This window comes from Bos mutus, chromosome 12 (assembly GCF_027580195.1).
Source record: "Bos mutus isolate GX-2022 chromosome 12, NWIPB_WYAK_1.1, whole genome shotgun sequence".
NCBI lineage: Eukaryota > Metazoa > Chordata > Mammalia > Artiodactyla > Bovidae > Bos > Bos mutus.
This window is the reverse complement of record NC_091628.1, coordinates 10,991,432-11,052,379: the sequence shown is the minus strand read 5'-3', so window position 1 is coordinate 11,052,379 and position 60,948 is coordinate 10,991,432. Positions and strand designations below refer to the sequence as shown.

The window sequence follows — 60,948 nt, the reverse complement described above, 5'->3', positions numbered from 1 at the left end:
GGTTATTTCAAAATAGCTTGGTAAGGAAGGCTTAAAAGCAGACCTTCCTGGCAAAGAAAAGCAAAACAATAGCAAGTAATAAAAGGATTATTATGATATTTTAGACTTAAAACTACCCTCTCAGTACTTCTGCAATTCTGAATAAAGTTCTTACATAAAGCATTGAAAAGTATTCTGTTCAGTGTCTCGAATAACATTGCTCAGATGGAACAGAAAATCCGTCATGGTCCCTTTAGCTTCAGGATGCCCCAGGCTTTGGTTGTCTCTGGAGTTTGACTTCTTCACAGCGCCTGCTCCCTGAACGCTTTCACACCATGCCCAGGATGCGGGCCACCCACCAGCTACAAGGCATGATGACTCTGCAGGCGGAACGGCAGCCCTGGTAGTTATAGGGCCATGGGTGGTAGCCCCCCAGAGGCTCACAGATCTTCTGGCAGTGGGTGTAGCTCCTCCTGCATTCTATACAGCAGATTCCTTCATGATCCAGTCTGGGGTCGAATGTCATGCTTTCTCCTTCCTGCTGCTGTGAAATAAAAGAGAATTACTTGTGTTTCCTTCGTGAGGCGACATTTATAGCACGCACGTTATTTTAAAATAAGGTCTTAAATGTCTCAGTGGTACCAGCAATCACTGTTTTCCATAAGGCGCTTTCAATCTTTAAAACCTTATCATTCAGAAACCCTTCTAAACATGAAGGAACTTCCACCCTGCCTGATCGGTCACTTACAGGAAGATTCTTTTTTTTTTAATGGTAAAGTTTCTCCATTCCCAGGTGGTACTAGTGGTAAAGAACGCACCTGCTAATGCAGGAGACAAAAGAGACAGGGGTTCCATCCCTGAGTCAGGAAGACCTGGAGGAGGGCACGGCAACCCACTCCAGTCTTCTTGCCTGGAGAATCCCATGGACAGAGGAGCCTGGCGGACTGCAGTCTATGGGGGCACAAAGAGTCAGACGTGCCTGAAGCGACTTAGCACGCATGAAGTTTCCTTATGCCTTCAGTGAGCCATGGTTACCACTCAGTAGTGGCTCAACTTGTCTTAAGTAGGAAAATAGGAAGGAAGCCTGATTCAAAAGTAGCATTTCTGCCACTGCTGAGGCCCCCTGGCATCTTGTAATAATGGTTTCCAGGGCTCTGGGGAGCGTATGTGGGATTCACTGGTCCAGGCTAACAACAGATTGCTTTTTCACTCGCACTGGCTGAGAACGCTTACCAAGTTGTCTGGCTTCTGCCTTCGTGTCAATATAAGGGTCTGTAGCCCTCAGGAAAGGGCACCATTTACTGTGTAAAGATTGAAGACCGCAAACTTTACGTGCTAGTTTGTATGAGCCACGATGATAGTTAACTACCAACTTGTACTGAAGTTAAAGTCACCTTGTTACTCACTTGCTCAGTGGTGTCCAACTTCTGTGACCCCATGGACTGTATGTACCCCGCCTGGTTTCTCTGTCCATGGAATTCTCCAGGCAGGAATACTGGAGTGGGTTCCCATTTCCTTCTCCAGGGAATCGTCTCAATCCAGGGATTGAACTTACGTCTCCTGCATTAGCAGGCAGATTCTTTTACAACTGAGCCACTTGGGAAGTCCCAAGGTCAAAGACTCTGATGCTGGGAGGGGTTGGGGGCAGGAGGAGAGGGGGACGACAGAGGATGAGATGGCTGGATGGCATCACTGACTCGATGGACGTGAGTCTGAGTGAACTCCGGGAGTTGGCGATGGACAGGGAGGCCTGGCGTGCTGCAATTCATGGGGTCGCAAAGAGTCAGACACAACTGAGCAACTGAACTGAACTGAAGGTCACCTACAGAACTCTATTTTCACTGCTGGAAAGATCACAGAACTGGAAGAAATTTGGCACCTGCCAAATTGTGTGTCTGGGTTTCCTTTTCATGAATTTCTAGGGGTATAGATTCTATATTTTCTTTATTATGGCATTGCATTACAGTGGGGGGAAAAAGTCTTTATCAGTAGTGTAAATACTTTATTCAATTTAAAGCTCTTTCCTGGAGGAACAACTTGGCGGAGACGCAGCACCAACATAGGTTAGACTTCAATGAGCCAAGTGAACTTAAGCAACCCTATCACCTTTTCTGGTATACTTTTTTTATTCAACTATTTTAGGGGTGGGGGGCATTCAACTGTAAGAAATTTCAGACCTAACTGAAAAAAATGGAGAAAATTGTGTACTTGAACATCATTTAGATTTGACAGTTGCTAACCTTTTGTCATGGAGAAGGCAATGGCAACCCACTCCAGTACTCTTGCCTGGAGAATCCCATGGATGGAGGAGCCTGGTGGGCTGCAGTCTATGGGGTCGCTAAGAGTCGGACATGACTGAGCGACTTCACTTTCACTTTTCACTTTGATGCATTGGAGAAGGAAATGGCAACCCACTCCAGTGTTCTTGCCTGGAGAATCCCAGGGACGGGGGAGCCTGGTGGGCTGCTGTCTCGGGTCACACAGAGTCGGATACGACTGAAGCGACTTAGCAGCAGCAGCAACCTTTTGTCAAATTTGATTTTTTTTAAGTATTTAAAATTCTAAAGTCAATTTAAAGAGACTTGAGAGCATTGTGACATTTCACCCAAAAATACGTTAGAATGTTTCTCCAAAATAAGATATTTTCCTGCACCACACTGCCACTAGGACACCTCACAAAACTAACAATTCCTCAACACCATCCAATAAACTTATGTTCACATTTTGTCATCCAAGTATTTGTCTTACTCTCTAACACCAGGTTTTTTTTTTTTTTTTTTTTAATTCTTCAGACTTTCCATTTCCTCCTCCCGCTTTATATCTTGAAAAAGTTTCATCTGGGACAGCAAAATAAAAAACTCCGATTTGAGGGGCTTCTCGGGTGGCTCAGTGGTAAAGAATCCACCTACCAATGCAGGAGACACAGGAGATGCAGGTTCAATCCCTGGGTTGGGAAGATCTCCTGAAGAAGGACACAGCAACCCACTCCGGTATTCTTGCCTAAAAAATCCCATGGACAGAGGAGCCTGGTGGGCTCCAGTCCATGGGGTTGCAGAGTCGGACGCGACTGAGCACGCGCGCACGCACAGGGCAGGAGGAGCCAACAAGCCTGTGGCTGAGGCATCTCCTCACCTGAGGGGCCAACAAAAGTTTGTTACGATTAAAAAGTTGGCAGAAATCTCTAGTTATTGAGATATTTCTGAGATACTTCCTTAAAGGGATAAGGGAAGGATGGAAGTCGTAGGGAAGATGTTCCTGCTTACAAGCTCAACACTTAAGAAAGGAAGAAACTGCTGTGTGGAAGTTTTTCAGGAACACAGGTCCCTGAAGTCCGGAAGCAGGGCGCAGTCACATCCTACCCACCTCCTGTAAAGGGGCTGAAGTCCCCCCTAGACCCTGGTGCAGGGAGGCCAGCTGCCTGGAGAATAACTTCTGTCTCCACATTTTATTCCTTTATTGTTCTTTGAGCTTTAGCGAATGAAGTACCATGGCGTCCTGAATTTTCTAGTAAGCCTTGGGTTACTTCAAAATACTTTTTCTCTACGTCTTTTTAAAATATAAATATTAGTCTAAAATGACAAACTAGAAGATATCTTGCAACACATGAAACAATAAAGGACTGAGGAGGCTATACAGGAAAGAAAATGCGCAAATGACTTCTCCGTGTATGAAAAGATGCTCAGCCTTACAGAGAATTAAAGACTGGCCAAGACAGGAGATGCAGTTTTACACCCAAGACTGTTTACAAAGTTTGATAATAAATGAGGCCTTGCATTACCATTTGAAGACTTGTAGCTGCTATAATTCCCTGGAAGGCAATTTAGTGTCCTCCATTAAAATGTAAAATTCTCGTCTACTGTGACCCAGTAAACCCACATGCGTCAGTACTTACGCTAAAAAGTGAGAAAGTGTTAGTCACTCAGTCGTGCCTGACTCTGTGACTCCATGCACCGTAGCCTGCCCGGCCTCTCTGTCCGTGGGCTTCCCCAGGCAAGAATTCTGGAGTGGGTAGCCTTTCCCTCCTCCGGGGGATCTTCCCAATCCAGGGATCGAACCCTGGTCTCCTGCATTGCAGGCAGATTCTTTACTGCCTGAATGTGAGATACCCAGGAAAAATGAGTAACTCCCGGGCAGCTTAAAATTCAGGATTAAATATCTGAATAGGAAAGGGGGGGATGTAGATCTCTTCTGGCGGGGTCAGTGACTTTAGGAGAGACGAGTGGACCCTTAGAAGAACACATTGGAGGTATGATAGTTTGTGATGAAATTAGTCTTGAGTGTGGTGCTGACTTCACTCTCCTCCTGTGATGAGTCCATCTTCCCTGGTTAATGAAACTCCCCGGCAGGGGATTTATGACAATACAATTCCTTCTGGAGGATTTGTCTTAGGCAGATAAGGGGAGTTCAGAGAAAGCCCCTCTCTGCACTTGAGTTTTTTAAATGCCTACAGCCCAGAGCCACCAGGAAGGGCTTTTCTGGTGGCTCAGCTGGTAAAGAATCTGCCTGCAATTCAGGAGACCTGGGTTTGATGTCTGGGTTAGGAAGATCCCCTGGAGGAGGGCATGGCAACCCACTCCAGTATTCTTGCCTGGAGAATCCCATGGACAAATGAGCCTAGTGGGCTACAGTCCATGGAGTCGAAAAGACTCAGACGCGACTGAGCGACTAAGCACAGCACACCACCACGGAAAGATATATTCCCTTCATGTACAAGAAGTATGGATAAGACTGATAGCTAACATGGAGCAAGGTAGTACTTACTACGTGCCAAGCACTGTGCTAACAGCTTCATCTGCATTACCTCACATCTTCTTTCTCATACCCTATGCAGGAGGTACCAGGTATATCTTATTAATGGTATTGGAGGAATATTTACATGCCCACCAAAGCAGAACTGTCTCAATTTCTATACATTTATCCACACAATAGAATACAAGGTCACCATTAAAATGAATGAGGTGGATCCATGTAAGAGATAGAGTAGAATTCCTAAAATACTGTATTGTAACTGGAGAGACAGCAAAGTAAGGAAGTTATGTATGTTCTTTTGTGTTAAAAATTGTGTATGTGTACACTTATGCAGAGGAAGTGGGCAAACAGCCATTGTTAATAGACTGCTCAGAGGAGGGTGTCTGTGGTAGAAGGTAAATTCGCTTTTCATTGTATACATTTAAAAAAAAGCACGTATTTTTTTCTAACTAGTTAAAGTACTAGTTTATTATTTAACTAGTTAAAACACTAGTTACACATAAGTACTTATTTTTCTGATTTCACTCCCTACAAAGTATAGTATTGATAAACTACACTTTGTTGAAGATTTGAGAAGATTTTAGCATGTTGGTGTCATCCTTGCAAACACCAGTTCTCAAGGTTTTCATCTGAAGTGTTCGATCCCCTATGTGAGTCTGTCTCCCGAAAGGACTGAGTGCCCCCGTGGGCAGGAGTTACTCCTGTGTGCCCAGGGCCTGGAGAATAGCAGGTTCTCTGCAAAAGTCTGACGACTGAATGAATATCGTGGACACGGGGAAAGAGAGTGCTTTCAATCTGTACTGCCTGCAGGGCATATGCTTGGAAATATTTTTAAATAATCGAATTCCTGATGTGAATAGGTCTTCGTGAATTTGCCTGTGACTCAAACGAGCAGAAAACAACCTTGAATAAGGAGTACAACCCGTCAGGATTTTACACTACAGAAGTGATTGTTACCCTCACTTATAAACTCTGCAATAAGCAAATGAAGATGTATTTGAAATAATGGAATAAAAGTCTCCGTTGACTACTAAGTGCCTTGAGCTCTCAAGCGGCGCCATGGCAGCTTCGGTGCTGGGTTTCACGCGCCCCGGCGAGCTGTGGGGCAGACGCCAGCACTCACGTGGTAAGGGTTGTCTGGGTTGAAGGGCTCTGCGTCCTCTTGGACGCTGGGTCTGGTTCCGTTGTTTGGTCTTCCAGGGGCTGGGGTGCCCTGTGGGCCGCTGCGTAGTCTTGTGGTCGTTGTGGTCACGATTTTTCTTACCAGTTCTCTCCTTTCTCTCTGGATTTCTACAACAATACGAAAACAACAACAGTAAAACTGCTGTGAGTTATTCCCTTTTTTTTGTTAAGGAAATTCTGTGTTTATAGGGTGAAAAACATAAGAAAAAGATATAAAAACAAACACATGAGTAGATCCTATCCTATTTAAATATACACATTTTCTTAAGACTAAAGCATGTTTCAGGCTTGGGTTTAACATCAGGTAACCAGACTTTGGTTTATAATGCTGAGGCAGATGGTGTAAGACAACTGACAAAATCTTGCAATTCCCTTCCTCAGCCTGCCTGTACCTGTTGGTCAGTGGCTCAGTCATGTCCTACTCTTTGTGACCCCATGGACTATGGGCCCCCAGGCGCCTCTGTCCCTGGGATTCTCTGGGGAAGAATACTAGTCGATTGCCATTTCCTTCTCCAGGAGATCTTCTTGGACCAGGGAATTGAACCCAAGTCTCCTGCATTGGCAGGCGGATTCTTTACCACTGAACCACCGGGGAATCCCCTGCTTCTCCTTAGGGGCTAAGAAAGTAAAGTAGCACTTTCCCCCCCTAGTGAAAGTGAAGTCGCTCAGTCGTGTCTGACTCTTTGCAACCCCGTGGACTGTAGCCTACCAGGCGTCTCCGTCCATGGGATTCTCCAGGCAAGAATACTGGAGTGGGTTACCATTTCCTTCTCCAGGGGATCTTCCTGACCCAGGGATCAAACCCAGGTCTCCTGGATTGGAGGCAGACACTTTAACCTCTGAGCCACCAGGGAAGCCTTTCCCCTCTAGCCTCCCTTGCAATTAGGAGTGGCCAGATGAGACCTACGCAAAATATGCTACTGCAGTTTCCAGGAAAGTTTCTGTTTTCTTGCTGAAAGGGACGGACACAGCTTCCTCCATCTGGTTTGCTTTCCTTGAATGTAGACGTGATATCTGGGTCACGTAGCAGGCAGTAAGCTAGAAAGAGAGTTGATGGCAGTGCCAAAAACCTACCTTCCTACCTCCACAGTTCTAGCTGTACGAAAAAAGTCAACCTGTATGTATGTGTTGAAGTCACTGTTGGTTAGCTGTTCTGTTACTTGCAGCCCTATGCATTCCTCCTGGATTTACAATATACGTATAAAGCATTACAGTCTTTTCAGGAGATTTATTATTATCTTGGTTGATTCTTTTTTGAAAAAAGTTTTTATTTTTGGCTGTGCTAGGTCTTCATGGCTGCTCTTGGGCTTTCTCTAGTTGCAGCAAGTGGGGGCTACTCTTCATTATAGCGGCTTCTCTTGTTGCACCTCACGGGCTCAGTGGTTGCCCACAGCGTGTGGGATCGTCCCAGACCAGGGACTGAACTCGTGTCCCCTGTATTGGCAGGCGAATTCTTAACCACTGGACCACCAGGGAAGTCCTTGGTTGATTCTTTTACAAATTCTGGGAGAGAATAAGCAAATACTTTTATACACAAAGGCATCTGATTAGCAGATGCAATTGCTAGGCTTGAAAAGACCAAGTAACTCAGCTAAGATCACAGAACAGGTGGCAGAGATGAGTGTCTCTGGCTTCCAGCTCAGTGCCTTTGCTCTCCACTCTGCCTCGTGGGTCCCATGGCCACTGAGTAACAAGAATGGAGAGAGGACCACAGGGGTGGCTTTGGTGTCTCTCTGAGCCTCAGTTTCTTATACTCTAAAATGGGGATAATATTAGTATCTAGCTCACAGGGTAGTGATAGAGGTCATGAAAATTTTGTCTCAGGGTTTTAGCATAGTGTTTGGCATGGAATAAGCCCTCGAATGTTAGGGGATGATGGTATGATGCCATGTTATCTGTGAGGGTGTGGTTGTGTGCCCAGCTGTGGATAGCTTCCATGGGTAGCCTCTTGGTTTCTTCGGCAGGGCTGGAGAGGCATTTTGGGAGACCTAGGTTCAAATCTCAGACTCCATTTCTTTTTCTTTTTCCTGATTTTTAAAAAATCAGTTGCACTTTTAATCAATGACCTCAGAAGAGCGATTCAATCTCTGACCGTAGTCTCTTCATTTATAAATGGGGAGTATGACTAGTTACCTGGACAGTTGTTAGAATACAGTGTGTGTTAAGTTGCTTCAGTTGTGTCCGACTCTTGCAACCCCATGGACTGTGGCCCACCAGGCCCCTCTGTCCACCGGTTCTCCAGGCAAGAATACTGGAGTGGGCTGCCATTCCCTTCTCCAGGGGATCTTCCCAACCCAGGAATCAAACCCACATTTTTTACATCTCCTGCCTTGGCAGGTGTGTTCTTTACCACTAGCACCACCTGGGAAGCCCGGGTAGTTGTTGGCAAAGATGAAATAAGGACAAAAGGGAAAGAGTGGCACACAGCCCACGGGCAGCAGACCTTGGCTCCCGCCGCTTCCCTCTGACCTGGTCCGGTCACTCCCAGGGCTCTGACGGTTCAGTTCCGTGACGCTGACGACCTGCCAGCATCCAGCTCCGAGGGCAGGGGCTGCCGGACCCGGCGCTGGGAGGCTGTATTAGAATTAGGTGGCGGGGATCCCGGCATCCTTGGAAAGGGTTTTATTTTGTTGTCTTTATTGTAAAATACACTGCATTTATGAGAGACTGGAAAGAAAATCTCTCACTTTTAATGTCTATGCTATTCCGTCTTGTGACTACGCCGACCAACATTTAATTTAATTCTTTTCAAATCTGGGGGCATTTAGGTGATTTCTGCTTTTCTGCTGTTGTGTATAATGTGTGTAATTCTTGGATGGATGGGGTGATGATTGAATACCTACGATGTGTGATTAATTCTTAATGATACATTACTGAATATTTCAGAAGGGATCACGCTGTTAGACTGTGAGGGAACAAGTCACAGCTCTTTCTCAGAGGGTGAAGGTTCTCATTTTATCAATCATCCTGCAGCGCCAATAGCATCGTCCTCCCAACTCTGCCCCCAGACACCCTGTCCCGCTCTGTCCTTTTTCCATAGCACCTGTGTGGGTTAAGTCACTTCAGTCGTGTCCAACACTTTGTGACCCCACGGACTGTAGCCCACCAGGCCCCTCTGTCCACAGGATTCTCCAGGCAAGAACACTGGAGTGGGTTGCCATTTCCTCCAGGGGATCTTCCTGATCCAGGGATTGAACACACATCTCTCTCATCTCCTGCATTGGCAGGCAGGCTCTTTACCACTAATGCCACCTGAGAAGCCCCCTGTAGCACCGTGGAGTATACCAAACAATTTTCTTATTTCGGTGTATATGCAGTGTTTCCCCTAGCTACAATGCAAAATTCCTGGGGGGCATGGGTTCATCAGTGCATTCCAGGTGCGTAGAACAAGTAAATGGCACATAATAGATGTTGAATGAATGAATGAAGTCTCTGGGTAAGAGGCATGTCCTCAAACAGAAAGTGATTAGAGAGAGCTCTACATGGTGGCAGAGCTGGAAACTTTGTCCTTTTTTTTTTTTTAAAAAAAAAAAAAGACTTTTTATATGGGCCATTTTTACACTCTTTTTTACACTCTTTACACATTTTTACACTTTACATTTTACATTTATTGAATTTGTTTTACATTTTACATTTATTGAATTTGTAAAAATGGGCCATTTTTACACTCTTTACACATTTTTACATTTTACATTTATTGAATTTGTTACAATATTGCTTCTGTTTTATGTTTTGGTTTTTGGCCAAAAGGCATGTGGGATCTTAGTTCCCCAACCAGCGGTTGAACCTGCACCCCCTGCATTGGAAGGCAAGTCTTAACCACTGGACCACCAGGGAAGCTCCGAGACTTTTGTCCTTGATTGGAAAATGTGACAAGGTATTGGAGAAGGAGTTCCTGGGTGATGGGAGGCCCATTCCATGTGAAGACAGGTGAGGAATAAAAAGCCAGAAGTTGTAAGTGGCCAGAGAATGAAGGTGTGAGCACTCACTGGAGCAGGACCCAGGACATGCTGTGCTAAGCTGCTTCCATCGTGTCTGACTCTGTGCGAGCCTATGGACTGCAGCCCACCAGGCTCCCCTGTCCTTGGGGTTCTGTCCGGGGCTAGACCCAGGACAGCAAAAGCAATGGTCCGTTTGGCAGCCCTCCTTCCCAGTGCCCTAGGGTGCGGCAGACACTGCGCAGAGGATTCTCTCTCACTGAGCCTGCACGTGGCCTCAGAATTCTGAACCTGCTCTTCCAGACAGCTGCTGCCAGTGGCTTACAAACTGCATCCTATTTGCTTTGCCTGGACTAAAATGTAACCACTTTATCCAGGCTTTGGAACTGAATAGGACTTGTGAACTGGAGGAATGAGTTAGCCATGGCAGAATGAGAAGCCGGGACTTTTTGGCCTGGTGTGTGTTTTTCAATTGTGGTAAAATATATATAAAACTCACCATCCTAACCATTTTAAAGTATACAGTCAGGCATTAAGTACATTCACACTGCTCCGCAACCATCATCACCATCTATGTCCCAAACTTTTTTTATCTTGCAAAACTGAAGGCTGCACGCATGAAACAGTCATTGTCTGTCCCTGTCTCCTAGGTCTGGTGGTTCTAATCTCCGAATTCTCTGTATTTCCATGCTGTTCTCTCTCGGTGTTCAGTGTAACTTTCTGAGAATGTAGCCCACTAAGCTGTGCTAAGAAGGGGGGGCCTTTTCCCCACCAATAAACTGGAGCTGCAAAGTTGGCCTTTGGGAGGTCAGTGGGGTGATTGTGGTGGGAATCAAGACAGTAGATATTCCTGGTGGCTCAGTCGGTAAAGAATCTGCCTGCAATGCAGGAGACCTGGGTTGGGAAGATCCCCTGGAGGAGGACAGGGCAACCCACTCCAGTCTTCTTGCCTGGAGAATGCTATGGACAGAGGAGCCTGGTGGGCTGCAGTTTCTGGGGTCACAGAGGGCCCGTCACAATTGAGAGACTAAACAACGACAAGCGTTGGGGACAGACGGAACCCCGGGAAGGAGCCTGGCTGCAGGGCTCACCTGCCCTGGAAACGGCCCCAGGTACTCCGACCTGCTCTGAAGCCAGGAGCCCTTCCTTTATTTTTCTTGGACTTGGAAGTGGGTGTACGAGCCTTGAACTTGAGGAATCTCAGCCTGTGTCCACAGCTGCTTGTGGCTATCCCATGATGCAAGGTTTGAGCATAATTAAGATCTGGCAGGGGCTTCCCTGGTGGTTAAGAAATCTACCTGCCAAGGCTGGGGACATGGGTTCGATCCCTGGTCCAGGAAGATCCCACAGGCCACGGGGCAACTAAACCCACGTGCCGCAACTTGGGAAGCCTGTGTAGCTAGTCTGTGCTCCTCAACAAGAGAGGCCACTACAGTGAGAAGCCCGTGCACCGCCATGAAGAGTAGCCCTCGTTTAGCAATGACGACTCACCACAATCAAAAAATAATTAAATCTTTTACCAAAAAAAAAAAAAGATTTGGCGATAGGATAGATTCTTAGTCCCCTGATTCTCTGCTTTAGGGATAAAAAAATGTAAAATTGCAAAGTGCAATAATGGAGAGGCGGGCAGAGCAGAAACAGTGGGCGTGTCATAAATAAAGCCCGCAGGTAAGGCCGAGGGGTCCCGGGCCCACCTGCATCCTGTTGCCCGCTGCTCCGGCCCTGCCCTGTGACATTCACAGCCGCCCTGCCCTCCTCTTTGGTCTCTTGTACCGATTACTGAGACCTGCGCCGTGCACCTGGCTTACTTCCTTGTCACGTGCTCACGCCTGTGCAGGGGCTCACAGGAAGCCCATGCCGGCTGGGAGCGGTCCAAGCAGCTTCCAGAGAATTTAAAACGTTACCTTTTGGGTAGGTTGGTTTAAGCCAGAAAATAGGAAGGTCGCCGCAGAGTTCTAAAACTTTGGAACTCAAGAAGCTGTTGTCCTTCACGGGCTGATCTCCAGCCACCCAGATGAGAGAATTTTCTTCGTATTTAACTGGCATGATCTTGCCTTCCTGTAGATGAAAAGGAAATGCGTGGATCAAAGAGGGCGGAGGAACACGCTGTGTGTGAAGATTCGTGTGTTGGTAAAAGATTATTTTGCCCTATAAAAATGAGTTTAGGATTAGCAGATGCAAACTAGTATATACAGGATGGATAGACAACAAGGTCCCACTGTAGAGCCCAGGGAGTTATATTCTCTATCCGGTGATAAACCACAGTGGAAAAGAGTAGGAGAAAGAACAGATATATGTATAACTGAGCTGCTTTACTGTACAGCAGAAATTAACGCAACTTTGTAAATCAACTATACTTCAATAAAATTTAGAAGACAACTTCATGAGAATCCAAAGGCATGCACACACACACACACTCTGAAGTCCTCATCTCTTTGTAGCTCTTTTCACAACATTCCACACCCCTCATGCCATCCGGCCTTTGGATGATTCGAAGGTGTGAATCTGAGCGTCTTAAGTAGAAGTGAAAATTACTTGATGCCAACTTTGAGATTTCAGTTAATCTGATATTTTTGATCAAAGATGCTTTGGAGGAAAAGCGATTGAACGGACTGTAGAATCCAATAGAGGAGAGAGGCGTCCTTCGTGTGAAGTCAACGTCCTCTGGGCCTTGTTCTGCCGCTTCCAAACCACAATGGAAAAAGCCAGTGATTGGTTCTTTAATGTCTTCAGTTCAAAGTATTTAACATAAACCATTTCTGCATTTCCCAGCTATAACAAAACATATCTCAGATGTTCTTCGCATCAAGCGCACCAGCGAGATTTCAAAGCTAAACCCTGGATTTTCTTCTGCAGCGAGATGCTGAGAATGGTTTGATAACCCGGGAGACAAATTTATTGTGCCAGGTTGCGCCTTTCATGTATTTATTAGTTTGCAATAGGTTGGAGAAATTAAAATGTTTTCTTCTGACTTTTTAGCTAAAAGCAACACTTCATTTATGCTTTCTCCCTCAGGCTTCTGGCAGCATTAAAACAACTTAAAGTTATTGGAGTCAGCGAACATGCAGGTAATCCAGTTATTCACCTGAAATTAAATGGCTCCATCCAGGAAATGAATGCTCTTTGGGTATAGTAGCTTTTAAAAGTTATACAAAACTGATGAAAAATGCATGAGAGCTAGTGGTGCATAAATCTACCCCATCATAATCTGAAGTGCATGGGGACAGAGTAGGGTGATAGGGAGAATGCATATGCGTGAAACCTACAAGCTAGGAGCTTTAAATAAAAGGGCCTGCACATTCTTTCAGCTGCTACCCCATCTCCTTCCCTTCTCTTGCAACACAATCCTGCTTTTGTTTGTGGCCCCAGGAGAGACACCTGCTTTCTCAGACTCCCTGGCAGCTAAGGGTGCCCGTGTGACCAGTTCTAGACAATGCAATCCATGCTAAAGTGTGTGGAGGGAATGTGAAGCTGTCTGCTTTTCCTGAGTCCAGAGGAAGCATGGTTGGCACTGTTCAGCATCTTCCTGCCTTCCTTCCTTGACCGAGTGGTTGATGTTTAGAGCTGGAAGTAAAAGGCTGCAAAAATAAGAGATGCTGGCCATGGAGTCAATGCCTGGGGTCACCTACTTCCAAGGAGAAAAAAAAAAATCCTTATTTGTTAAAGTCACTCTAAGTGGCATGCTCAGCTGTGTGTGTGTGTTCAAGCTCAGTCGTGTCCAACTCTTTGCCACCCCATGGACCACAGACCACCAGGCTCCTCTGTCTTTTCCAGGCAAGAATACTGGAGTGGGTTGCCACGCCCTTCTCCAGGGGATCCTCCCGACTCAGGGATCCAACGCACATCTCCTGCGTTGCAGGCAGATTCTTTACCACTGCAACACCTAGGGAAGCTACTGGCAGCCAGCACATTCCTAATTCATACAAACATGTTGTCTGAATTTGGTTTTGTCCACCAGAGAATCCACCACGCCCCATAGAAACAACTAAAACACGAGAAACAGAATTCACCTCTGTGGCCTCAGTAAAGAATCAGAGGCAAAGATTTAAGTGCTAAGCCATTCACCAAGGTGAATTTTATCTGTATTCAGAAAAAATTATTTTAAATTATTATTTTTAAGAGAATGGAAACTTGAAGATACTGATACTCAAGAGCAAAAGCCTTTTAAAATTATAATCATATATATAATTTTAAATTTTCATTCATATAAATTTTTAAAAAATATTTATTTATTTGGTTGCACTGGGTCTTAGTTGGGGTATGTGGGATCTAGTTCCCTGCCCAGGGATCAAACCATAGCCCCTGTATTGGTAGTTTGGAGTCTTAGCTACTAGAACACCAGGCAAGCTTTAATATCAATTAGAAATTATAATCATATGATAACATATAATAATCCATTATCACCTACATTTTGGAAGACCTAAAGTTAACTGTGGTGTTGGAGAAGACTCTTGAGAGTCCCTTGGACTGCAAGGAGATCCAACCAGTCCATTCTGAAGGAAATCAGCCCTAGGTGTTCTTTGGAAGGAATGATGCTAAAGCTGAAACTCCAGTACTTTGGCTAAAGCTGAAACTCCAGTACTTTCATGCGAAGAGTTGACTCATTGGAAAAGACTCTGATGCTGGGAGGGATTGGGGGCAGGAGGAGAAGGAGACGACAGAGGATGAGATGGCTGGATGGCATCACCGACTCGATGGAGGTGAGTTTGAGTGAACTCCAGGAGTTGGTGATGGACAGGGAGGCCTGGCATGCTGCGATTCATGGGGTCGCAAAGAGTCGGACACGACTGAGCGACTGAACTGAACTGAACTGAATAGCAGTATAACTTCAATTATAAAAAGCATATCACACACATTGTACATGAAGAAAATTTACCAAAACACTAATATTAGTTATCCATGGATTTTGTAACTCTGGGTGACTTTCTACTCTCTCCTTTCATGCATTCCTGAATTTCTATAATGACAAAGTGTTGTTTTTAAAAATCAGAAAAAACAAACAAACAAACAAGGCCTTCTTTAAAAAAAAAAATCTGAAAATGTACTGCAAACTTTTTTTTACGCTGTACCCCGGACATGCAGGATCTTGGCTGCCCTGACCAGGAACTGAACCCACGGCCCTGCACTGGAAGTGTGGAGTCCTAACTAACGGACCACCAGGGAAGTCCCTGTCCTGCTGCAAACTTTCGATAAGATCTTGGTCGGTTAAGATCTGGTTGGGAAGTTGGCTCTTTACGTCTACTCATGAGGGAAGCGTTGAGGATTACAGTTCATTAAAGGTTTCATAACAGAAGCTGAGCGATAAGACCATTGAAAAGGTAATGCAATAAGAGATGTTCAAGGTCAGAACACAGGCGGTCTCGGTCTCATTTCTAGACTCTGTATGCGCGAGTCCATACTTGTGTTCCGAAGGGTGCAGTTCAGGGGCCACAAACGAGCTCGTGATCAGAGGAGAGTGATGGGAGGGATGAATGGCTGGGGAGGTTGGGAGTGGAGGAGACACTGAGGACATGCTGGCCAACCTGAAAAACTCACAGTGTGTTGAGACCCCTGGGCCTGCTCCTAGGAGAGCAAACAATCGAGCGGTTTCCAGGCACCTCTGCTTACTCTTAGTTTTCTTCATCTGCCTTTCGGGAGCTGATGCCTGGCTCACCTCCCTCTTGGGGATCCTGAGGGATCAGAGGTGAGCATAATAAAATTAAGACTCAAAGCAGCATCCGTTTAATCATTATCTAGCGCGTTCAGGGCCGTGGGGACAGAGTGCACACCCTAGTTTGCAGACGACAAGACTGAGGCTTAAAAACTTGACGCCACGTTCACAGCAAGTGTCAGAGCTGGGACTTGAACCCACATTTTCCAAAGTCCATTTTTCTTCCACCCTACCCTGCCACAACTCAAATGGAAGATGACAGTGAATGTGGCTACTTCGTAAGCCCTAAAGCACCAAATCAGTGTAAGGTATTACTGTTAAATATGTCTTTAGAATGCTGTGTGCAATTCTTAATGCAAGCTTTTATAAAACCAAGCTCAAAGGCAAGCTATTAATAATAAATGGGTGAAATATGTTTAAAGAACCTCACAAGCCTGATACATAGGAAAGGAATTCTATATATGTTAAATTAGCCTCATTGGGCTGAACTTGAACCAGTGGGAAGAAATTGTAGGGGGAGCCATTCAGCTCAGTGTTGGCAAAGCAATTAGAACTTCCTCCCAAGAAGTTGCCTGACACGCAGGGAAGGGGAGCCTGGTCAGTGCTTCCAGCAGAGGCTGAGTGATCAGCTCTGGGGATTTCAGGAGGACTTCTCCCCTGGCTAAGTCGCACTGGGGCTGGAGTGAGGCTTTAGGCTCCTGAGCCCCTTAATGATCCTAACACCTGAAGTCCTTTAAGTTGTCCGAATCACTGATCAGTTCCCTGCGTGCGTACTAAGTCACTTCAGTTGTGTCCGACCCTTTGTAACCCTACGGATTGCAACTCTGTGTGGCCCGCCAGGTTCCTCTGTCCATAGGATTCTCCAGGCAAGAACACTGGAGTGGGTTGCCATTTCCTTCTTCAGGGGATCTTCTCCACCCAGGGGCTGAACCCGAGTCTCCTACATCTCCTGCATCAGCAGGTGGGTTCTTTACCACTAGTGCCACCTGGGAAGTCCCTAGCATCAGCAAATAAAGGCCATGTGATGACTGTTACCCTTTATGTACTTTAAAATCTGGTTTTCCAGAACCTTCAATTACACGACATCAGGTAAGAACGATTACCTGGAACCAACAAGTAGGACCAAAGTAATTAAGTTCTTTGTCAGGGAGGAAAGAGAGCGTATGTTCTGGTCACAGACCTGTCCAGGAACTAGAGACAGGAGGGGTGTGCCTTCTGTGTGTGCCCAACATTCCTGCTGTGTGGAGCCCGCTGGTACCCACCAGTTCAGAGGAGATGCTCTGCTTGGTCATGGTGCCCACCTCTGGGATGCGAGCCTTCACCTGCGCTTTGATGTAGCACTTCTCCCCTCCAGCAAAACGGATTCCTGTGATGCCCTAGGAAACAAAAGTTTATCCATCCTCTATTCATCCATTCATTTATTCAGTGTATTGAGTGTCTACTGCGAGCTACGTATTATTCCAGGTGCCAGGTACAGGGATGAACAAAACAGATGGCATCTCTGCCCTCATAGAGCTTACCTTTCAGTGTTATTTACCAAAAATAAAAAATAAAGTCAGGTGGCATTAAGTGCTATGGAGAAAAATAAAGCAGAGTGTGGAAATAGGAGTGACAGGAGATGGTGCTTTATTTTTTATTTTTGGCCATGCTGTGAGGCATGTAGGATCTTAGTTCCCCAACCAGGGATCGGACCTATGCCCCCCCTGCAGCAGAAGCATGGAGTCTTAACCACCGGACTGCCAGGAACGTCCTAGGAATGGTCCTTTAGACAGTGAGTCGGGGAGGCTTCTGTCAAGGTCTGACTTTGCGCTGAGAGACAGTGCGTTCATTGCTCCACCCATCCCACACGCTCAGATGAAATGCCATCTTCTCCCTACAGGTTTCTTAGTCCAGCCCGGGCTAAGGGGGCTCCCTTTCCTCTGACTTTCCAAAAGCCCTCCCATCTCCACCCCTCGTTTGGCACTCAGTTCTCAGTGCCCTTGCGTCTTGCGAATGTCACCTCCGTACTCAACTCTAAACCTGAGATCAACCTGAATCTCTTTTTTGTTTTCGTTTGGTGCTCCCACAGAAGTTCTCAGAAGATGCTGGTCCAATTAACGAATTCTGTGAATTCAGATTCTTCTTAGGTTGTTGAACCCAGAGGAAACAGTAGCTTTCTATCACACTGGGAGCTGAAGTTTGCTCCCAGAGCTTATCCAAGGACTTGGATGTTTTGTTTTTGTCCCGTGAGATATAAACAATGTCTCCCCGTCTGCCTAGGGACTGGCCTCCAGGGAAATCTCAGCCGCAAGGCTCCGGCCTTAGCTGACAGCTCGGCACCGATTCTGCCCACGGAGTGCGTCAGGCATAACGTATGTTCTAACCCATGAGTGTTTCCTTTCATTTCTTGTTACTTCCATGACTAGTGAGTGGCCAAAACCAGTATTAAGATCTACAAATTATATGTCATAACAATGTAGGCACCAAACGAATCTGAAATTCTCAACTGGTCAGTCTTCTATTGGGTTGAGACAAATGTCAGGAAGACACAGAACTTGTTCTAATATATCAATACCAGGGAGTGGGAGGAAGAAAAGCCTTTAGAAATCTAGGGGCAGGATTCAGCCCTCCTTTTTTTTTTTTATATTTTTTTCTTTTGGCCTCCCCATGTGGCACGTGGGATCTTAGTTCCCTGGTCAGAGGTTGAACCTGTTCCCTGTGCGGTGGAAGCTCAGTCTTAACCACAAGACCACCAGAGAAGTCCCAGCATTCAGCCCTCTTAAAGGAAGAATGAAGTCACACGTCAGTCACGCTGGAGGATCTTCATGGAAAGTTACACCGAATGGAATCTCAGAGCCAGGCGTCCTGCAGATGTGGGTGGGCGACAGACGGGAGAAGGAACGGCTCCTTCCTCTGGAAGCTCCTCGTCAGTTCTCTTGCAGCCTGATCGACCACATGCATGCGTAACGCATCTCATTCCTCCCAGCGGCACCTCTCACCCAGAGGGAGGAGGAGGTATGAGCCCCCATCCCCAACCCTCGACAGGGGAAGAGCTCCGGGCTTAACTGCAGGTCTCGATGCAGCACCAAAATCACATGGAGAGATTTTAAAAACACAGATGCCTGGGCCTCTCCTAAGAGATTCCCATTTAACAGGCTTGTGGCTGTGCCCAGACACTGGCATGCTTAAAAGCTCCCCGTGTATTCATGATGTCAGCTGGGGTTGAGGACCCCCAGTTTCAGGAGAAAGAGACTTGTTCAGGGTGTGTGTGTGTGTGTGTGTGTGCACTTAGTCACTTAGTCGTGTCTGACTCTTTGGGACCTCCTGGACTGTAGCCTGCCAGGCCTCTCTGTCCATGGGATTTTCAAGAATACTGGAGTGGGTTGCCATTTCCTTCTCCAGGGGTCTTCCTGACCCATGGATCGAATCCACAAAGATTTAAAGTAACTGAAATAGCATGCTCTGCACTGAATGTTTGCGTCTCTCCCACCCCCACCTAAATTCGTATGTTGAAACCTAATGCCCCATGTGGTGGTACCTAGAAGTGGGTCTTTGGGAAGGGTGAGGTCATGAGGCTTCCCTCATGACTAGTGATAAAGAACCCACCTGCCAAGGCAGGAGATATAAGAGACTCAGGTTTGATCCCTGGATTGGGAAGATCCCCTGGAGAAGGAAATGGTAACCCACTCCAGGATTATTGCTGGAAAATCCCATGGGTAGAGGAACCTGGCAGGCTACAGTCCATAGGGTTGCAAAGAGCTGGACATGACCAAAGCAACTTAGAATGCACGAGGTCATGAGGGCGGAGCCCTCATGAATAGGATTAGCGTCCTTTCCCCAGAGAGCTCCTTCCCCTTCTGCCTCCTGAGTAGGACAGTGAGAAGACAGGCTTCCATGAGTAGAGAGCAAGACCATCACTAGACAGGCAACTTGCTGGCACCTTAGCCTTGGACTTTTCAGCCTCCAGAACTATGAGACACACACTTCTGCTGTGTAGAAGTCACCTAGCCCATGGTAATTTGTTGTAGCAGCCTCAGGGTACTAAGGCACAGCCTCTGGACCCAAGTTCCCTCTGTACTAGTGACTCACAAACTTTTCCTTGCAACCGAATCATCTGGAGGACGCACGAAACAAAATACTGTGTTGGTCCCCCCGCCAGAGTTTCTGAAGCCGGGGGTCTGGAGTGAGGGCTAAGCCGTGCATTTCTAACCAGCTCTCAGGTGCTGCTGCTGCTGGTGGCCTAAGGAACACACTTGGGGAACCACTGCGCTCTACCATGCTGTCTCCCGAAGGCCAGTTGTTCTTATTCTACATGTAAATCTATGGCACATGGTTTGAAAAACAAAAGTTTGGGGAGGGGGATTACTGCCTCTGTTGCAGTAAAAAGAAAAAAAAAAATTAGATTAGGAATGAGTTTTTTTCTTTCCCTTTCCTGACAACAAAGAAGATAAAGAAAACAATGAGCAGGCCTGAACATTCCTAGTTTTTTACATTAACTGCTCCTAACTCTGAGTGAGTTGGACTGTAAAGAAAGCTGAGCGCCGAAGAATTGATGCTTTTGAACTGTGGTGTTGGAGAAGACTCTTGAGAGTCCCTTGGACTGCAAGGAGATCCAACCAGTCCATCCTAAAGTAGATCAGTCCTGGGTGTTCATTGGAAGGACTGATGCTAAAGCTGAAATTCCAGTACTTTGGCCACCTCATGTGAAGAGCTGACTCATTGGAAAAGACTCTGATGCTGGGAGGGATTGGGGGCAGGAGGAGAAGGGGACAACAGAGGATGAGATGGCTGGATGGCATCACTGACTCGATGGAGGTGAGTTTGAGTGAACTCCGGGAGTTGGTGATGGACAGGGAGGCTTGGCGTGCTGCAACTCACAGGGTTGCAAAGAGTCAGACACGACTGAGCGACTGCACTGAACTGAACTGAACTCTGCATGTCTGCAGCACAGTTCACCTTTCTGCGCCCTAACTCTGCAGGAACTCCACTTCACACCCACCTTCCTTTGACTCTGTGCTAAATACATCCTGTATCTGGTGTTTACCCTTACAACACCCTTCCCCGTATTGTTGCTTGTTGCTCAGTTGCTCAGTCGTGTCCACGTCCAACTCTTTGCAATCCCATGGACTGGAGCACTCCAGGCTCCTCTGTCCTCTCCTATCTCCTGGAGTTTGCTCAAATTCATGTCCGTTGAGTCGCTGATGCCATCCAACCATCTCATTCTCTCTCATCCCCTACTCCTTTTGCCTTCAGTCTTTACCAGCATCAGGGTCTTTTTCAATGAGTTAGTTCTTCGCATCAGGTGGCCAAAGTATTGGAGTTTTAGCTTCAGCTTTCTACATATCAGAAAGAAGGCCACAGAGCCACCTAACTACCAGACTCAAATGCTGGGTTAACGATGTCAGCATATGACTGTCTTTGAAACAATGAAAGAGGAAGCAGTCAAGATGCTAACACCTTTGCTCCTCGTCACTGGCTCCTGAATGGGAGTCCTTATCTTATTTAAGCCTGCAGACTCCTCTTGGGGGGAGGGTGGGCACAGTTCTTGAGGTGTGAACCTACTATGTTCCCCTCTCCACCAGCTGGGAATTACAGTCACCTTTCTATTTCCTCCAAACTCCATCTCCATATTTTTTATTTGGCTTTGGTGAGAGGAGAAAGCCAAGATTTTGGCCAGCCACCCACTCCCCACCACCCATGTTATATCTTCTCTTGACTTCAAACCGTTGTAGCTTCTGAGATGAAATGCTGGGGAGGAAGCACCATCTAGCCATTACCATATCCCCAGGAAGAGAACTGACTATGGAAGGATTCACAGCACTGAATGTGTCTAGTATTGAGTTAGTTCTGACAGTCGGTCTACAGGCTGCAAAGAAAACTGAAACCCCATGGGGATGGGTCCTGTGGGAAGGAATTCACACGTATTAACCACCATATCTAGCTACAAATCCATATCAAGCAGCCAGAAACGCTAAAAGATTAAACAGAGGGAAGGGAACAGCAGAAGAAAGGCAGGCAAATCTCCTGTTTTTGCAAACAAACAAGACCTTAGAAGCTGGTGATAATGAAGATGTTTGCTAACAAAGGTAGTGAGTGAGGATCCCAATGATCTAACATCCTTTTATCCAAAGTCAGCCAATCTCATTTTAGCCACACAGTTTTTTTCTTTCTAGGGGTCTCATTTATTTCTGTGGCTTAAACCAGAAACTACCAAGGAGGGCAAGGGGACCTTCCCCCAGAAGGGTGATTTAGAAACTTTTGAGGGAGTTTTGTTATTGTCACAAAACTAGGAGCTTTCTGGCCCTTTGTTGGGCATGACCCAGGGGTGCTGGGTCCGACCAGCCTGGGGGACTCTGAAGAACCAAGTGCCCAGAATCTTGGCTGAAAAACTGGATTGTAAGCACTTGAGCCTGGAACCTAACACTGTTTTATATGTAAATGTAACGTGATTTTTGGCACAGTCTTAATGTACAAAGGATTTCCTAGGAATGGAATTATTATGAAAATGGAGAGAAAATGTTACTTTTGTTTACTATTTGAGAAGATTTTGTTGTTTAGTCACTAAGTCATGTCTGACTCTTTTGTGACCCCACGGACTGTATAGTCTGCCAGGCTCCATTGTCCATGGGATTTCCCAGGTAAAAATACTGGTGCGGGTTCCCATTTCCTTATCCAGGGGTCTTTCCGACCTAGGGATAGAACTCGCGTCTCCTGCATTGGCAGGGAGATTCTTTACCACTGAGCCACTAGGGAAGCCGTTTAGAGAAGTTCAGTTCAGTCGCTCAGTCGTGTCTGACTCTTTGCGACCCCATGAATCGCAGCACGCCAGGCCTCCTTGTCCATCACCAACTCCAGAGTTTACTCAAACTCACGTCCATTGAGTCGGTGATGCCATCCAGCCATCTCATCCTCTGTCGTCCCCTTCCTGCCCCCGATCCCTCCCAGCATCAGGGTCTTCTCCAATGAGTCAACTCTTTGCATGAGGTGGCCAAAGTACTGGAGTTTCAGCTTTAGCATCATTCCTTCCAAAGAAATCCCAGGGCTGATCTCCTTCAGAATGGACTGGTTGGATCTCCTTGCAGTACAAGGGACTCTCAAGAGTCTTCTCCAACACCACAGTTCAAAAGCATCAATTCTTCAGTGCTCAGCCTTCTTCACAATCCAACTCTCACATCCATACATGACCACAGGAAAGACCATAGCCTTGACTAGACGGACCTTTGTTGGAAAAGTAATGTCTCTGCTTTTGAATATGCTATCTAGGTTGGTCATAACTTTCCTTCCAAGGAGTAAGCGTCTTTTAATTTCATGGCTGCAGTCACCATCTGCAGTGATTTTGGAGTCCAGAAAAATTAAGTCTGACACTGTTTCCACTGTTTCCCCATCTATTTCCCATGAAGTGATGGGACCAGATGCCATGATCTTCATTTTCTGAATGTTGAGCTTTAGGCCAACTTTTTCACCCTCCACTTTCACTTTCATCAAGGGGCTTTTTAGTTCCTTTTCACTTTCTGCCATAAGGGTGGTACATCTGCACATCTGAGGTTATTGATATTTCTCCCAGCAATCTTGATTCCAGCTTGTGCTTCTTCCAGTCCAGCGTTTCTCATGATGTACTCTGCATATAAGTTAAATAAGCAGGGTGATAATATACAGCCTTGACATACTCCTTTTCCTATTTGGAACCAGTCTGTTTTTCTATGTCCAGTTCTAACTGTTGCTTCCTGACCTGCATACAGATTTCTCAAGTCAGGTGGTCTGGTATGCCCATCTCTTGAAGAATTTTCCACAGTTTATTGTGATCCACACAGTCAAAGGCTTTGGCATAGTCAATAAAGCAGAAATAGATGTTTTTCTGGAACTCTCTTGCTTTTTCCATGATCCAGAGGATATTGGCAATTTGATCTCTGGTTCCTCTGCCTTTTCTAAAACCAGCTTGAACATCTGGAAGTTCACAGTTCACGTATTGGTGAAGCCTGGCTTGGAGAACTTTGAGCATTACTTTACTAGCAGGTGAGATGAGTGCAATTGTGTGGTAGTTTGAGCATTCTTTGGCATTGCCTTTCTTTGGGATTGGAGTGAAAACGGACCTTTTCCAGTCCTGTGGCCACTGCTGAGTTTTCCAAATTTGCTGGCATATTGAGTGCAGCACTTTCACAGCATCATCTTTCAGGATTTGAAATAGCTCACCTGGAATTCAGTCACCTCCACTAGCTTTGTTCGTAGTGATGCTTTCTAAGGCCCACTTGACTTCACATTCCAGGATGTCTGGCTCTAGGTCAGTGATCACATCATTGTGATTATGTGGGTTGTGAAGATCTTTTTTGTACAGTTCTTCTGTGTATTCTTGCCACCTCTTCTTAATATCTTCTGCTTCTGTTAGGTCCATACCATTTCTGTCCTTTATCGAGCCCATCTTTGCATGAAATGTTCCCTTGGTATCTCTGATTTTCTTGAAGAGATCTCTAGTCTTTCCCATTCTCTTGTTTTCCTCTATTTCTTTGCATTGATGGCTGAAGAAGGCTTTCTTATCTCTTCTTGTTATTCTTTGGAACTCTGCATTCAGATGCTTATATCTTTCCTTTTTTCCTTAAGTAGGGAAAACCACTAGACCATTCAGGTATGACCTAAATCAAATCCCTTATGATTATACAGTGGAAGTGAGAAATAGACTTAAGGGCCTAGATCTGATAGATAGAGTGCCTGATGAACTATGGAATGAGGTTCGTGACATTGTACAGAAGACAGGGATCAAGACCATCCCCATGGAAAAGAAATGCAAAAAAGCAAAATGGCTGCCTGGGGAGGGCTTACAAATACCTGTGAAAAGAAGAGAAGCGAAAAGCAAAGGAGAAAAGGAAAGATATAAGCATCTGAATGCAAAGTTCCAAAGAATAGCAAGAAGAGATAAGAAAGCCTTCCTCAGCGATCAGTGCAAAAGTAGGAAGTCAAGAAACACCTGGAGTAACAGGCAAATTTGGCCTTGGAATACGGAATGAAGCAGGGCAAAGACTAATAGAGTTTTGCCAAGAAAATGCACTGGTCATAGCAAACACCCTCTTCCAACAACACAAGAGAAGACTCTACACATGGACATCAGCAGATGGTCAACACCAAAATCAGATTGATTATGTTCTTTGCAGCCAAAGATGGAGAAGCTCTATACAGTTTAGAGAAAAGTACCTGATATGTAATTTCTCAGCACACACTTAGGTCAGTCTGCATTTTAGGCTGTGGCACAGACAGTGACCCAAGCATATGACTATGATGTTTTCAAGGTACATCAGGCTCAAGTTCTAACTGTATTATAAATTACTTTCACTTTATTTTTTCTTTGTGTTATAGTTAGGTGCCAAATAGATTCTTGAAACCAATAACCTACTTACCTATCAGATAAGCTGTGCTGTCCATTTTTCCCCCTCCAGTCTTTTTTTTTTAAGCTAATAAATTAATTTATTTGGCTGCAGCAGGTGTTAGATGAGGCGTGTGAGTTCCCCAACTGGCGATCAAACCCAGACCCCTCGCTCGCTTTGGGAGCATGAGGACCCAGTCACCAGACCACCAGCGAAGTCCCTCCCTCCAGCTTTTTAAATTAAAAAACTTCAAATATACACAAGGTCAAAAGAATTGTATAGTGAAAATCTATTTATATCCACCATTCTATCTTATTTTTTTTAGTTTTAGATGTATTTAATATTTATGAAAATGTTGTATCTTCCAAAATTGGAGGCCATTCTCTCTGCCTCTATTTTCTCCTGCTCCGGTGTTTTCTTGGAGAACTATCTTATTTCTAACCAGGATTTCTGTTATATCTGTGGGTCATTAGGGTTGAGAGGGTTGACTTAAACCAACAGCATTGATACTTTTGAAGGTATAACTTTGATACATTATGAACAGAAGTATCTTCTGTGTTCCTCAGGGTTTTGTCAGAGATTCTCTTGACCTAACTCCAGTCAGGCACCTCTGAGTCCTCTAGGCCCCCACCCTGGGCTCTGTCTTGGCCGGTTTATTCCAATTTTAGCAAGAATCCTGCTGAGTCAGCCTTAGTCTGGTCAAACTGGATATCTGATCCCCCTGACCTGCCTGCAGCAAAAATCCCGTTAGGTCAGTTTAGCGAAGAACGACTGTACCTTTAGTAATCTCCCATCCACCAGCACCCAACCCTGCTCCGTGGCCATCACACTCCAGTTTTCCTTACTGTATTCAGAGTTGAGCCCGCTCTCTCTCCTTGACTACAAAACCCCACAGTGCTAGCCTCCCTTGAATGGAGTCTGCCTTACCTTCGCCTGAACAACTGTTTTCTCCAATGGTATAGAGCCTGGAGCCCTTCATTCAGTGCAAATTCCCTCTCGGGGGCTCTTTCCCACCATTGGCTCCATACAATCTTGATAGGGTTAGCAGGGGAGGCTGTTCACCTACAGTTCAGAGACTTTCCTGCTCTGGGCCGGCCTGCATCTCCATCTCCCCCCTCCTCACTTTTTAAGCTCCCTGCTTAGACCTTGGGAGCAGACCTGAGCATGGGTATGGCGTATCCTTCCCTGGGCCTGGAAGGCCCTGCCTCTGCCTCTCTGCGGTTGAAATCCTAACCATTCTTCCAGGCCTGGTTCAACTGTTGCTGATAGCGAGCAGGACCCTGCAGAGCTCCTACACACAAAAGCTTTCCCTGTCCCCCATTTCTCTGATTACAGGAAATAGGCTTCATTCAACCTCCATGACTTTCACTGAGTTCCAGTGGGCAGGTTCAAACAGCTGTTAATTAGGCAAGGGAGAGGATGCAGATGCCAGGGAGGACAGTCCAGAGAAACAGTGGTGCAGCCTTGGGGAAGGGTCCTAGCTCCCCATCAAGGGATACACATAACAATATCTGTGAGTTGTTTTGCATATACTGAAACCCCTTCCCCATGGGCTGCCCACAAGTACGGAGACCCCATCAGGTGGAACCAGAAGGTTGATGATGCTGACTCCCACTTACCCTGCTGCTGCTGCTAAGTCGCTTCCGTCGTGTCCAACTCTGTGTGACCCCACAGACGGCAGCCCACCAGGCTACCCCGTCCCTGGGATTCTCCAGGCAAGAACACTGGAGTGGGTTGCCATTTCCTTCTCCAATGCATGAAAGTGAAGTCGCTCGGTTGTGTCCGACTCTTCGCGACCCCCTGGACTGCAGCCTACCAGGCTCCTCCATCCATGGGATTTTCCAGGCAAGAGTACTGAAGTGGGGTGCCATTGCCTTCTCCACCGACTACCACCAACCAATCAAAAGAATGCCCATAGCCAATCCCACCCTCTTTGAACCATTACCATGAAACTTCTCACTACCCCTTCCAGGTTGGAACACACAGTTTTGAGGGCATTAGTCCACTGTAGCTCCCTTTGCCTGGCAAAGTGAGAAAGCTATCCTTTTCTACTTCACTCAGAACTCTGTCTCTGAATATTAATTCAGTGTCGGAGCTCAGAGGCTGGATTTGGCTTCATTGCCACCTCTGCAAAACCTGCTCCATCTCCTCACTGGCAGCAATGGCCTCCCCCACGAGGACCCCACAGCTCTGTTCATAGCTCCGTGGCAGCGTGCTTCCCAGCCTGACCTAAAGCCACTTCTCTGTGGATGCCCACCTCCTGATGTCCTTGGGAGAGGGAACAAGTGTCAGTCGTCTCTGCATACTCTATGCTTCACACAATCCCATGCACACAGATAGTCAGCTCCCGTAAATGCTTCCTGAGTTTGACTGACGGTTTGTAATACAGGAGAAAGTAATAGTTCAGGTACCACAGTGGCTGATTCATGTGTTTTCAGAAGTCCAGGCTTATTTAAACCCATAACAGGTTCTATCCATCAAAAAAATGTTCTACTCACCAGTTCTGACTTAGAGAAATGTGGAAGCTATCAAAGAGAATTGATCAGTTTATAAAATATTTGTGGCCCCGTTGGCCTCTAAGAACAAAATGCAATCAATACCATTATTAGAACCAAAGGTTTATAAAACAGAAATATAGGTTTGGGATTAAATATTTTAAAAGGACATTCCTGATACATACACATGTTGAGAGAGAGGGATCTTTCTTATTTATCTGCATAGCTACCTTTGCATATCTTGATATTGCGGCATATCCTGTGTATTCAATTTTGTTCTGGATTGAATGAAAGATGCATGTGTGGGAGTCACATTTTATGATTTTATATTGAGCAGCGCGAAGAAGAAAATGCCTTTTACCTTGTCCTGGGTCTTGCAGTAAAAGCCTTTAATAGGTCTAGAGAAATTATCTCTGGGACTCGACCTGAACCGTTTGCAAAGCTATGACCAAACGAAATGGAGCTGGGCACACACAGGACTGCAGAGCCCGTCCCCAGGGCAGAGCCCACGCCAAACACAGCCAGCCCTTGTCATCACCAAATAATGGCTAATATCAGCCGAGCTCTAAGGTTAGCATCTGTTTGATATTCAAAAGGGCTTGTGAAGTGTGTTTGGGTATCAACGAGGGGAGTTCTTTCATTCAAATGAAAAGCATCTCTAGTTTTTCTCATCAATCAGAGGAAGACAGGTCGGTGAGATGTTTGTAGGCCAATAAACTATCAGAAGAGACATTATTTTTAAGAGCCTTTTTTCATGAGGAAGTCTCACCTACTGCATCTATAGGAGAGCACAAACAGTGATGCCTCTTTCTCTTCCTAGATCAAGAAAGAGAATGAGATATTTATGGTGGCCAGCCAGAGAGGAGGCCTGGAGTGACACTTGGGTTCACAGATGTCCACTGAAGCATCCATGCATGGCTTGATGTCTCCAATTGCCTGTAAATTGAATTTTTGAAAACAAACATGTGTGTCCTTTGCAAAGGAGACTCGAATGTTTCATCTGTAATGGGCTGTGTTCAGACAGCAGATGATACACTAGGCGAATTTCTCCATGCTCATTTTCTGGATTAAACGGGGAATCTGGAGCACTGAGACATGTGTGTAAATAGATCCCACCTGCTGTTGATTAGATTATTAGGTCATTAAAGTTTCCCTCCTCTCGATAACTGCCAGTTTTAGATCTTGCCACATTCTGGGAGACCTTGGGCATTTTATTTACTATGTTAAGAAGGCTGCTTAGAGAAAAATAGCTCTTGCAAGTCTTTCTGCCAAGACTTCTGATAGCTCCAAGAACTTGTTTTTTTCAGTGCTAAGGTGTTGGTTTTTCATTTTGAAAATGTCAAGGACAGAGAGTGATCCTTTCTCAGAACAGGCAACATGGTTCAGGGAGGTTAGTGGCACCATGACTGCCATAAAGAGCAGTTCCCATTTGGGTGTATGTGAGGGGCCCGCCTTCTCCGTGAATGAGGCGTCTCCCAGGCTTGCCTAGTTAGACTTCCTAAATGCATGAAATATACTTACATTCTGGAAATCATTAACTTCAACCGCTTCTTCAGCTCCACTCCCCATTTTAAAGGTCTCCAGGTTGTTCCCAGCGTCTATTTCCATTGACCCATCTTGCAACTTCCCATTGATACTCATGGTATAATGGACATTGTAAATCTGGAAGTGAAGACCAGAATTAGTGATGCTTCCCTCTTAGAGCAATTCAGGGCTTATCTTTATATAAATTAGCATTCCTGTGTCTCAGAGATACACTGAATCATCCTTAATAGTAAGACATTTATCTGGGAGGACTTCATTCATCCACCAATTACTTAATACAATGATTTCTTAAATAATATTTTGAAAGTAAAGGCTTTGATTGTCTCTGATACTAATCTGAAGAGCTCAGTGGTTTGCAATCCTGGTGGCACATAGACACATCTAAGGAGAATCTTCAGCTACCACACCTGGGTTGCCTCCACAGGATGGATCAAATCACAACCTGTGGGGATGCGGCTTGAGCACAGAGCTTTCTTTTTCTAAAGGTCAATTCTACTCTGCAGCCAGAGTTGAGATCTGTTGATGGATAAATGGACATTGAAGAGGCAGAGGGTTCACTGGGCTGTTAACCAAATCTGCAGTGGCACCTCAATTTGAAGGTATTTAAAAAAAATCCTTCAGTCGAGACTTGGCATGGAGGGTGGTATACAGTAAGGACTGCAGACAGGACTAGGGTATGCCTGAGATACAGCCACATTACAGAGAGCAAGGCCAACATGCTTGTCTGTTTCCGCTCAAAATAAGAGGGACCCCTATTAATGACGCTATGGGACAGACATAAGGTGACTCCAGTACTTTGGCCACCTCATGCGAAGAGTTGACTCACTGGAAAAGACTCTGATGCTGGGAGGGATTGGGGGCAGGAGGAGAAGGGGACGACAGAGGATGCGATGGCTGGATGGCATCACCGACTGATGGACGTGAGTTTGAGTGAACTCTGGGAGATGGTGATGGACAGGGAGGCCTGGCGTGCTGCAATTCATGGGGTCGCAAAGAGTCAGACACGACTGAGTGACTGAACTGAACTGAACTGAAGGCGTTGTTACAAGATGTGTGATGGAAGGGGGAGAGTTTTGGCATTATGCAGGAGCATTGGGCCAGGAATCAGAAAAACAGCTGGCTACACCATTTAGCTCTGCATCTTGGGAGTTGCCTTGAATGCCAAATGATGAAGTGGGAACCTCAGAGGAGGTTTTATGTCATCAGAGCTCTGGGGTGTCACAGAGGTGGCCCAGAGCAGCTGGGACTGTGAGGTTCCTTTATCCGAGTCCCCCCCACCCACCCACGGTTCATCTGCAATTTGACCAGAGCAGCTTTGCTTCTGATCTGTTTCATGTGTTGCATTTCTGAGTAAAATCTTGTTTAAAATCCACCATTCAAAAAACCCTTTTTACAGTGTACCACTAAATTACAGGATCCAAAGGGCTTTCTCTCTCTTAAAAAAATATTTATTTATTTCTTTGGTTGTGCCGAATAAGTTTTGAGACTCAGGATCCTCGATGTTCGTTGAGGCGTGTGGGATCTAGTTCCCTGACCAGGCTCGAACCTGGGCCTCCTGTGTTGGGACCATGGAGTCTTAGCCACTGGACTGCCAGGGAAGTCCCCAGTAGGGCTCTCTTAGTTTAGACATCTGGTTAGGACACTGGTTTAAAAAGTGATTTACACGCTGCTCCTGACCAGCATGCTGCTGCTCTGCAAGAACCTTCTCTGCACTGTGGGGTAGGAGGTGGGTTTTTCTTTTCTTTTCTTCCATTTTCTGACTTAGAAGCATACATATGTATATATCTATATCTTCCTGGAGAAGGACATGGCAACCCACTCCAGTACTCTTGCCTGGAGAATCCCATGGACAGAGTAACCTTGTGGGCTACAGTCCACGGGGTCACAAAGAGTTGGACATCACTCATTGACTAACACACTATATCTTATGTATGATATATGGTTTAGTGGCTAAGTTGTGTCTGACTCTCTCAACCTCATGAACCCGCCAGGCTCCTCTGTCCATGGGATTTTCCAGGCAAGAATACTGGAGTGGGTTGCCATGTCCTTCTCCAGGGGATCTTCCCCACCCAGGGATTGAACCCAGGTCTCCTGCATTGCAGTCAGATTATTTACTGACTGAGCCACCAAGGAGGCCCAGATGTGATACATAATGTATCTCTTATGTGTTGTATAACATATACACTCTTCAAAGTGGAAGGAGTAGGAACTGATGAGGGCCATTAGCTACTTAGTGTTAGGTCCGTAGGTCAGAACTGCAAAGAGCTCAAATTCAAGTCAGATTTTTCTCCCTTATTATGAGAAATAGCTGACTGTCCCCATGGACAAACCCTGGGGAAAGTATCTGTTGTTATTGGATCATTACTTGTAGAAAACTCATTATTGCAAGACCCACAAAGCGCTGTTTTATCAGCAGAGATGTAGAAACTGTAGCTGGTACCCTTGTAGGCAACAGCTCTGCATTAGTGGAGCAGAAAATCCCGGCATTCACCACCTCTGAGCACAGGTCCTCCCCTCCTTCTGATGAACTTCTCGTCCTGCAGGACGCTGTCTCCCCAGCTCAGCTGATCATGAGAGCCACTTCCAGCGGTTCTGATTTAGGGGCATGGGAGCAGATCCCACCAATCTCTTTTCACTTTGCACCTCGGTGGTGCTCACCATCAGCCTGTTTGGGGAAACCTGTTTTCTTTGGCTGAGCCAGGGCTCCCTGCAGGTGAGGCTCAGAAAGCGGGCTCTGTTTAGCCCCTGCGCTCTCTGAACAGCCACTGTTCATCTGAGTTACTTTTGGCTGTTAAGGCGTGCATGGCGGACAACGCGTGTGTGAGTTTCTGCTGGCACAAGTGTCCGTCCTTTACTCATGAGACAAGAGGCTCTTTTTTTTTTTTTTAAAGCCTTGCATATAAACTTTTTACTACTAAAGTGATCCTGGATTTAAGAAATGAACTATTTCCAAATTCTTAGAAAATCTTAAGGAGACAAGATCATAGCACTGGAACAGTGGCTTGTGCGTCTAACTTGACTTTCTTCATCATCACCCTTCTCCACCTTCCCCCTCAACAAAACACCCTACCTAACCCAGCCTGGGTATTGCATCCTTTTAATGGAGCTGCAGCCCCTGCTTGCCCCAGAACAAGAGAGGGGGTTTGTTTGTTTTCACTTCCTCCTGAAGTGCCTGGGCTTGGAGACTGGTAAAAAGTACTGAGCCCCAAGCTCAGGAGAAGGCTGGGTTGGTGAAGCAGCAATCACAATATCTGCTCTAACTGATGGAGCTGTTAGCACCTAAGGCTATTTCTATTCAAGCACAAAGAAAGTTTATTATGTGCCAAAATTCTGCTCAATATGGTGCCTTTTACAGCCAAGGAGATTTGCTAATGAGTTTCTAATAAAGCCTGGGTTCATGAGATAATTACATCATGTTTGGGACCAACATCTCAAAAAATCAGGCTGAGAATAAAGGCCCCAAGCAATGATCTCATCCCCTCATCCCAGGCGCTTGGGTTGTCAGTTATCTCATATTGGTGGGAATTTCCCATATTTCAATGCCTTGTTCCATTGACAATAATGTGGATGAAACATGACCTCAATATTTGAGCCCCGTCACTTGTCCCCTCATTATTAACACTTCAATGCTTCAGAGTCCTCCAGCTGATTTCCAGTAAACCTGTCCTAAGGCGATTTATCCATATGAAAGGCACAGGAGGTGAATTACTGCTGCTTCTCCTCCATAAACCAGTACAGAGAAACAGAAGCACGGGTAATCTCCAAAGAGTGGGCAGTGCATTGGCTGTGGATGTCTCTGTCTGTTTGACAGAGGCTGACCTTCTCTGATTATGTTTTGTTTGGGCTGTTTAGATTTGAATTCAGGGAAAGCAGACCTGTGCATATGCTATGCATAGATGGTACCAAATTTACTCTGTTTAGTATTTTGTGATTTGTTTCTCAGACTTAAGTAATATGGATCAGCATGGAATATTTTGGGAGTTGAAAAAATAAACACACAAACCCTACTACGATTTTCTTCATTGTCCTACCTGCAGAGGAGACAGTGGTAACTCGTATTGTTGGCAATAAAATGTGATTCACTCTTCCTCTGTATTTTTAGAATTTAATACCACTCTCTCGAACCAGACAACCCACCATCTTGCAGTGAAGTAAAAGTTACGATAAAAGGAGGCCCTACTCAGTTTGGATGATCTTTCAATCTCTCTTTCTAGAAGCTTGTTAGTTAACCCTGTTTGCCTTGAATAATTAAATGCCAAATGGTACCCATTTAAATATATATCATGACCAAAATCTCTACCAAAAAAAAAAAAGCAAAGCTATTTCTGTCCCCAAAGGACCCATACCATGGATGTTTTGTCGTCTAAAAGATAGCATTTACATTTCCCAAGGGAGGACAGTCTAAACCCTGCTATTAATGGAGATGGAGATATAGAAATGTTCAGATATGCTGCTTTCGAATATGAGCATCTGGCCTGGCTTCTATATTTAAAATACACAAATTCATTAAGGCACTTTTCAAATACACATAAAATACCGTGCAATTCTGATCCTACAAATCGATGCTTGTAAATTTGATATAGTCTCTAAAACAGACTTGGTGCTAAATGGCATGCTTATCTACATTAGGCATTTGAGTTAAAAATACAAATTATGCAGTGACTGCAGAAGATGTGATGTGTAAAATGGTTGAATTGCTTTCAGCACCATTTTCTCTAAGTACTGGAATTCGTTCATGCTTTGAATTTCATGGTGGGAGAGAAAGGGGAAAACAGCAGTCACGGATTCTCTGAGGGGAGTGATTAAGAAACAGCCCTTTGTGTGCACCCTGGAGAGGGAATTCTTTTCCATTAGTTGAAATCAGCTTACACCAGGCCTGGCAATGGTCATCAAGATAAAATGTTCCCCCTCCTTTAGATAGGTGAACAAAATTCAGAGTATTTAATGAACACCCTGGAATCTTGCCCATTCTGGTCAGAAGCACTTTTTATATTCCTTGAGAGCCAACGGAGCTTCAACATAAATAGTTGCGCTCATAGAAAGTAGGACGGGGGTCAGTAAAACATTTACCATTAAGTCACATGTGATCAGGCCAGAAATGATTTTTAAAGATATTAGCTATCTTTAAGGAAGTTAGATTTTATTTTTCTTCCCTTACAACAAGAGAGAAGGGCAAATTAAAGGATGAGGAGTGAGAGGACAGAGAAAAGAGAGAGAGAGGAGAGAGAAAAGAAAAAAGGAGGGAGGGAGAGAGAAAAAGAGAAGGCGCTAGTGGGAGGTCAGGTTCATCCCCTTATTAGGTCTGAATGTTCCTCCGCTACCTTTGTCCCAGGTTCTTCAATTCACAGCCTTTCTCGGCTGGGAGAGACCATAGTTTCATTTCTTCCTAAGGGTGAGTAAGGCGAGGCCAGAAGGGCCGTGCCTAACCCGTGGTCCCTCAGCTGCTTAGTGGAGGCGCCAGGCTGCGATGCGCCTTCCCGGAGAAGGGCTTCCCTGAAACCCTCCACTGCATCCCCCGGCTACACCGCTTTTGAAGCCCAGACTGGCTTTTCTACGAAGTTGCCCGTCAGTGGGAAGCCACGTCCTGGAGTTGGGTGGAAGAAGGGACGAGGTGCCCGGGAGGCCCCCGAGGGCACAGCATCCGCTGGGGCCCCCGAGGAGGGGACACGCCAGTGATCCAGGGGCCCCGGCCACCCCGTGCGCCTCCGGACTTACGTGATTGTCGCTCCCCTTCCAGAAGTAGAAGGCCCCGATGGCCCCCAGGAGCAGCAGCACCGCCCCCGAAATGAGGACCACGGCTCCGACCTTGAGCAGCCGCGCGGGGCTGGAGGGCTTCACGGTCACGGCGGCGTACGCCTGCGGGCGGCCGGGAGAGGACGCGTCAAGTCCGCGCGCAGCGACCGCGGCATCGGGGCGCCGGTGGGAATGGGGAACAGCGGCCCCGGGCTCCTCCGGGCGCCCCGTTTCTCCGCGCTCCCCTAGCCGCGGGTCCCTGGGCCTCAGGCCTGGATGAGCGCTGAGCAAAGGCTTCGCGGTTCAAGGTCGTCGCCCCGCGGGTCTGCTATCTCAGCGGCCTCCCCTCCGCGACGCCCTCTCCTCGCTCCCTGTCCACCTTCCTCTTCGCGCGCATCTGGGGATGCCCCGGCCTCTGCACCCGCACCCGCGTGGGGCGCCACCCCAAGCCCCCATCTGGGCGCCCGAATTTGCCCCCACCTCCCAAATTCGGTGACACGCAACTCGTAGACCCGGGACGGGGGCGTTCGGGCCCCCGCAGGTCTGGGGGCCCCGAGCGGTACTCACCGGGGGGCTGCAAAACTCGACGTCGTCGGGCCCCACCAGGGCGATGGGCACTTTGTCCGAGTTCTCCGTCATGACCGCGGCCGCCGGAGCAGGACACCAGGAGGCTTGGCTGGCGCCCTGGGCTCTGGCCTGCGGCCCCGACGTGCCGGGCATTTCAACGCGGGGCACGCGCGCGCACACCGTGCCCTCCGCCTGGTCCAGCCCAGAGCTCCCCACCCCTCCTGGCGCCTCACCTCTGCCCTGCCTTCCCTCGCCCGCCCCCGAGCAGCGGTGAACGCGCCCAGCTTTCCACAGCCCCCTCTTCCCGCGCTCTCCGCACCCTCTCCCCCAGCCCCTCGTGAGTCTGAGTGTGTCAGGATGGGGGAGGGGGAGGGGACCAAGGATGCTGAGCCCCGCGACCCCACGACATGCCGGATCGCCAGGACTCTTTCCGCCGTCCGGGGAGCTCTCAGGGTGTCTGAGGCTCTGCTGGGCGGCTGGCTGGAGGCCCGTTCCCTGCAGCGAACTTGTGTGTGTGCTGGGGGCGCCGGCGGAACCGGACACAGACCGCATCGGGTGGACGGGGGACCCCGGTCAAAGTCTGCGGGGTTGACGCCCGGCTGGCACTGCTGGGTGGACCCCGGACAGGCGCGCGGACCCGGGTGTTAGCGATGGGCTCTCGTCCCACGTTTCTCTGGGAGCCTTAGCAGGAGGCTCAGCAGGGAAACTGGAAGCCAAGCTGGGAAAGAATAAGAATAGGTTCTGGTTGATTAACTAAGGAAGTTAAACAAAGAGACAAAAACAACAATGGCAACAAACAGACACCAAAAACACTGTTATGTCTAAATAATATAGTATACTATATATAGTATACATTTTATACTATATAGAGAGATATAGATATAGTATTAATATGTATTTTAAAAGCAGAACAGGAGAAGTTTTTTCACTTTTGGAAATGCCGTCTGCCAGTACTAGGACTATGTGTGTGTGTTAAGTCTCTTCAGTCGTGTCTGGCTCTTTGAGACCCCATGGACTGTAGCCTGCCAGGCTTCTCTGTCCATGGGATTCTCCAGGCAAGCACACTGAAGTGGGTTGCCTTTTCCTCCTCCTGGGGGTCTTCCCAACTTAGGGATGCAATCCACATCTCTTAGGTCTCTTGCATTGGCAGGCGGGTTCTTTACCACTAGGTCCCTCTGGGAAGCCCACCAGGACTACGTGACCTCATGTGAATCCAGGCTTCATGAATCTGTGTCTGGTTCTAGCTGTGCACAGAGTCCGCTACTGAGGAGTAAGGGGGTGCTGCAGGGGAGGGCCCGAGTCTCCCAGCAGAGGGAGGGGGCTGGGCAGGGCTGAGGGGTGGAAATGACTTTCGTGGCCGAGTCCGAGTGTCTGTGCTGCTGCTGGGCTGGGGAGGTTGAGGCTTCAGGCCTAGGAGAACTGGGAGAGTGTTGGGAGCCCAGGGGAGAGGAGGCCGTTGGGAGGAGCAGTTGTGAGAGAGCCGATATAAGACTAATTTCAGACTTGTTGAACTTGATATTCAGTCGCTCAATAGTGTCCAACTCTTTGCAACCCCATGGACTCTAGCCTGCCGGGCTTCCCTGTCCTTCACCATGGCTGGAGCTTGCTCAAACTCATGTCCATCGAGTTGATGATGCCATCCAACCATCTTAGTCTCTGTCGTCCCCTGTTCCTCTCGCCTTCAATCTTTCCCAGCATCAGGGTCTTTTCAAATGAGTCAGCTCTTCGCATGAGGTGGCCAAAGTACTGGATGCTTCAGCTTCAGCATCAGTTCTTCCAGTGAATACTCAGGACTGATTTCCTTTAGGATGGACTGGTTGGATCTCCTTGCTGTCCGAGGGACTCTCAAGAGTCTTCTCCAGCACCACTTTGAAAGCATCATGGGGGGCTGGTAAAGAAGAGCCTGGGGACCACACTGAGCCTGCCTTGGATTCAGACAAGGCGCCACTGGCTGCATCTTCCATGAGGTGGAAGGTGCTGGAAAACCCCCTTGCAGCCTGCAGAGGCTCAGCCCCCGGGGGCACTGCTGCTGAGTTCAAGACCTCCTCTCCCCAGGGCACTTGTAATGGGCGTTTCGGAAGGAATAAGAGAAGTCACAACCAGAGAAGTGGGAGGAGACCCAAGATGAAGTAGTGATGCAGGAAGAAAAGGCGAGTTCAGGAAGGACGGATCCGCAGTATCAGATGCTGACGTCATGGGAGAAGGAAAGAATACACAGAAAGGCCTTTGGACTCCTCAGTGAGAAGGGCGCAGGAGCCAATAAGACTGCAGTTCCGTTTGCTCCATTTATTGGGCACAGAACACATGCTGCAAAGCATCATTGTGACTAAAAGTATTTGCAGCTCATACCGCAGACCAGGAGAGTTCCTAGGAATCATTAAAATACCAGGATGGAAAAAGTGTGCAAAGGATGGGAACAGAGGCTCTACAGAAGGGGAAATTCAAATGACTCTTCAACATAAGAAAAATGCTTGACAGCACTTATAAAAAGAAATGCAAATTTCAAGTATTCCTTTTCACCTATCTGGCTGGTGAAAATAAACACCCTTGTTAGAACAGTCTATTGGAGAGCATGAGGGGAAATGAGGCCCACGTTGCTGTGGGTGGTTGAATTGGTGCAAATTTTATGGAGAAAACTGGATTCGAAAATGCAAAGTGTAATTTCATTTCTGTGGATTTACCCTGCAGATGGGCTCACAAGGCTGGAAAAATCCTCTCTATGCAAGGCTGCTCCTTGCAGCGTGTCTGTTAGAACAAAGGCCTAGAAACGGTTTCAGTGTCTGCAGCAGAGAATTCACTGCACATCCTCATAGACGGATCTTGGCAACAATTTGAAAGGATGAAGCAGCTTTGAATATACTGATGTAAGAACACACACCTTAGATATTTTTAGTGAAAAAGGCAAAGGGTAGAAAACGTATCTAAATGCCTCCACTTGTATTTGTTGTTCAGTTGCTCAGTCGTGTCCAACTCTTTGTGACCCCATGGACTGCAGCACGCCAAGCATCCCTGTCCATCAGCAACTCCCGGAGCTTACTCAAACTCATGTCCATTGAGTTGGTGATGCCATCCAACCATCTCATTCTCTGTCGTCCCCTTCTCCTTCTGCCCTCAATCTTTCCCAGCGTCATGGTCTTTTCCGAGGAGTTGGTTCTTTGCATCTGGTTGCCAAAGTGGCCAAATTTGTATAAAAAATACAAACAGGGGAGTTCTCTGGTGGTTCAGTGGCATATTAAAAAGCAGAGACATTACTTTGCTGACAAAGTCTGTCCAGTTAAAGTTATGGTTTTTCTAGTAATCACGTGTGGATGTGAGAGTTGGATGAGTGCTGAAGAATTGATGCTTTTGAACTGTGGTGCTGGAGAAGACTCTTGAGAGTCCCTTGGACTGCAAGGAGATCCAACCAGTCCATCCTGAAGGAAATGAGTCCTGAATGTTCATTGGAAGGACTGATGCTGAAGCTGAGGCTCCAATACTTTGGCCACCTGATGCAAAGAACTGACTCACTGGAAAAACTCTGATGCTGGAAAGGATTGAAGGCAGGAGGAGAAGGAAACGACAGAGGATGAGATGGTTGGATGGCATCATAGACTCAATGGTCATGAGTTTGAGTAAACTCTGGGAGTTGCTGATGGACAGGGAGGCCTGGCGTGCTGCAGTCCATGGGGTAACGGAACTGACTCAGTGGCTAGGACCCTGCACTTTCACTGCCAAGGGCCCTGGTTCAATCCCTAGTTGGTAAACTGAAATCCCACAAGCGTCATGGTATGGCCAATGAATAAATAAATAAACAAGAACATATGTATGCAGGACTCGCATGGTGGTCCAGTGGTTAAGAATTCACCTGCCAATGCCGGGGCCATGGGTTTGATCCCTGCCGTGAGAAGATCCCACACGCTGCAGGGCAACTGAGTGGGTGTGCCACAACTCTGGAAGCCTGCCCTCTACAGTTCACACTCCACAACCAGAGAAGCCACCGCAGTGAGACTCCTGAGCACCACAGCTGGAGCGTAGCCCCCGCTCCCTGCAACCAGAGGAAGCCCGCACGCAGCAATGACAACCCAGTGCGCCAAAACAAATAAAAAGAATATGTGAGCGCGTATGCCCTCTGGAAAGACTCACAGAGGCCGACGGCAGGGGTTGCCTCTGGGGAGAGACACGGGCGTGGGGACACCCACTGGAGAAAGACGCTCCACTCCATGCCTTTTGCAGCACTCTGGGTTCTGTGCTGTGAACACGGACTGACAAGTCAAAAGATGGGTGCATACGCCAGTCAGAATGGCTGCGATCCAAAAGTTTGCAAACAATAAATGCTGGAGAGGGTGCAGAGAAAAGGGAACCCTCTTACACTGTTGGTGGGAATGCAAACTAGTACAGCCACTATGGAGAACAGTGTGGAGATTCCTTAAAAAACTGGAAATAGAACTGCCATACGACCCAGCAATCCCACTGCTGGGCATACGCACCGAGGAAACCAGAATTGAAAGAGACACGTGTACCCCAATGTTCATCGCAGCACTGTTTATAATAGCCAGGACATGGAAGCAACCTAGATGTCCATCAGCAGACGAATAGATAAGAAAGCTGTGGTACATATACGCAATGGAGTATTACTCAGCCACTAAAAAGAATACATTTGAATCAGTTCTAATGAGGTGGATGAAACTGGACCCTATTATACAGAGTGAAGTAAGTCAGAAAAAAACCACCAATACAGTATACTAACGCATATATATGGAATTTAGAAAGATGGTAATGATGACCCTATATGTGAGACAGCAAAAGAAACACAGATGTAAAGAACAGGCTTTTAGACTCTGTGGGAGAAGGCGAGGGTGGGATGATTTGGGAGAATAGCACTGAAACATGTATATTACCATATGTGAAACAGATCGCCAGTCCAGGTTCGATGCATGAGACAGGGTGCTCGGGGCTGGTACACTGGGATGACCCTGAGGGATGGGATGGGAAGGGAAGTGGGAGGGGGTTCAGGATAGGGAACACATGTACACCCGGGGCAGATTCATGTCAACATATGACAAAAACCACCACAATATTGTAAAGTAATTAGCCTCCAATTAAAATAAATAAATTAATTAAAATAATAAATAAAAATAAAATAAAATCTAAATTTGTCAAAAAAATGAGTGAATAAAACAATAACAGTGAATAGGCAGGAAGTGAATGCTGCAAATGGAGACAATTCTTTTAAGAACTTTGGATTTAAGGGTATTTTAAGAACTTTGGATTTAAGGGGGAGAAGAAAGTAAGGAGGCTAGACCAAGGGAGCTGGAGGGTCAAGGACATCCTCCCAGCCCTCCCAGGTTGGAGAGACATTTGAAAGCTGAAGGAGAGGGTGGGAAGTGGGGTGGGGTGCAGGACTCCGCCTCCTTCACACAACAGATGATGCCTGTTCCAGGGGCAGCCCCGAACGTAGCTGCTCGGAGCTCAGAAGACGGGGGGAAGAGTGGGCAGGGAGACCGCTTGCATTCTCTGAGCACATTCTCCCAAAGTGGCATGTTTCCAACAGTTGTTAGGTTACGCGTTTATGATGATGGTCCAGAGTGATGAAGAGACAGTAGAAGCAGCAGCCTAGCAGAAGGTCTGGAGTGAAGGGGATGGTGGGGTCCCCATTTCACAGGCTCGCTCCCCTCTGCCCACCCACCTCCTGCCTCTAATCCCTGGGCTCATTCCTGGGCGTCAGGACCCAACTCTGCCCTCGTGCCAGGCACTCTGCCAGGTCTGGGGACTTGGCACTGAGCAAAGCAGATGCCACCCTGTTTATGGTGGGGTGGAAAAGACAATCTTAGAGCAAGCAATCACGAAATAATGGTGTCCCCACATTGCTGATCAACAGTAAAGAGGATTCGTTGCAACACTATTCACAAGAGCCAGGACACGGAAGTAACCTAAGTATCCATTGACAGAGGAATGGATAAAGATGTGGCACATATATACAAGGGATATCACTCAGCTACAGAAAAGAATGAAACAACGTCATTTGCAGCAACAGGGGCGGACTCAGAGATTGTCACACTTAGTGAGTCAGTCAGAGAAGACAAGATACCATGCGACATCGCTTATGTACAGAGCCTAAAGAAGGACGCAAATGAACTTATTTACAAAACAGAAATACAGTCACAGATGTAGAAAACAAACTTATGGGTACTGGGGGGAAACGTAAGGGATTAAACTGGGACATTGGAATTGACATAAACACACTACTATGTATATAAGTGATAACTAATAAGGACTTACTTGGAGAAGGTGATGGCACCCCACTCCAGTACTCCTGCCTGGAAAATCCCATGGACGGAGGGGCCTGGTGGGCTGCAGTCCATGGGGTCGCTAAGAGTCGGACACGACTGAGCGACTTCCCTTTCACTTTTCACTTTCATGCATTGGAGAAGGAAATGGCAACCCACTCCAGTGTTCTTGCCTGGAGAATCCCAGGGACGGGGGAGCCTGGTGGGCTGCCGTCTATGGGGTCGCACAGAGTCGGACACGACTGAAGCGACTTAGCAGCAGCAGCAGCAAGGACTTACTATATAGCACAGGGAACTCTTCTCAGTACTCTGTAGTGACCTGTATGGGAAAGAATCTAAAAAAGAGTGTGTGTGTGTATATATGTGTGTGTGTATATATATATATATAACTGATACGCTCCACTGTACAGCAGAAAGTAACACAACATTTTAAATCAACTGTACTCCTTCTACAGGTTTAATGCAATCCCTATAAAAATTCCAATTTAATATCTATAAAATGTTTCACAGATATAAAACAATCTGAAAATTCATTGCTGTTGTTTAGTTGCTAAGTCGTGTCTGGCTCTTTAGTAACCCTAGGGACTATAGCCTGCCAGGCTCCTTTGTCCTTAGGATTTCCCAGGCAAGAGTACTGGAGTGGGTTGCCATTTACTTCTCCAGGGGATCTTCTCGACCCAGGGATCAAACCCTGGGTCTCCTGCTTGGCAGGCTGATTCTTTATCACCAAGCTACTTGGGAAGCCCTTAAAATTCATACAGAATTACAAAAGTGAGCTGGAAGATAATATAAAGGAACTCACCCAATGAGAAGAGCAAAAAGAAAAAAAAAACAACTAACCTTTGTAAAACAGCATTTTGACTATATAGAGTAAGTCTATAGACAAAAAAAAGGGAAGGCTAAAATAAACCACGTAGCAATGAATTGTAATTAGAAACATCAGTCTGAATTCATGATTGTTAATACGGATAGATAAATATAGAAAATAAATCTATACTCCAATAAAAATAAAACAGTGAAAGGAAAAAGCATAGGTACCCCAAGTGGGGGGCAGTCCTTGGGGAGGCGCGCTTAGGGTGAGGACTGAAGGAAGAGCAGCCGGTCCCCAGGAGGGGACGGGGCGGGGTGTGGGACGTGTGGAGAGACAGTTAGCAGGCCTGGCAGCACTGAACAGTTTGGCATTTGAAAGAAGAGAGGCTGGACTTTGGAGAGTGAGAGAAAGAATGGTAGGAGGCGAGGGTGCAGAGAGCCAGTCATCTCAGACAAGACCGTGTCAAGGTTTGGATTTTTTCTCCTCGGTATTGGGAGGTCCCAAGGGGTTTGAAACAGCAGAATGGCATAATCAGGTTTGCATTTTAAAAGCATCATTTTTATTACAACCCACACAAATAGATGATACATTTTTTTACCTGAATATTTTCTGTTAGTATCATTTTGTATGTTTTCAGACACCTTTTCCCAGTAGCCTAGGCCTTAGGGTATATATAGGGAAATACTTTAGCTGACTATGGCACAGGGCTCCACCTGAAATTCAAAAGCCTCTTTTCTTTCCTAGACTTGCCATATACTTGCTGTGTGACTTCCAGTAAGGTTTTTCATTTCTTTGGTGCTCTTTTTTCCCATCTTTAAGATGAAAGCAAAGTCAAAAAACTTCTCAATTTGTGACCTTCTATTGGTTCAGTTCAGTTCAGTCGCTCAGTCGTGTCCGACTCTTTGCGACACCATGGACTGCAGCATGCCAGGCCTCCCTGTCCATTTTGAGTTTACTGAAACCCATGTCCATTGAGTCGGTGATGCCATACAACCATTTCATCATCTGTCATCCCCTTCTCCTCCTGCTTTCAATCTTTCCCAGCATCAGGGTCTTTTCCAATAAGTTAGCTCTTCGCATCAGGTGGCCAAAGTATTGGAGTTTCAACTTCAACATCAGTCCTTCCAATGAACACTCAGGACTGATCTCCTTTAGGGTGGACTGGTTGGCTCTCCTTGCAGTTCAAGGGACTCTCAAGAGTCTTCTCCAACACCACAGTTCAAAAGCATCAATTCTTCAGTGCTCAGCTTTCTTTATAATCCAACTCTCACATCCATACATGACTACTGGCAAAGTAATGTCTCTGCTTTTTAATATGCTGTCTAGATTGGTCATAACTTTCCTTCCAAGGAGTGTCTTTTAATTTCATGGCTGCACTCACCATCTGCAGTGATTTTGGAGCCCCCCAAAATAAAGTCTGTCACTGTTTCCCCATCTATTTGCCATGAAGTGATGGGACCAGATGCCATGATCTTTGTTTTCTGAATGCTGAGTTTTAAGCCAACTTTTCCACTCTCCTCTTTCACTTTCATCAAGAGGCTCTTTAGTTCTTCATTTTCTGCTGTAAGGGTGGTGTCGTCTGAATATCTGAGGTTATTGATATTTCTCCTGGCAGTCTTGATTCCAGCCTGTGCTTTTTCCAGCCCAGCGTTTCTCATGATGTATTCTGCATATAAATTAAATAAGCAGGGTGACAATATACAGCCTTGATGTACTCCTTTCCTGTTTTGGAACCAGTCTGTTGTTCCATGTCCAGTTCTAACTGTTGCTTCCTGACCTGCATACACATTTCTCAAGAGGCAGGTCAGGTGGTCTGGTATTCCCATCTCTTGAAGAATTTTCCACAGTTTATTGTGATCCACACAGCCAAAGGCTTTGGCATTGCCAATAAAGCAGAAACAGATGTTTTTCTGGAACTCTCTTGCTTTTTCGATGATCCAGAGGATGTTGGCAATTTGATCTCTGGTTCCTCTGCCTTTTCTAAAACCAGTTTGAACATCTGGAAGTTCACGCTTCACGAATTGTTGAAGCCCCTGGCTTGGTGACCTTCTATAAGTCTATGTTTTTCCATATAGCTGCTGCTGCTAAGTCGCTTCAGTCATGTCCAACTCTGTGCGACCCCATAGACAGCAGCCCACCAGGCTCCCCCGTCCCTGGGATTCTCCAGGCAAGAACATTGGAGTGGGTTGCCATTTCCTTCTCTGTATAGAGTCATAGAAATAAAAAAGTAAAAGGTAATAGAAACATCATTTTGACCTCTGTGGGCTAGAATGTCTAAACTGGAGGGGGAGCAAGAATAAAAGAGGTAGATATTTTAGGAGACTCTTTTGTGGTCCAAGCAAGAGATGATGGTGGTGGTTGTTCTTGTTCAATCGCTAAGTTGTGTCCAACTCTTTGTGACCCCATGGAAAACCTGAATGAACTTTTTGGTCAACCCAATATTAACAGGGGCTTCCTTGGTAGTTCAGCAGTAAAGAATATGCCTGCAATGCAGGAGACTTGCAGGAAACATGGGTTAGATCCCTGGGTTGGGAGATTCCCCTGGAGTAGGGAAGGGAAACCCACTTTAGTATTCTCACCTGGGAAATCCCATGCACAGAGGAGACTGGTGGGTTATATAGTCCATGGGGTTGCAAAACAGACACGACTGAGAGACTAAAGAACAACAAATAAAAACAAATATAGCCTAAGAATTCTCATCACAAGGAGAAAATGCTTTTCCTTTTTTTCTTTTCTTTTTATTGGATCCATACAAGAAGATGGATGTTGGCTGAACCTATTGTGACAATCACTTCACAGTATATTTAAGCCAAACCACCATGCTGTTTGCCTTAAACTCATACACTGATGTGTGTAAATTATTTCTCAATAAAACTGGGAAAAAAGGAATTCCATGGTGTCACTAAAGCACAGTCACTCTATTCAGGCAGCTGGCACCTCTCTAGAACTTTCTAGTGACAACACTGAGGTCCACTGAGGGGGGCTGAGAGGGTCACAGTTGTCATGGGCGGTGAACTCTGGGAACACTGTTCCAGTCCCTTCCCTGTGCTCAAGGACTGGCTCATGGGCTCTGTCTGCTTTTCCTCTCCCGCTTCCTGCTGTCCAGCCAGTCTGGAGTTAGTGCGGGGAATATTTTTATATTGACAAAATTAAAAAAAAAATGCATTGATGGCAGATACACTCCAGAAAAAAAAAAAAAAAAAGTTGCATTCCAATGCTAAATACGAGGTGTGGGTTTATTATCTGCCTTTCGGGATCGGCAAAGCAGGGTGAACTTCCCTTTAGTCAATTTTGAGTCTTTTGAATTTTCATTGGTCCATGTACATAGGGTTAATTTTCAAATTATTTTTGACCACTCACCCCCAAGCCGCCTCCCTCTCCTCATCTGAATACCAGCGTGTCCAGAAGACACGCTGAGCACCGTGTGTAGGTACCGGAGCTGTCTGTCGCTCTGCCTCTCTAGGCGGCTATTTCTTGGCTCGTTGGCTCAGCCTCACTTTTCCACTCTCAAGAACTGAAATCTCCCCCAGTGGAGCTTTATGTGGCAGTAAGCCCTGGGATAGAGTAGGAATGTCCTCCGTGTCTGCCTGCCTCCCTCCAGCCTTGCCCCCTTCAAGCTCTTTGCCCTGTAGCTACATCAGCTTTTCTAAAGTGCAACTCACATCTCCTCTCACCTCTGCTCAAGACCCACAGTGGGTCTCAGTGCCCAGAGTCAAGTCCAACATCCCTCAAAGCACATCCAAGGTTCTGGCCATTTCTCCCATTGCCTCTTTGTCTATTTTCCCCACCAGACAGTCATGTCAGCTTCTCAGAGGTCAGGATTGTGTCTTACTCACTGTCGTTCATTGGATAGGTGCATAGTTAATTAATTAATGAAGGGAGAAGCTGTGCAAGGGCCAGTCATACCTTAGAAAATCTTGCTGGGAAGGTTCATGCTCCTCGCTAATTGCCTTTGTAGAATTATGAATGGTCACCGACCTTACAGCAGGAGCTACGTGTGTGTTCAGTGAACATTATATTTAGCTAAAAACCAGAACTCGTGGTTTTATAGAATTTTTTACCTTGCTATAGGCAAGGTAGTCTGAGATACCAAGGTAGTCTGAGAAATGTAGTTTGGACGCTGACTATTGTACTGCTTCAGTGATTTATGGGGATAATGATATAGAAAATGAAGTATTAAAAGCAGCCTAAAAAGTCTAGGACCTATGATCATGGATCACAAGGAGCAGGGAGCAACTGGCATCTAAGTTGTGTGACCTCATGTTGCTGGGGACTGTCTTGTACATCTCTGGACCCTTCCAGTGTTCAGTGTTGTGTGTCGAACATGGTAGGTCATTGGTAAATGCTTATTGATGATGGTTGAATAGGGAATAAGTCTGTCATCTCCGTGTTGAACATAATTGCTCAGGGCAATGGAGACAGAAAACTCAGGAACTTCTAGACACTCTTCACAACAGAGCAATTACCACCTGAGCCCATTCACTCTGATTTGCCCTGGGTTTCCCCCCAGAGAATGGCTCATCCAATTAATAGTTTCTTTAAAATGACTTTAACACACCTTGCCTTGGCATCACTAAGGAAAATAGACCTTAGTGATTTTGGTAAGTAACTTGGTGACTTTCAAGTCCCATCCATATGGGTTTTTATGGTCCTCCTGCCATACTCATCCAGATACGTCTTCATATGAATTGTGGGAAATTCCTTCTAAGAATGAGGACTGTGAAAATAGATAGAGCCAATTGAAGTCTCTTTGTGGAGAGTAATAAAAACAGGAATGGAGAGCAATGAAGATGGGGGCATCCTGAAGGATCGTTAGGTCTATCTCCTTTTTATCATTGCTGAACGGCTATTGCGGGTCAGCCCACAGCAGGTGCAGTAAGAGGGTAGGATCCCTGCACAGCAAGTTAATCCATATGCAAACACGGTGACCCCAATTGCTTTGCAATAGAGAGCCACATGGCCCGTGCCCTTAAAATACATCATTTGGGCAGCTGCCAGCGGGCTGATTTATCCCAGATGGCCAGAAACAGCCCTGAGATCATCAGCGCTTTTGTTAATTGGGAGAGAGGGGCAGAGGAATTAAGATATTCCTGGGCACCAAGCATTCATTAGCCACCTGGCCTCCCTAAATTATGAGCCTGCCATGATTTTCCCAGTGCTTCGACTGAAATTTTAATATTTGGAATGTATTAATAACTGGGAACATGTCATTCCCTAAATAAGCAATGCCCTTCTGGACTCGCTGGAGAAGGGAGCCCAGAGAATGGTCACACTGCATGGATACTGGCTGTCCAGGGAGATGAGCGGCGTAGGGGTGACCCTGGAAGTCCAGTCCACAGCAGCAAATACAAACAGATGCGACGCATGAATGCCCCTCTGGGCACTGCCCCTGATTCCTAGTCACTTGTTCTATTAACATTAAAACAGCACCTTAACAGGACCTATCCAAGGAAAAATGGCGAAACAGATGAGATAATAACAGCTAACAATTCTAGCGCACTTATTCTGCAAAATCACCATGCCGTGCAGATTACACCTAGGACCCTTCAGAGTAACCCCATGGGACACTGTTACCATCCCTTGGGGGTTTATGCTTTCCCAGGCCTCTCCTGTTTACGTTTTAATCCTTCATACCTACAATAGTTCCTGGCATACAGTAGCTGCTCAATAAAATCTGGTGGCTGAATGGTTGAGTGCTCATTTTAGAGGAGGCAGCTGAGGTGTGGCAAAGTTAGCAACCTGTCTGAGTTGCCCAGCTTTAGAAAGTGACAGAGCCAGGATTCCAGCCTTATATGCTGTTCTCAGGCATCCCCTTGTTCCAGATGCTCAGAGACCCATCAGCCTCCCATTCAGCTCTGTCTCTCTTAGTGCTCCCTTCTCCAGTGCTCTGCCATGAACTGAATGTTGTGTGCTCCGCCTCGCCCAATTCATATGTTGAAGTTCTGGTCCCCATGGGATGGTACTTGGAAGCAGGGCCTTTGGAAAGTATGTTGTTGCTGTTCAGTCACTTAGTTGTGTCTGATTCTGCAACCCCATGGATGGCAGCACACCAGGCTTCTGTTTCCTTCACTGTCTCCTGCAGCCTGCTTGAACTCATGTCCACTGAGTCAATGATACCATCCAACCATCTCATCTTCTTTTGCCCCCTTCTCCTCCCACCTTCAATCTTTCCCAGCATCAGGATCTTTTCAAATGAGTCAGTTCTTTGCATCAGGTGGCCAAAGTATTGGAGTTTCAACTTCAGCATCAGTCCTTCCAGTGGATATTCAGGATTGATTTCCTTTAGAATTGATTGGTTTGATCTCCTTGCAATCCAAGGGACTCTCAAGAGTCTTCTCCAGCACCACAATTTGAAAGCAGCTGGGTCGGTTAAAAGTTCGTTTGGGTTTTCCTATGACATCTTACAATAACCTGAACGAACTTTTTGGATAACCCAGTAATTAGGTCCGGATTGGGTGGGCCCAACAATGGGATTAGCGACTCTACAAGAAGAGGAAGAGGCAATAGAGCTCACTCTCCACCTTGTGAGGACGCAGCGAGAAGGTCATCTGCAAGGCAGGAAGAGGGTCTTCAGGAATGGAATCTGCCAGCAACTTGCTTTTGGACTTTCCAGCCTCCAGAACTATGAGAAATAAATGTGTGTTATCTAAGCCACCCTGATGGTGGTGTTTCGTCGTGGCAGCCTCAACACACTCTTCAGACAACCCTCCAGGGACACCCGTCAGCATCTTCTGTCCCATATCTCACTCATTGAAAGCTCTGCTTCTGCCCTTCAGCATCAGCTGGTGACACAGTCAGCTTCCTGCCTCCCCTTCCCGCCCTCCACCCTCCCACATCTGTGTTGGATATCAGAGTTTACAGAGAGAGTTCACACGTGTGATCTCTCATGATGTTCAAAACCAACTTGTGAAACAGGCAGCACAGTGACTGTTATCCCCATTTTACAGAAAGATAAACTGAGGCTTGGCAGGAGCCAGTGACTGTCCGTGACCACACAGTGAGGCCTAAGACTCCACTCTCAGACGCGCTTAGCCCAGCACCTTTCCCAGACCCGCATTGTGGATAATGTCATAGTGTGTCATTTCACCCAAGAGCAGGTCGCCTCGTAACTGAAGGCTGATGAGAAGGGTATCAACTCAAATGAGTGATTCTCCTGTGGCGGCATTTTTGGCCGGTGAACTCAGATTTGGGGGTATCTTAAACAACTTCAAGTTGGCTGGTGTATGTCTTTCCTATACCTAAGCTGAGGCAGGAGCACGCTTCTGAAAACCTCCGAAAATCTGGCAACTGGTTCACTTGTCCACCCTGCATACCTGATTGACCTCCAAGCCCTGACCATTCTAAGCGTCACCTGCCTTGGCCTCCTGAACACCCCATCACACCTGTCATACCGACCTCAAAGCCTCACCCTGCCCCCCCAGGACTGTTGCTGGGCTTCCTAACTGGACCTCTGCTATTCCTTTACCCTGTGCAGGCCTCCTTTCATGTTGGGGACAAAGTGATCTGCTTGAATAGCAGATCCAATGACCCCATCCTCCTGCTTAAAAAACTGTGCTTGAAAGCTTTAAGACATATATGTGACAGAAGTAAAAAAGGAAAGATAACAGAAATTTTAAAAACCTTTCTTTGGGGGTGGGAAGAGTTGAAAATTGTTTTACTCTTAAAAAAAAAAAACAAAAAAACTCCCCTTTTACTTTCCTTTAGAGAGTAAGCTCGTTGTGAGCAGAATTTTATTCATCTATGACGCAAGTGATTAGACACCTTCATACTAAGTAATACATGGCTAAACAACCACACCCGATGTGAATTCTAAGGATTTTCACCTGTCATATGTCACAAGAGTCAACCCAGAATCCATTTGCATTGACTTTATTTTTTAAAGAGCCTAACCGATTTTTGACTTCAAGGAAAGAATCCGAAAGAAGGAAAAGTCAATAAAAGTCAATAAAAATGAAAATGATCATTGTGGAGTAATTAATAATAAAGAAAACCTAGCAACAGCTGAAGAGTGAGTAGTTACGTAAATTATGTTGTGTCAGTTTGATGGATTATCATGCAGTCTCTACAAGTCAGAAGCAGGCAGATTGTATAGCAACAGAAAATGCTCGTGATATAATGTTAAGCACGCAAAGCGGAATAGCAAATTGCACATATATCTCGTTACAGCCTGAAAAATCATGTTTACACACGGCGGGGATGAGCAGGAAGCAAGGGGAGTGAAAACATGATCATTCGGCGGGTGGGATGTGTGGGCGTTTGCTCTGTTTGGGGCATTTGTGTGCCGTCTGTCAGGCTGTTTGTGTGGTTTCAAGAGGACGCTGTTCCGCCCTCTGGGGGTCCACTTTCGAGACTGTCAGTCCCAGGAAGGCACATAAACAGCAGCAAGAACTGTGATTCCTGATTATACCTTACCGCCGGGTCTCTCCCGGGGGCCTGGCTCTGCTAGGGGAATACGCTGACCCAGCCCGATCTGGCTGTTTGCACAATTGTTCCCAAATAGAACGTTGCTGCAGAAACGCAAACACTGGATGAATATTTATACGCAAATGTGATCATCCCCATGGCCATTTACCATCTTTTTTTTTTTTTTTTTCCATTTAGAAACAACTCAAGTACAGGCTGAGAAAGTGTTTACCTGGACTGCTGTGGAGGGAATTGCTGATCGGGGTAGAAGTTTGAACTGGTGATCTGGGAGCCTGAGTCTATAAGCCTTACGTGTCCTCTGGGTGACTGATACACGCGTGGCCGAGGCTCTTCATTGCCCACAGGCTGTGTCCTGGGCAGGCCTGGGGCGCCGCTAAGGAACAGAGCGTGGGAAGGGCTGGGCCAGGCCCTGTGCTCAGGTGGACTTGGAGGCGAATCCCAGCTCTCCCACTGACAAGCTTTGTGACTGTGGCTGAGTTACTTCTCGTCTTTCCAAATCTCCATTTGCTCATCTATGAAACCTGGACATCAAAACTCATCCCTGAAGGAGTGTAAGTTGCTGCAGTCACTATGGAAAACAGTAAGAAGGTTCCTCAAAACACTAGAGTTGCCGGGTGATCCAGCAATCCCACTCTTGGGCAGATACTCAGACAAAAATACAGTTAAAAAAAAAACACGCATCCTTATGTCCACAATAGCCCTGTTCACAACAGCTAAGACATTGAAACAATGTAGATATTTATTGACAGATGAATAAAAAAGATATGATACATAGATACACAATGGAATACTACTCAGTCATAAAAAATAAAATTATGCCATTTTGCAGCAACACAGATGGACCTAGAGACTATCACATTAAATGAAGTGAATCAGACAGAGAAAAATAAACACCATATGATATTAGTTACATGTGGAATCTAAAATATGAGACAAATGAACCTATCTATGGAACGGAAACAGACTCACAGACGTAGGGACAAGACTTGTGGCTGCCCAAAGGCGTGAGAGGTAGGGGCAGGCTGGACTGGGAATCTGGAGTTAGCAGATACAGCTGTTATATATAAAATGGATAAACAACGATATATATGGTGGTATATATACGTATATACCATAGTATATATGAATCTATGAGCCTCACTCATCATCTGTGTGATACACATGGCTGAGCCTTTATACACACGTGGCTGAGCCTTTTCATTGTTCATAAGCCTTCTCCTGCTCCAGGCAGACCTGGGGCATCACTATATACCATATGGAATATATACCACTTATACATATATATACATACATACACCACAAGTCAGATATTGAATATCCTGTGATAAACCACAATGGAAAAGAATATGAAAAAAGAGTGTATATGTATGTCTAACTGAATCACTTTGTTGTACAGCAGAAATTAACACAATATTGTAAATCAACTATATTTCAATAACATGAAAAAAAGCTTATCCTTGAAGGTTGTTGAGAGTATGGAGAGGAACAGGCATATTATGAGTGCTAAATTAAATGGACTCATCTCACACACTAGCAAAGTAATGCTCAAAATTCTCCAAGCCAGGCTCCAACAATACATGAACTGTGAACTTCCAGATGTTCAAACTGGTTTTAGAAAAGGCAGAGGAACCAGAGATCAAATTGCCAACATCCGCTGGATCATCAAAAAAGCAAGAGAGTTCCAGAAAAACATCTATTTCTGCTTTATTGACTATGCCAAAGCCTTTGACTGTGTGTATCACAATAAACTGTGGAAAATTCTTCAAGAGATGGGAATACCAGACCACCTGACCTGCCTCTTGAGAAACCTGTATGCAGGTCAGGAAGCAACAGCTAGAACTGGACATGGAACAACAGACTGGTTCCAAATAGGAAAAGGAGTATGTCAAGGCTGTATATTGTCACCCTGCTTATTTAACTTATATGCAGAGTACATCATGAGAAACGCTGGGCTGGAAGAAGCACAAGCTGGAATCAACATTGCCGGGAGAAATATCGATAACCTCAGATATGCAGATGACACCACCCTTATGGCAGAAAGTGAAAAGGAACTAAAAAGCCTCTTGATGAAAGTGAAAGTGGAGAGTGAAAAAGTTGGCTTAAAGCTCAACATTCAGAAAATGAAGATCATGGCATCCGGTCCCATCACTTCATGGGAAATAGATGGGGAAACAGTGGAAACAGTTTATTTTTCTGACGACTTTATTTTTTGGGGCTCCAAAATCACTGCAGATGGTGACTGCAGCTATGAAATTAAAAGACACTTACTCCCTGGAAGGAAGGTTGTGACCAACCTAGATAGCATATTCAAAAGCAGAGACATTACTTTGCCAACAAAGGTCCACTTAGTCAAGGCTATGGTGTTTCTAATAGTCATGTATGGATGTGAGAGTTGGACTATAAAGAAAGCTGAGTGCTGAAGAATTGATGCTTTTGAACTGTGGTGTTGGAGAAGACTCTTGAGAGTCCCTTGGACAGCAAGGAGATCCAACCAGTCCATTCTAAAGGAGATCAGTCCTGGGTGTTCATTGGAAGGACTGATGCTGAAGCTGAAACTCCAATACTTTGGCCACCTGATGTGAAGAGTTGACTCATTGGAAAAGACCCTGATGCTGGGAAAGATTGAAGGCAGGAGGAGAAGGGGACGACAGAGGATGAGATGGTTGAATGGCATCACTGACTCAATTGACATGAGTTTGAGTAAACTCCGGGAGTTGGTGATGGACAGAGGCCTGGCATGCTGCAGTCCATGGGGTCACAAAGAGTCGGACACGACTGAGCGACTGAACAGAACTGAACTGAAAATTAAATGGAGACACACGATAGTGACACAGTAGCAAGCTGGTGGGCTTACACATACAGAAGCACAGGAGAAGTGTTTTAGGTGGGGTTTCAAGGAACATATGAAGTGCACAAGCAACAGAAAACGGCTGCTAACATATGCTACGACGTAAGGCTGGGAGTCGCTGCCGATTCACAGATGGCGAAGATCCCGCTTCTCCTGGGAGCAGCTGTACCAAAAGCAAACCCGAGCAATCAAGAGGCTCCTGACTTCTTATTTAATTGCAAAAAAAATATCAAATGCATAATCTGAGAATCACCATAGGCATTCACTCTACCTTCCCTGAGTCAAGAGCCTGTCTACAGCCAGGAGAGCAGCCTTTCATGCTACAATTCAAAGAGTAACTTCCCTAATAAGCTAGCTTCTCAGACTCAAGCCAGCTACATATGTCATGGGAACCATTTTCTGTTTTAAATCCCTAGCAATTCTCCTGGGACTAAGATTTCCATTGACATTGAGACTCGACATGAATTCAAAGACTCTCTTCATAGGTACCCAAGAACTCCATAAACAAAAAGAGAAAAACTTGAGACTTTTGCAACTCAATATTAAGTTTTCCTTTTCTCATCCTGGTTTCTCTTGGCTTAGGAAAGTAAGAATGCTGAGAGTGCTCTTATTGTTTAGTACAGGACGTAAAAAAGCAAGCAGCCAATTTAATGTCTCAAAGTGGACCTTGAACACCCCCAAAACTTCTAATATTTCAGGAATGTGGAAACTGGAGCACTGAGGGTGTTGCATGAAAAGATGAAATGCAAGGTAAATAGATGGTATTTTCAGAGTCAATATAAAACCCACCAGGCATGTATGGCAGCTCAGGATTCGTTTTAAGAAACCCACTGAGCCAAGTTTTGTGCCAGTGCCAGATCTATGGAAGGGGCTGGACAGAGGTTCTATTCACAGCACTTGTGGGATTTGTGTAGAAATAGCTTACAGATTTTCTGACAACCTCGTCTTTCAATTCAGATGAATGAAGCACTGTTGTTTGGTCACGAGGAACTTTAATAAAAGAAGTTGTCACCAGAGCTGTTTCTCATGGGGTGCATGTGTGTGGAGATGGCAGTCTTTAAATTTTTCTTGAAAAATGAAATTAGACACCAAAATCAATGCCAAAATAAGGTTAACTCTGAATGAGAAAATAAGGAAAGCGGCAGGATGCCAAGTTAAGACTAATAACCTTTGGGCTTTGTTAGTAGAGACACACTCTTTGCTCCCACACTGGACCCCAATGTAGATTACTCTAAAGAAAAGGGTGTCTGAGGGTCCACAGTATAGCTGGGCATTTAATCCATAGCCACTTGAATATCATGTGGTTTGAAAGTATAGTAAGTCCCCTACCTACAAACAAGTACCATTCTGAAAGTGCATTCATATAGCCAATTTGTTTGTAAGTCTGATAAAGCTTGCCCAGGTACCCAACTAACACAGTTGGCTATACAGTACTGTACTATGCCAAAGCCTTTGACTGTGTGGATCACAATAAACTGTGGAAAATTCTGAAAGAGATGGGAATACTAGACCACCTGACCTGCCTCTTGAGAAATCTGTATGCAGGTCAGGAAGCAACAGTTAGAACTGGACATGGAAAAACAGACTGGTTCCAAATAGGAAAAGGAGTTCGTCAAGGCTGTATATTGTCACCCTGCTTATTTAACTTATATGCAGAGTACATCATGAGAAACGCTGGGCTGGAAGAAGCACAAGCTGGAATCAACATTGCCGGGAGAAATATCAATAACCTCAGATATGCAGATGACACCACCCTTATGGCAGAAAGTGAAGAGGAACTAAAAAGCCTCTTGATGAAAGTGAAAGTGGAGAGTGAAAAAGTTGGCTTAAAGCTCAACATTCAGAAAACGAAGATCATGGCATCTGGTCCCATCACTTCATGGCAGATAGATGGGGAAACAGTGGAAACAGTGTCAGACTTTATTTTTTTGGGGCTCCAAAATCACTGCAGATGGTGACTGCAGCCATGAAATTAAAAGACACTTACTCCTTGGAAGAAAAGTTAGGACCAACCTAGATAACATATTCAAAAGCAGAGACGTTACTTTGGGAACAAAGATCCGTCTAGTCAAGGCTATGGTTTTTCCTGTGGTCATGTATGGAAGTGAGAGTTGGACTGTGAAGAAAGCTGAGTGTCGAAGAATTGATGCTTTTGAACTGTGTGTTGGAGAAGACTCTTGAGAGTCCCTTGGACTGCAAGGAGATCCAACCAGTCCATTCTGAAGGAGATCAGCCCTTGGATTTCTTTGGAAGGAATGATGCTAAAGCTGAAACTCTAGTACTTTGGCCACCTCATGGGAAGAGTTGACTCATTGGAAAAGACTCTGATGCTGGGAGGGATTAGGGGCAGGACGAGAAGGGGACGCCAGAGGACGAGATGGCTGGATGGCATCACTGACTCTATGGATGTGAGTCTGAGTGAACTCCAGGAGTTGGTGATGGACAGGGAGGCCTGGTGTGCTGCGATTCATGGGGTCACGACTGAGTGACTGAACTGAACTGAATAGGTTTATATAATTTTCACACAAAAAGTATTATTAAAAACAAATAAAACAAAACAGACACAAAAAATAAAGAAAACACTTTTAATCTTACAATACAGGACCTTGAAAAGTACAGTAGTAGAGTATAATGTACTTCCATCATAGCTCAGTTGGTAAAGAATCTGCTTGCAATTCTGGAGACCCTGGTTCAATTCCTGGGTCGGGAAAATCCATTGGAGAAGGGAAAGGCTACCCACTCCCATATTCTTGGACTTCCCTGGTGGCTCAGCTGGTAAAGTATCTGCCTGCGATGTGGGAAACCTGGGTTTGATCCCTGGGCTGGGAATATCCCCTGGAGAAGGGAAAGGCTACCCACGTCAGTATTCTGGCCTGGAGAATTCCATGGACTGTATAGTCCATAGGGTCTCAAAGAGTCGGACACGACGGAGTGACTTTCACTTTCACAGTATAACAGCTGGTTCCTCTTAGCGGCACCAGCTGCATCACCTCTGCTTCGACACACGCTTCTGGACATCCTGGGGTTGAAATAGAGATACTGTACGGCTGTACACTACACTGCACTTACAGTAGAGTTCACAAGAGCACAACCACTTGTTGGAGATGCACGCATGTGACAGTGTATGCCAGACCCGTGAACTAACTTATGTGATTGGACTTGCCAATGCGTGTTCACATATTTGAAAGTTCACAACTGGTGGGTTTGTATTTAGTTTATACCTTATTTACCCCTTTTCATTTCAAATATGTTGGTCTGGTTCAGGGCTTAGTGATGGCCCTCCAACACACATTTAGCTGTTCTAAAGCGAGAGACATTCTTGGCTGGATCTCAAAACCAAATATTGTGCTATATAAGGGGATGTTAAGACTTCTACCATTTCCCAGGCATCTTCCACTTGTAAATCAGTTTAAACTGACTGCTGGGTAGACTATTGCTTCAATACCCCCTGAGCTGAAAGAGTCAACACAGAACCCAAGGATGCTAAAGCTCTCAAAACATTTGACTCAACAATGATCAGTTAAAGAGGAAATTTATTTCTCCATCTTCTTCAAGGGCGGATGGTTTAGCAGAAAATGAAGTGGATTTGTACTTGATAGAGCTGGGGTTGAACTCAAATGGAGAGAGGGTGAGATTTGAAATATGATATGTGGGTCTTGTATGGCCCAATGTCAGCAACCCTGAAAATCCTTTCTCAGCCCTCAGAGCCTCAGTTTATCTCTGAGAAATGAGTCTACCGGTAACATTATTCTCACACGACAGATAGGAGCGTTGCATGAAATATGATATATTTGAAAGTGCTTTGTGTCTTGCAAAGTACTGTACTAATTTAGCCATTATTCTTACTAATTGTGGGAACTTGAGTCAACCTCTTAGCTTTCCTGAGCCTTGACTTCCTTCTTTGTAAAGTGGAGAGAGTCAAGGCAGGCCTCTCCAGTCCATAAAGTTAAAACTCAAAATGAAATAATGTGAAAAACTTGGGTAAATGGCAAGCTACTTTCTTTAGCAACGTAGAATATTTAATTTAAAAATATTCAAGCGAAATGCCTTTGAGTGTTGTCCATTTTGTGTGGTTGAATTATTTCTATTCCTTGTTGAATACTGTCACTTGTTTAGTTTAATCTACAGGTGATTTCCAAGATGCTAGTAATCCTTTGAGTGGTCAATGTCATAATTACAATTCAGTGACTTAAGAAAATAATTTTCTTGTGTTACCAAAAAGCTGCTTTCTATACTTCACAGGGCAATTACCTCTTGAAAGCCAGCCTATCATTGTCCCCACCTTTTCTCCTTTTGGCAGCTATACCCCCTGTTTTCTAATCTCCCTGTTATCTGCTTCAGTAATAGACACTGGTCCATATTGGCCCAGAGCCAACTCCAGTTCCCTTATGGCTCTTTCCACCCTTTGAGAATTGGAAGAGATGGTCTCTGTTGGCCGTCGGGCATTGCTTATGCTGAATCTTTGTGGAGTGGGAGGAACGCATCAGAGACATTATGTAAACAAACATTCTCAGAACACTTTGATGGACAGACAGAACATAAGCAATTGCATATATGTGCATCTTTGAAGACAGTCCTCTTCTTCTTTTTTTTTTTAATTAATACCGACAATTTTATTCACAATAAACTGCAAACAACTCAATGACAATTGTAGGTCAATGGATACGTATATGGCGGCATGTCTAGACAGGGGAATACTACTCAACAGTAAAAAGGAATTAACTGCTGATGGATGTATCATCATGGATACGTCTCTACAGGGTTATAGACAGAAGAAGAATCCAGACATAAAGTCAGCACTGTATTATTCCATTAATAAACTTTAGAAATTTAGAAATGAAATATCTACTCTACAGTAACAGGAAGCAGCCTGAGGCTGGGGTTGGAGCTGGAGATGGACTTCATAGGGACACAAAGAAAGATTCTGGTTTGGATGGGAACATCTTTAAAGGCTTGGCTGTGAGAATGATGAGATGTGTATCGATTTGTTAAAACTCATTGACTTAACACTTAAAACGGCTTCATCTGTTGCGTAAAGAGTAACCTCAGTAAAGTTGAAAATACTTTAAAAATAAATTCTGAATATATGGCAGAGGATATAGCTCACCACTGAGGGACTGATGGAAAGAATGTGTAAGGTGAAATGAGGGTTAAAGATAATAATGGGATGTAGCCTTTGAGGCATTTTATGAGCTTTTCCATGCTTTCAGGGCTGATGCCGGATAGTGCTCCATAAAAGCCACATGTCTTGAAAGTCTCTGTCATTATTGCCTTTATCTGCAGAGGGCTGGCTCAACCCAGCTGAACATATACTCTTCCTTTAGAAGAAAGCCCAGAGACAGACACTGTTGACATTATCTTTGCAATTTCAATAAAACAGTCCTTGGTGAAATGCAGTCTTGCTTCTATTCCAAGATCTATCAATACTGGCTGCCAAGCTGGTCTTTGCCTTTCACAGAGAATGTGGGGGACAAGCATTTACACGTTTCTCTGTCCCTATAAAGCCGTCCCTTAGCAGCTTCCTACTTCACCGAACAGGACAAAAAAGATTTTTCTTTTCTAGGGGATTTTGACTTCCAAGAAATGACTGGGAAGTTAAAAGGCCATTTGAGCTGATGTGACTGTCCCAAGAATTGACCTGTTTTTCACATTTCTCCCAAATGAAAAGCAGAAAATGAGTGATTTAGTTAAAACTTGAAAATATAAAGGGGCACAAAAGACTAAGCCTTTTTGAAAAGTAAAGTAACCACCAGAAAAGCACATAACAAGACTTGTTAGCATCAACCCATGTGGTGAAAGCAAAGGATGGCACAGACAAAGGTCTATGTATGTGTGTGGGGGGGGGGGGGATGCGGAATTAACATATACACACTACTATATATAAAACAGATAAATAACAAGGACCTACTACACAGCTTAGGACACTATACTCAATATCTTGTAATAACCTATAATGGAAAAGAATCTGAAAAAGAATATATATGCATATATTTAAAGGTTGTTTCACTATACCTGAAACTAACACAGTCTTTAAATTAACTTCAGCTCAATAAAAAACAAAAGAATCTGGTCCTGGGAGAGACTGAGGTCAATGAACACAGGCTCAGAGAGCAAAACAGTGCATTGAATGGGGGACCGTCCCAAGGACAGGCAGAGGTCAATGAACAGGCATTCACTTCTAGGGATATGACCTGGGTCTGTCTCTAAAAGAGGAAAAGATATTCTTCAATAATGCATAGAGTGGAATAACAAATTTAGGATAAACTGTAAGACTGTAGAATTTATACTGCATGTTTTCAATAAGTTCAAATTAAATAATAAATACACTAGTAAAAAAGAGAAAATTTATACTTGTGACTAAGCTTGAAGAGTAAAGGTTTATTGATTTTAAATTGTTTCTATTATAATTGAAATGATTTTTAAAAGAATTTGGTAACAGTGGCATAGAGTTGGGGGAGTGGAGAATTAAAAATAATAATAAAACGGTAATAAAACCCACTAAAAGTTAGGGGGAAAAAGATCTGCGTGTGTGTACGTGTGTGTGTGTTTGTGTTGTGTACATACACACCGTTGTCATTAATAGACAAGATGCAGAAGAGTGTAGTTGTCAGGAGGACAGACAGTTTTGGGTTGAATCATAGCTCCCAAAGTTACTTAACTTCTTTGAGTCTTAGTTTGTTCATCTGTGAGTGGGAAAAATAATAGTGCCTACTTAATAGGATTGCTGTGAGGATAAAATGAGATATAAGGAATAGAAAACCAGGCAAGCATCTGGCATAGAGCAAGCCCTCATAAGCACAGCTATTTTGCTATTCCCATGCATTTCCTGTGAATGTAAGTATTGTAGAGATAAGATGAACAGTCATCCAGTGACTTTTAGGTTTTGAGATTGGGTTAACTGCTTCCTACAGCATCATAAAAGGGAAACATATATTCTTTAGTTAGAAGTATTTTTCTTGTCCTTTTTTGGGGTCAATTACTCTCCCTATGTCTTCACTTTTTGGAATATCTTTTGAATGATGGATCATTCATCATTTTTATTTTCCATTAAAAATTCTAATTTCAGTGAATTTCTCACATCTTTATCTTCCACTTCTTTTATTCTGCTATCATATTTCTTGTTCTCAAATGATACTTAAAAATAGCATTTTAGTCTAATTTCATTGATGTAGTACCTTCTCTTATATCCGTGGGGATATGAATTACAGTTTTTAAAGGTGTTTTATTCTACTCCCTGCCTTGTCTTCATTTCTTCCGGATTTCTTCGTCCTGTGTGTTGGTTTAGACACTCCTTTCCTGTAGTGATTTTCCTCGCTTATCTGGTATCCTTGGCTCTCACTGACACCACTTACGTGTGAGGTCCTAAGAACTGAATGGGAACTCCCTGTGTATGAGCAGGACTTATCAGCTGATATGCAAGATGGATGGT

At 45.4% G+C, this 60,948-nt stretch overlaps 1 protein-coding gene across 1 annotated transcript; it reads right to left on the bottom strand.

The window, feature by feature from the left end:
• Positions 1-307: 307 nt before the first annotated feature.
• On the bottom strand, positions 308-35,421 carry CNMD (chondromodulin). Its single transcript, XM_005903832.3, has 7 exons — positions 35,171-35,421; positions 34,586-34,726; positions 28,847-28,987; positions 16,761-16,874; positions 11,753-11,906; positions 5,852-6,018; positions 308-523 (listed from the first exon to the last, which is right to left on the bottom strand). Exons 1-7 carry the CDS (start codon positions 35,321-35,323, stop codon positions 308-310), a joined length of 1,086 nt encoding a protein of 361 aa, XP_005903894.2. The 5' UTR covers positions 35,324-35,421.
• Positions 35,422-60,948: the final 25,527 nt, after the last annotated feature.

What these genes read in the sequence shown, in the direction of transcription:
- CNMD (XM_005903832.3), bottom strand. Translation starts at nt 35,323, where the DNA reads ATGCCCGGCACGTCGGGGCCGCAGGCCAGAGCCCAGGGCGCCAGCCAA. An exon ending in TCGAGTTTTGCAGCCCCCCG is followed by an intron (nt 34,727 to 35,170) that starts GTGAGTACCGCT and finishes GGCCGCCCGCAG; the next exon opens with GCGTACGCCGCCGTGACCGT. An exon ending in ACCCAGACAACCCTTACCAC is followed by an intron (nt 524 to 5,851) that starts GTGAGTGCTGGC and finishes TTTATTTCACAG; the next exon opens with CAGCAGGAAGGAGAAAGCAT.